This window comes from Nicotiana sylvestris, chromosome 4 (assembly GCF_000393655.2).
Source record: "Nicotiana sylvestris chromosome 4, ASM39365v2, whole genome shotgun sequence".
In the NCBI taxonomy this organism is placed as follows: Eukaryota; Viridiplantae; Streptophyta; class Magnoliopsida; order Solanales; family Solanaceae; genus Nicotiana; species Nicotiana sylvestris.
The window spans coordinates 37,591,625-37,663,713 of record NC_091060.1 but is presented as its reverse complement, the minus strand read 5'-3'; the positions used below and the strand labels follow the sequence as shown (position 1 = coordinate 37,663,713).

Sequence of the window (72,089 nt, the reverse complement as noted above, 5' to 3'; positions counted from 1 at the left end):
CAATCTTTCGGACGGCCTCATCTTGCTGGGGATAAACAGGCACTCAACTCTTTGCCAACTGCGGATCCTTTCCGCCAATCTTGTCTTGTCGCCTCATAGTGCCCTTCGAGGGGTTTTCACTAATAAGACTCTCTCATTTCTCTCAACTCCCGTCGCCTTATGGTGCCTGTGAAGGTTTTCACTGATAAGACTCTCTCGTTTTATTTCTCTCAACTTACGTCGCCTTATGGTGCCTGTGGAGGTTTTCACCGATAAGACTCTCTCATTTTATTTTATTTTTCCCAGCTGGGGATTGGAGTGTTGCCGATATGAATCTCTCTGCTGGGGATTCTTCTGGCTATCAATTCATTTCCAGCTTATGATCCTCTTCTCTGTTGGGGATCACAGTGTTATTCCCGACTTCCATTTGCATGACTTGGCACTTCTCGGAGTCTGATCGGGAGGTATTTTTTGGACATCAATATGGGTTTTTGTGTATGGCTAAAAGAAAAAAAAGGGTAAAAGGTTCAAAATAATTTTGATGGGTAAAACATTACAACTCCTGGAATTAACTTTCTTTCCCAAAATTATAAACACAACTTCTGCCCCAGTTTCTTGTTTGGGGATTTTTATTTATTTTTTTGTTACACTATGACCGAGCCGTGAGGCGCCTACGTATCCTTCTTTGAGGAATCAGGTCAAACGTAGTTCCCAATTCCTTTGTTTTTCTTGTGACTTTTCTTTTGTCTTTATTATCATTATTTTTCTCTTCTCTTTTTCTTTCATTTTCATTACTGATTCCAAAAGAGGGGTATGAAAGAATAAATAAGGCTCAAAAGGGGAAGCAAAGGTTGAAGTGTTTGGATGGAAGAACAAATTGCCTCCGTCATTTCATTCTCCGATACCATGCCAAGTGCAAACAAACAACAATTATAATTAAAAGAAATCATACATAATATCTCTTAACCGCATCAGAATTGATAGCCATGTCGATGCATTTCCCTTCGATATTTGTTAAACATAAAGCGCCATTGGACAACACTCTGGTTACAATGAATGGCCCTTGCCAATTCGGGGCGAACTTGCCCTTTGCCTCAGCTTGATGTGGGAGAATGCGTTTCAGCACTTGCTGGCCCACTTCAAACTTCCGGGGACGCACTTTTTTGTTGTATGCTCTTGCCATTCTCTTTTGATATAACTGGCCATGACACATAGCTGCCAATCTCTTTTCATCAATCAAGTTCAACAGCTCCAAATGGGTTTTGACCCACTTGTCATCATCAATCTCAGCCTCAGCGATAATCCGAAGGGACGGAATTTCTACTTCTATCGGTATCACTGCTTCAGTTCCGTATACCAACAAATAAGGAGTTGCACCTACTGAAGTACGAACAGTAGTGTGATAACCCAATAATGCAAATGGTAATTTTTCATGCCATTGCCTTGAACATTCTACCATCTTCCGAAGTATCTTCTTTATGTTTTTGTTGGCTGCCTCAACTGCTCCATTCGCCTTGGGACGATATGGGGTGGAATTGCAGTGTGTAATCTTAAACTGTTGACATACCTCTTTCATCAAATTGTTGTTAAGATTAGCACCATTATCCGTGATGATCACCTTTGGGATTCCAAATCTACAAATGATATGGGAGTGAAAAAAATCTATCACTGCCTTCTTGGTTACTGACTTGAAAGTTTTAGCTTCAACCCACTTAGTGAAATAATCGATGGTCACCAGAATTAACCTATGACCGTTGGTAGTTGCCAGCTCAAAAGGTCCAATGACATCCATGCCACAGGCAACAAATGGCCATGGTGCTGACATTGTATGCAATTCTGTCGGCGGAGAATGAATCAAATCTCCGTGTATCTGACACTGATGGCATTTTCGCACGAAATTGATACAATCACGCTCCATAGTGAGTCAATAATACCCTGCTCGAAGAATTTTCTTCGCCAATACATATCCGCTCATATTTGGCCCACAAACTCCCGCATGTATCTCTGTCATCACTGTCGTGGCTTGACCAGCATCTATACATCTCAGCAATCCCAAATCTGGTGTTCTTTTGTATAACACTCCTCCACTGAGGAAAAATCCATTTGCCAATCGCCGAATGGATCTCTTTTTATCTCCGGTGGCCTGGTCTGGGTATATCCCCATCCTGAGGTATTCCTTGACATCATAAAACCATGGCTCGCCATCCATTTCTTCCTCTATCATGTTGCAATAAGCATGCTGATCACGAACCTGGATATGTAACGGGTCAACATGAATTTTGTCTGGGTGGTGCAACATCGATGCTAAAGTGGCCAAAGTATCGGCAACCTCATTGTGAACTCTTGGGATGTGTCTGAACTCCACTGATCGAAATAGCTTGCTCAGATCGTGCCAACATTGTCGATATGGTATAAGCTTCAAATCTCGTGTTTCCCATTCACCCTGGATTTGATGCACCAGGAGGTCCGAGTCTCCTAAGACCAAGATGTCCTGGACATCCATGTCTACAGCTAACCATAAGCCCAAAATGCATGCCTCATATTCAGCCATGTTATTGGTACAATAGAAACATAGTTGTGCCGTCACGGGATAATGATGTCCTGTTTCAGAAATAAGTACATCTCCTATTCCAACTCCTTTCGCATTTGCGGCTCCATCAAAGAAGAGCTTCCAACCTGGTTCCTCAGATAATTCCAACTCATCTATATGCATCACCTTTTCATCAGGGAAATAAGTCTTCAAAGGTTCATAATTTTCATCAACCGGATTCTCGGCCAGATGGTCCGCCAAGGCCTGTGCTTTCATCGCAGTCCGAGTCACGTAGACAATGTCAAACTCTGTGAGCAGGATCTTCCACTTTGCAAGCCTCCCTGTGGGCATAGGCTTCTAAAAGATATACTTTAACGGGTCCAAACGAGATATGAGGTAAGTAGTATAAGATGACAAATAGTGTTTCAGCTTCTGTGCCACCCAAGTTAGGGCGCAACATGTCCTTTCAAGATGAGTATACTTAACCTCGTTGGTTGTGAACTTCTTGCTGAGGTAATAGATGGCCTGCTCCTTCCTTCCTGTGATATCATGTTGCCCCAGTACGCAACCAAATGAATTCTCCAGTACCGTTAGATAGAGAATCAACGGTCTTCCTGGTTCAAGTGGGACCAACACAGGTGGGTTTGATAGATACCCCTTGATTTGGTCGAAGGTTTCCTGACATTCTACCGTCCATTCTACCGCAACATCTTTCTTTAGTAGCCGAAAAATGGGTTCACAAGTCGCTGTGAGTTGAGCGATGAACCTGCTGAAATAATTCAACCTTCCCAACAGACTCATTACTTTTGTTTTGTTCTTCGGCGGTGGCAATTCCTGAATGGATTTGATTTTTGACGGGTCCAACTCAATGCCTCGCCGACTGATGATGAATCCCAACAGCTTTCTAGATGGAACACCAAATGCACATTTGGCCGGGTTGAGCTTAATGTCGTACCTTCAAAGTCTTTGGAAAAACTTCCTTAGGTCTGCCATGTGGTCTTCCTGACGCTTAGATTTTATGATCACATCATCTACGTACACCTCAATCTCTTTGTGTGTCATGTCACGAAACACCATAGTCATTGCTCTCATATACGTTGCCCCAGCATTCTTCAAGCCAAAAGGCATTACCCGGTAGCAATAAGTCCCCCACGGCGTAATGAATGTCGTCTTTTCCGCATCTTCTTCATCCATCAGAATCTGATGATACCTAGCATAGCAATCTACAAAAGACCCGATCTCACGTCCGGCACAATTATCAATCAAGATATGGATGTTGGGTAATGGAAAGTTGTCCTTGGGGCTTGCCCTGTTCAAATTGTGGTAATCGACACACACTCTGATCTTCCCATCTTTCTTCGGCACTGGCACCACATTAGCCAACCAATCAGGATATCGAGTGACCCGAATAACCTTTGCCTGCAACTACTTGGTTACTTCTTCTTTAATCTTCACACTCATATCTGTCTTGAACTTCCTCAATTTCTGCTTGACGGGAGGGCACGCTGGGTCAGTGGGCAATTTGTGAACCACTAGATCGGTGCTTAAGCCCGGCATGTCATCATATGACCATGCAAAAACATCTTTGAATTCAATGAGTGCTTTGATTAGTTCCTCCCTGATGTTAGGCTCAATGTGGATGCTTATTTTGGTTTCCCTGACATCGTCTGCATCCCCTAAATTGACAGCTTCAGTGTCGTTCAAATTGGGCTTGGGTTTCTCTTCGAACTGGCTTAATTCTCTGTTTATCTCTTCAAAGGCTTCATCCTCATCGTATTCCGATTCATCATCATAATCGACCTCTTGTACAATTAGTTCGGAATCAGATTGATTTTTTAGACTAGGTTGAAGATCTGTTGTGCATGCCATGTCATTAGAACCAGTATAAAGAGAACTGTTCAGAAAGAGAAAAGAAGAAAACATAATTAAAACAAAATAAAGAGAGAAAACTTTCACTTTATTAAAATGCGGGATAACAGAGTTTCACGCTTTTGTCGAATACAAAAATAAAACAAAACTGGATTACAACCCTGGAATAATCCAAAAACAAGAAAGAAAATCCAGAGCCTACTACCAAGACTCCCTCCGGGTAGGAAGAGGAGTAGCTGTCCAATTGTTGATATTTGCCCTAGGCCCCACAAACTGTACATCTAACCTACTGGACCCTTCTCCAGCTTCTATCATGTTGGCATCAGCGAACAGCCTTTCAAAGCCCTCATTCAAATCTCCATCTGGCCCAATCAGTCGTCCGAGAACTTTGGGGACCGACAACTTTCTGATACCTGCTCTGACAAATGATCTGGATAGGCGCGGGATTGGCTTGGGAAGGACCCAGACTCTTTTCTTCAACTTGCGGGCCCGTCTCACATCCACCGTTGTAGGCTTGAACCCCAACCCAAAGGTATCCAGATTTTTGGGCAAAGAAACCAGCTGAACAATACCCTGAAGATCAGCCCCTAAACCTTTACCTGGCACAAACCCGTTCTTCAACATCTCCGAGGCTACCATGACAGTTGCAGCTGCTATTTTGGGAAGTGGGATACTTTCACCTTCGGGAAATTTGTCCACTGAAACCGTATCGAAAATCTGGTAAACCCACAGCCCCTTGTCATCGTCAGTCTCTATGAAGGGTACGATGGCATCACTTACGGCGCTTGTATTTTCTTCCCCATGTACTACAATCTCTTGCCTATCCCACTCGAATTTGACCATCTAATGTAATGTAGAAGGCACTGCTTTGGCGGCGTGGATCCAGGGTCACCCCAACAGAAGATTATATGACACTGCCACGTCTAATACTTGAAACTCCATGGTGAACTCGACCGGACCAATTGTTAATTCAAGTATGATGTCACCCACTGTGTCTGTACCACCACCATCAAACCCTCAAACATAGATGTTGTTCTTGTGAATCCTGTCACCATCGACCTTCAGTTTGTTCAATGTGGCCAAAGGACAGATATTGGCACTGGACCCATTATCAATCAGTACTCGGGTGACTACCGAGTCTTCGCACTTCACGGTCAAATAAAGGGCACTATTATGTTTTGTACCCTCCACGGGCAACTCATCGTCTGAAAAAGTGACCCTGTTGACCTCGAAAATCTTGTTTGCTATTTTCTCCGTATGGTTCACAGAGATCTTATCCGGAACATGGGCTTCATTCAGAATTTTCATCAATACCTGGCGATGCTCATCTGAATGGATCAACAACGATAACAATGAGATCTGTGCCGGGGTCTTCCTCAACTACTCCACAATGGAGTAATCTTGCGCCTTCATTTTCTTTAAAAATTCTTTCGCCTCTTCCTCGGTAACTGGATTCTTTGTCGCTCCTGGATTGGCCTTTCTTAACTCTGCGGGAGCAAAAGACCTTCCCGAACGAGTTAACCCTTGTGCCTCACATATTTCTTCCATAACTTCCTTCCCCTTATGCATTACCATTACCTGACTATAGCTCTATGGCACAGCTTTTTCGCTGATTATCGGCAACTGCATTACTAGCCTGATAACAACTGTTCCTATGCATGCCCCCTTCACGGCTACTGGCTTGCTTGATATCCTTTGCACCATTACTTTGACCGTCTCTGGATTCTTGGCAACATCAGACGAACTCTTCCCTATCACCGCCACTGGCTTGCCTTCTACCCTTTCCGACTATACTACCATTTTTTCACTGATCAACTTTTCTTTCGGACTGGCACGGATCATCATTACCGTTTGTGAGGGCTTCTTGAGCTTCCCTCCTTCGTGCACTAGTTCGATCATGTGGGCTTCATGGTGTGCCGGCAACGGGTTCTGATTGATGTTAGGTGCCTCTGGCTCCTGGACCTCGATCCTATTTGTGTCAATAAGATCTTGTACGGCAGTCTTCAACTTCCAACACTTCTCAGTATCATGCCCGGGAGCCCTCGAACAATATTCACAACTTACTGAGTGGTCCAGATTTTTGGGAAGGGGATTTGGGGATTTGGCAGTTTGGACTCCACAGGACTCAATAGGCCTAACTGCCTCAATTTGTGGAACAGAGTAGTATAGGTTTCTCCTAGCGGAGTGAATGTTCTCTGCCTCTGCACCCTTTCATACCTGAAAGTCTGATTCCCACGGAAACCTGGTCCCGAAGGATTCCTGTAGGCCCTTGGTGGTGGATATGTATTTTGTGGAGGTGGATATGTGTTTTGTGGGGCCAGCGCACGCCATTGCGGGTGAGCCGGAGGCTGGGTGTAAGTTTGGGCATGATGGACAGAGAAATATGGCTCTTGTGGTGGGTAGTAGTGCTGTAGAGGGCCGTATGGAATATGTGGGTAATTTGAGTGATGGGGTCTAGGTTGGTAGTGAGGGGGGGACCTCTGGATCTGGACCAAGTACCTGCCTCGACTGTTACGACATCTTCCCTTTTCTTCTTTCCGAGCGCACCTCCCGTGCCGCTCTAGAAGGGCTGAGTGGTTGTTTTAATCGCCGAATAACTCAGGATTTTGTTGGACTTAAGTCCCTCTTCGATCATACCGCCCATTTTCACTACCTCGTTGAAAGATTTGCCAATTGACGTCACCAAGTGACCAAAGTAAGTTGGCTCTAGAGTCTGCAGAAAGTAGTCCACCATTTCCCTTTCCCTCATCGGAGGATCAACTCTGGTCGCCTGCTCTCTCCAACGAAATCCAAATTCCCTGAAGCTTTCCACGGGCTTCTTCTCAAGTTTCAGTAATGTGAGACGGTCAGGGACGATCTCAAGGTTATACTGGAAGTGACCTGCAAGCTAGATCGTCCCAAGTATACCACCTGCTAGGATCCTGCCTCGTGTACCATTCCAGCGCGGACCCGCTTAAACTTTGACCAAAATAAGTTATCAGCAGCTCATATTTTCCACCTGCCCCTCTCATCTTACTACAGAAACCTCGCAGATGTGCCATGGGATCACCATGTCCCTCATACAGATCAAACTTTGGCATCTTAAAACCTGTCGGCAATTGAACATCGGGGAAGGGACACAGATCTTTGTAGGCCACACTGACTTGGCTGCTCAATCCATGCATATTTCTGAAGGATTGCTCCAGGCTTTTCACTTTGCGAAGCACTTCATCCTGCTTCGGATTCTTAGCTGGCCTTTCAGTTTCCGCCGGGATCTCAAAGTGAGGGGTGTAAGTGTATGGCTTGGGTGCTTTGAAGGTGAGTTCGGGAGGATAGTATTGGTTGTCGTGAACCTGAAACACTGGTTCACTGGATGATCTTTGCAATATGGCAGGTGGAGGTGCCACGAAAACAGGAACAGTTGGTGGATGAGGGTTCTGTTTGGGTGGTGGAGCTTGGGGATTATAGGAAGTTTCCCCTGATAGTATTGGGCAATGGGGAAGCTCGTTGATGGACCAGTGGGAGGGTGTTCCGGAGTCCGAGCCGGTGAGAGGGTAGGAGTAGGGGGAGGGATTGGTGATGGTTGTCCCCTAGCCTAGGCTAGGTGCATCCCAGCTATCTCTTGTCTCAACCTGTCTACTCCCTCCTTCATCATTTGCATTTCCGTCTTTTCCTCCTCAACACTTTTGTCCGAACCAGACATGCTTTTCGGAATGGGCCCTTTAGATCTTGTGTGGTAATGGTAATCTGCCATAACGTTCTAACGAGCTAACTATTTTGAAATCTCTGGTAAAACAACAAACTTGTTAGCGTTAGAGTTTAACACATATTGCAATTTCACGTTGGGGGATGCAATGCTCTTAGGCAGTTTAACCATTTCTAACATGTCTTTTCTTCGACCGCATGCGTCATTCCGGCTTACTTTATTTGTGCCTCGTTTAAGTGTTTCTGAAACTTTCTTTATCTCTCTTTTTATTTCTTTTTTTTCCTTTCTTTTATTACTTTGCCTTTTTCTCTTTTTCTTTTTAGTGGTGGTCGAATCTTATGTGGATTGCCTACGTATCATGTCCCCGCATGAATCAGACCAGGCGTAGTTCTGCCCTATAAGTGCGAAAAGCAAAAAGATAATTTTTTGGAAATTTTCGATTTTTCTTTAATAAACATTCTATTACAAACCAGACGCTTCTTAGAAAAGAAAATAACAGACTCGAAACCAAACCAAGTACGAACTCAATAACTACCAACATACTCTGATGCAAAATAAAGACAGACTCTAACAGACAACAGACTCTAAGAGAAAGAAAATGCATACTCAAACTATGAACATGTTAAGGTTTTGAATTTGGGTGCCCGCGGGGCGTCATTCGGCCTCGCCGCGGGTTTAGGTGTAAGGTTCCTTTCCAGCTACTCCAATTCATGCATGATTTGCTTCACAAATATCATCACCGCCGAGAAGAAGGTAGTACGGGTCATGTTTTCACACTCCCGACATTTTCTGGTGATAGCACGAGCAATAGTCAGAATCTTGTTCCTGGTTCGGTCTTTCTCTAGGAGTAGGCGTTCTATCTGATCCCCTCTAGCCTTCAAAACCCGAGAATCATGCAGATGTTGTTTCCGTAACTGCTGTATTTCATCTTCCATCGAGGCCATCAGATTACAGCAGTGTTTACTCTCGATTTCAAAAGCCTTGGCTTGTTGAGCCGCCTTGCTCTCTAGGGTGGTCACCTTCCTTTTTAGGCTGACAATGGTCTTTTCATAATCTTTCCTTGCCTGCTGTAAGTACTGTGTGCGCTTTTTCGTTCTCTTCGCCCATTGTGCCTGGAGTTGTGCTATGGTATCCTCAGATTTCTTCAAATCATCCCGGCACTCAATGATTTCCTTTTTTAACCCTTTTATTAATCGCTCATCTGACCGACTCCTTTGTTGTTTGTCAGCATCTCTCCTCATCTGTCGGATTTGGGCTTTCAGCGCCTCATTTTCTTAGGCCAATTTTCTCTTTTCTCCCCGATCGGCATCAACTTGCAGACTATTTTCAAATTCCAGGTCTCCAATCTGTTGCCTCAGCTTACCTATTTCTGCCATGTAGCTCTCTTATTTAGCCAACCAACCCCACTGTTCTTGTGACGCCTGGACGAACTCCTGGAGATGGGGCCTTTTAGCCAGCCTTTCGTGCTCAAGTCCTCTCATGTACCAAGCAAGGTATCCTGGCGCCACTTCGCCTTTGGCCTGATCCTGCACGCAAGTATCTACCTTTAGATATTGGCATTCATTCCAGATCTGACAGACTCTTGCTTCAGGGAACTGTCCATCAGGGCTAATCTCAATAACTTGAGCACTAAGATCTTCCTCTTGCGGCACTATTTGGCATCTCCCGAGTTGTCTCAAAACTCGATATGGCGCGTAAGGCTGAATACTCTTGAGCCCCATCAATAGAAAGTGGGTCCTAACTGCCGGCATATGGATGACCTCGTCAACGGGCAACCATCCTAGTGTCCACTGTATTTGGCTGGCGGTGAGGGTCCGAAAGAATGATGTCCACGCCGTAACTCCCTCGGGTAGACTGACCCCCTTAATTCTTGTGTAGAACTCTTCTATGCAAGTTTTCTTCGAGGAACCATAACTCAAGAGCTGGGAACGGTGGCAGAGATGCTCAGTCATCCATATTTGTAGCAACAAGTTACACCCCTCAAAACAACTCCCTCTGGCTTTGCAGGCTGTGAGAGCTCGGAAGATATCAGATACTATCATAGGTGCAAGAGTGCTTTTATCTTGAGTGAGCAAGGTACTGACGACCCCGGCTATTTTCAGATCAATGTTTCCGTCTTTCCTTAGAATACCAAAAGGCCCAAAAAGGCTATCATAAAAGCCACTCGTCTATGCTCGTTCCACTTCTGACTGTTACTTTTGCTGCATAACTTGTTACCCGGGTTGTTGAATCCTCCGACATGACCGTATCTGTTGTATATGAAGCGCGGATTATAAACCCTTGCGCCAAATCTGGGTTATGGACCGTACTGGGTATCTTTAACGAATCTAAAAACCGATGCACAGTGACAACTCTTGGAGAAACCAGGTATTTTTGCCTCAACGGAACTTCAGCATTTCCGATGTACCCGGCTATTTCCTCCAAAGTCGGGGTGAGTTCAAAATCGGAGAAGTGGAAGACATTGTGTGCCGGGTCCCAGCAGGTGACCAAAGCTCTTATGATATCCCCCGAGGCTGGATTTCCAATAAACCCGTAAGACCTTTTAGATATTTCTTGACCTCATCTTGCCCTTCACCACCTAAATCATCCCACCATAGCCGCAACTTGAAAGGGATTTTAGTCATTATTGAAAAAGGTTCATTTTGCATCGTGCTCATCCTGCACATTTATTAAGGTGATTAAGAAATAAAATTTATTTGACTCAACAAATTGACTATTTTTTTAATTTTTCACAGATTAAAAGGAAGATTCGGTTCCGCACACGGCTTTTCAGCACTTCGGGAACGAATATTTTAAAGCTGGGTGAGTCAACCGGTCAAAATCCAAAAATGACTAAAAGTGGCCGTTTATGCAAAGTCAGCCTTCCGACGTCCCTTTCGGGAACATTCGGCTATTCTTGCCAAAAACGGCATCACCCGACTTATTTATGTTGACAATTAAAATTTGACATTTTTTGGCTATTTTTGTAAAAGGGAGGTTGGACCCGATGAGGGTTACCTACGTATCTGCACCCTGTGAGAATCAAACCGGCATAGTTCGGGTAGATAAAACAAACTTCTTTTGAAAACAAGACTCTTTTCAATGACAAATAAAACCATTTTTCATAAACAAAACCCTTTTTTCTTTCTTTTTTTTTTGGTTCATTTTTTCTCAAAAAATTCGACAGAGTTTCGACGCTATTTGGACATTGATTTTTTTTCAACACAGGCGATTAACTACCTCTATCTCTCTTTATCTCAAAGTATTCAAAAGCTGGTCAGCATGCAAGTCCGAAGCAAACAAATGCATAGGTAGTAAGTTAGATGCAACAGGATGGTCTTTTGTCGTTTTGGTACACCTGTCCTAGACAGACCCAACCCTTGTGTTGAGCCTCCAAAGTCAAATGCACATGATGCAAACAAATGTTCCTACTAGTGATCCGACATGAAACTGAGTTATTCTAGAATTGTAACCTGGGTATTTGTTCTAGACTGTGTACCCGAGCGGACAACTCGAGTCGAGGAGGGGGCTACGTACCGAGGACCCGCGAGATCGTCCGGCTTTGTAACTTGTTCGGCCTATTTCTTATTTCAAGGTACGACACTAACAGAATAGCGAGTCTCAACCGGAAAACACATCCCCGGAGGTAAGAAAAGAAGGGTTTCGGCACAGTTTATATACAGTTCAGATAATATCAAAGCGGTAAAAGCAGCATTTAGCACATTAGGCCCAAACATGTAAAAATCAGATAATAAACAAAGCCAAATATAACAATTTATCTAAGCTCGAATTTTGAACCCTGAACCAGAGGTTCTGGGTTTATCTCCCCAGCAGAGTCGTCAGAACTGTCACACCTCTTTTTTACCTACACCCCCGTGAAGGGACGTAAAGGGAGTTTTTCCAATTAAAGGACAATCGAAACGGGATTTATTATTTAATTCAGAGTCGCCACTTGGGAGATTTATGGTGTCCCAAGTCACCGGTTGAATCCCGAACCGAGGAAAAGATTAACTCTGTATTACAGTCCGCGAACCAGAAATTCGGGTAAGGAATTCTGTTAACCCGGGAGAAGGTGTTAGGCATTCCTGAGTTCCGTGGTTCTAGCACGGTCGCTCAACTATCATATTCGGCTTATTTATCTGATTTTAATTCATATTGAACCTATGTGCAAATTTAAACTTTTTACCGCTTTTATTATTGTTATTTTTTTCAACGAGAATTGCAACGTCGTGAAAACGCATCTCGAACCATGTCACATCAATGCACCCGTGGTTGTTGACACATCTCGACTCCGTTGAGATTTGGATTTGGGTCACATAAGTGTGCACCCGAGTTTAAGAAAGTAAATTATTAAAGGCGCGCCTAAAGCGACTAGCGTATCATTATTTTGGGTAAGGCCGTGAAATTTTGCTATACGGCCCATTCCGAAATCTAAGTAATTTTACCAACACGTATAGAGGGCCCCACAGCTTGTGTATTTTTGTTTGTCGAGGCTCTTCTCATTCATTATTAGGTCCATCCTAAAGTGAACTAAGATTTTCTAATTAATTTGTCTCTAAAAATAAGGAAAAATCCTAATCGATTTATTCAAGGGCCTAAAACAATAATTGTAAACCAAATATGTCTCAGGGCTCAAGGATAAGCCCGAAAAATATGAATTGGCACAACCAAAAGCCGGCCCAACGTAGTCTTTGGCCCAGGCCCATGCGAGTTTACAAATAAGGTAAAACCCGGGCCATCCGTTAAAGCGCTAAAGCTCAGATGGCCTGGAATTAGGCTGACCACTAGACCGACGCAGCTTCCGTTGAATCAAATCAAGTACCCATCGAAATTACTGCGTCCTTTTACTCAAACGAATAGAACATGGTTTGAAGATTAGATTATTTTAACTACTGGTCCGTTTTTACTAAAGGTGAAAGAGCAAATTAAGAGGTAGCTTTGAGTTCGACAACAAGATTGCATATCAAGCCTTCAAGGATTAGACTATTGGTCATACACTTCTACCAACGCTAGTTAACACCTATATATTAAGAACTAATCATCATGATATGAGTTACTGCAATACAATACATGCTCAACTGGACATCAAACTCGATTTCAAATCCAATTGTTTCCGACTTTTCGTTTTAAACATAAATGAACACTAAACTACACACACACCCATTGTACTGAATTGCAATTAGATAGTCACGAATTTGAATTAGTTCGAAGCAGTTCAAAGGCAGTTTATTACAAGCTGTAGATTAAGCCATTCCAAATTACTTAAACAAACAGTCCTAATTACAATTCAAACCATTACATTCAATTATAAGGAAGATATAGTAGCTACTGAAGTTTTCCAATGAAGTTAGGTTTCCATTTCATTTTATTTCAGTCAAACTCTACATGATGTGGAGATTCAACATGTACCTGGATTGGAAAACAGGACACGAAGAAGGAGAAGTCAGCAGCAGGTAAGCAGCAGACAATACAGCAGCAATGGGATTCAGAACAGCTCCAAAAACCAGTTTTAAAACCAGAATAACACTCAACCACAACCCAGAATGAGTTTGTCAACCAACAGCAACACAGACACCCAAAACAGAACAAACTGAGCTCGGATAAGTTCAGAAACAGAATCAATAGACTGCCAAATAGATTCAACAATTAAAAGGGGCAAGAACCAGTGCTTGGAATCTAAATTCTGCCTAGAACTCAATGGAACAGTATCCTTTCTCTTAAACTCTCTCTTAGAACTGATTCAAGACTCAAAAATGTTCTCTCAAATTGACTTTTCGACTCTCCGGGTCTCTTCTCTAATTTTCAGAATCTCTTTTTCAATGTCTCTCCTGATCTCTATACTTATACCAAAACCTTAAACCCTTTCCAGCCCCTCTCCTTTTTCTTTTCCAGTTGTAAAAGAAAACCTTTTATTATTACCCCCTACTCCTTTTTACTTTCCAGCTTTAAATATTCCTCTACTATGTGAACACTTTTAACTTTTCATTATTACTTACTGTTTCTGATTTCCAATTTAGTAAAAAGCATTCAACAGATTATTACTCTCATAACTCATTAGAGCCCTACTTATTACTTAGTTGCCCCCTATTAATAAACTAAAGCATTAGTTTAAAGGTAAATCAGGACCCTACTGGACAAACTACCCAGTTAAACCCATTTTCAAACCTTTGAACTCCCAAATTACCCCCTGAAAACTCTTGTGATTTACCCTAGAATCTCCTACTATAAACCCTTTAATCTATATTACATCTTTCAACTATAACCAATTCAATTCGAATTCAAATAACCGTTCGAACTAGAATTTAAATTAGATCAAATGGCATCAACATAAGAACAATGATTCAGGACGAACTCCTATTGAACTGTCAAGCTTACGGATACATAGAAAGGAACTAACACAATCCTAAATTGAATCCATACAGGAACAAATGAATCATTGTAACTACACTGAATTCATATGCGACAAAATGATAGACAACACAGATGAAACAGCTTGAACCATGCCTTATTGACACTGACTTTTACAACCAATTTAACGGACAAACATACTCAATCGAAAATATAGCAAATATAACCAATTTCTAAACAAATTCAAACAACAAATCACATTAACACAGATTGAACAACATCAAATTAATGGGAATAAGTTAACCATATTGGGAACCAATCCTGGTTAACTTAGACAAAAATGAATGAGCAAAGAGACAGCAATATTAACAATGCCAACCAACCATATGAGAAAAACTAGACCAGAAAAAGGTCTGAAAGAGAAGAGAGAAATAAATTAGAAGATGATGAAATACCATGAAGCTTAAGCAGATAAATAACAACAAAAATAGAAAAGAAAAAGAAGAAAAATACCTCAAAAATATAGGCTAACTCCGAACAGTTCCCATTTTAGACTTCGACTCGAACTTAATCGGACCTTAATCGAGTGTTCTCGACTGAAAACACTCGACTAAAGTCGATTAAGAACCTTAAATTTCCCCTTTACTCAGACAGGTTCCAGGTTTTGGCTCTCTAGGATTCTTCAATTGATTTGAAACTCGACCAGTTCTAGCAAGATTCGAGCCAGACCAAGGTCGTTTTAGGCACGAGGGAGGTCAGGTGGATAGCAGGTGTGAATTTGGGGTTCATTAGATGAACTAGGGTTTTGGGTCCTGAGCTTCTATTGAAGATTCGAAAAAACTGGGGATGATTCGAGGACAACGGAGTGGGGATTCGGGTTGAGGGTGGTTAGGAGGCTCAGGGGTGTTAATTTGAGGGTCACCAGAGAAGGTGAGGTTTTAGGTTGATTCTGTGATTGAAGATTCGAGAAGTTGTGGCGTGATTCGAAGTTAATAGAGTATGGAATCGTGTTGAGGGAGGTTAGGAGGTTCAGGGGTGTTATTTGGGTGGCCGGCGGCGTCGTTGCTGCCGGGTTTCAGGCGAAGGCATGGGGTGGCGGCTCTAGGGTTTTGAGAGGTCGCTTGGTCTGTGGTTTGGGAGACGAAGAAGAGGGGTCGGGAAATGAAGGGGGGTAAGGGGTTTAGGAGTTTGGTATATTGAGATGGTGAGATTAATGTGGTCCATTGGATCAATGAAGATTGACGGCCTGGATCAATTCCCTTAATGGGAACGGCGTCGTTTGGTTTTAGTAGGGGATGGGGCGGGTATAGGAACAGGTAAGGGAAATGTTTTTGGACCGTTGATCAATTTAAATCAACGGCCCTGATTAGGGCTTCCCCAAAACGATGTCGTTTGGGGTGTCTTTGAGATGGACTGTACCGGGGTCGTTTGGGCCTGTTTGAACGGGCAAAACGGGGTGGGTCTAGGCCCAATTCGATTTTTTTTTTTTTTTCTTGTTTTATTTGTTTCTTTTTCTTCTTAAACTAATTTTCCAAATTAAAAACCAAAATCCTACATTGATTTATAAATCAAATTAACTTATAGAAATGCTAATTAATTATCACACATAATTGACTAACAAATGGGAAAACAAAATCGCACAATCGGACATCAAATGCTAAAAATGCACAGTATATCATTTTTGTGATTTTCGTTCTCACAAAGCCAAAATTGTTTTAATTAATTCCTATTTGTAACATTAAATCCTAAATGCACATGCAACACATATTTTTGTATTTTTCATTAATTAAAATATAATAAACATTGACAGACAAAAATGCGAATAATTATCCAAAAATACCACGCAAATCCTCAAAATTGCACACAAAGGAAAATTATTTTATCTTGAATTTTTTGGAGTAGTTCTCGTAGGGCAAAAACCACGAGCTCACAATCTGCATCTGCATTGCATAAGGCTACTATTCTGCCTTCCAATATGCATAAGGCTACCATTCTGCCTTATAGGTTAAGCTCTACCTCCATCTGCATCTGTATTGCATAAGGCTACTATTCTGCCTTCCAATCTGCATAAGGCTACCATTCTTCCTTCTAAGGTTAAGCTCTACCTCCATTTGCATCTACATTGCATAAGGCTACTATTCTGCCTTCCAATTTGCATAAGGCTATCATTCTGCCTTCTGAGGTTAAGCTCTACCTCCACCTGTATTTGCATTGCATAAGGCTACTATTTTGCCTTCCAATCTACATAAGGCTACCATCCTGCCTTCCGAGGCTAAGCTCGGCCTCCAATTTTCTTCGAAACTAAGCGTTATCCCAAACACTATTTATCTCGCTTCTCTTTCCGGCTAAGCTTTACCTTCAACCTTACAAGACAAAGCCTTGTCTTGTTACATCATACTATTGCATATCATGGGCTGAAATATCGCCAATCTATCCAAGGGCATCATAGTCTAAAGGCACCATCCTCATAGCCTGAAGACATTATGCCATGGCCTGAGGATCTCCCAGAATTTGCATGTCATTATTCAAAGGCATCATAGTTCGGAGGTACCATTTTCATGGCCCGAGAACATCATTTCATGGCCTACAAATCCCTCATTAAACAATTCTTGGCCCAGGACGTCATGGTCTAAGGACGTCATCTTTAATCGTCCGAGGACAACCTTCATTGTCCAAAGGGAATTTGCATCATGTTTAAATTTTCGCAAATACGTTTGTAGCATCTTTTATCTGCAAGTAATCAGTAAGCAACCGCTATCCTAGCAGGAGCAATCCCGCTCCAGTTCCCTCCAACCATCCCGAGCCTTAAATGCTCACCGTAACTTCCACAACTCGTGTCCGTTCTTATAAAATTTCATCGGCATACTCCGCAGGTGAATCCAGAACTACACATGGCCTGATTTCTATAAAATCAGGGATACATAGGCAACTCGAAAACCGGATCTCGGCCTCTATCTTTCAAAACATCCCGTCCGGTCAAAATTGGTCATCATGTCTTTACCCGTAAACTCTTTCATCCTTCCCGGATAAAGAGCGGTAGTTGTTGATACCCAATTTTTCCCTATATATTTTAAATATACATAACTACCTTCAAAATAGCATACATATGCATATATAAGCATGTCCAAGATTTTTATTATTTTTCCCATAATTTTAAGGGATAAATTCACTTATTTCTCCCTTTTTATCCATAAAATCCCCAATAATTATTTCCAAAATTATTGTTTTGATAATTCATCTATTTATTTTCTATATTTATACCAAAATATGGCTAAGGTAAATTTTATATATTTTTACAATTACATTTAGTATTTTTAAAATTTAAATTGCACATAATTGCAGTATTAGCCCTTTTAAGATTTAATTATGTTTTATATGCATAAAATTGGATCTCGTATTTTTAAATTGTTAATTATGTATTTTAAATCATTTTGGCCCCTTAAATTTATTTTCCAGAAATTTCCTGTTATTTATTATAAATTAAATAGGTAAAATTGGCTATTTAAATAACAACCAAATTTGGCTTTCAATTATAGCCAAAATTGGACCCCTCTCCAGCCCAATTTCACACCCAAACCACCCGACCCAGATCATATACATGTCTACCCAACCCAAGCCATCCTAAATCCTGGTCGTTGATCTCTTAGATCAACAGCCCTCGTTCGACCTTTCCTTTTTAATTCTGAGAGACCCCCTAACCCCAATCACTTTTCTAAGGGCACCGCCCTTAGATGCTCTCATCTCTCTTCTCTCTCGACCTAACCCTAATCACTTTTCACCGCCTCCTTCTCCAGTCATCTCCGGCAACCACCCTTTCAAACCCAAGCCTCCAATAGGTCTCTCATCACCCTGCTCATCATCTCTAAGGCCCTCAAGGGTCCTAGTCCATGTCGATTTGGACCTAGGGTTTCTGTTCCTATTACTTATGGGTCTTCGGTATGATTTTGGGCAAAATCACACCTTATATGTCACGATCGGTAAAGTTTCAACAGGTTCCTTTAATTTTTACTTGGTTTTATTTTTGAAACCCTAACTCTCTTCTGAATCTCTCAGATCTATGTTATTTTATGCTTTAAGCCTATCTCCTTCTATGACTTGCTTATTCTTGAGCTTTCTTTTGAAAGATCTTCTACTTTAAACCAGTTTTTACTCCCTTTAAGAAACTAGGGTTTTCGGAGTTCTTTCTATACCTGTTTCGACTTATTTCTTTATGATTAAAACTTTTTCTTTGTTTATCTTGACCGATTCTAAGTTCTTACTGCTTTTTAACTCAACTCTGTTAAAAAGCCCTAATTTCTTAAAGATTTTCTTTACTTGTTTCTGTGTGTTGGCCTGATCTTCTACTTGTTTATGTGTGTTAGGTTGGTTTTCTTCACTCTGGTTCTGTGTGTTAGCCATGACTACTTGACTTTGCTAAGTTTTTGTTGGTTACCATGCTTCGAATGGGTTTTTCTATTGAGTCCTTAGCCTACTCATGTCACTTCTGTATGATTGTGTCCATCTGGTTTGCTCATCTCTTGCTTCTTTCTGTCAATATGGTTGACCTTGCATGTATGCTATGCCTGTTCATTCTTCTCTATTTATGTTGAAATACAGAATCATGACTCCCTCTTGATTGATCCTGATTTCCTTAATTTATGGTTTGATTGCAAGATTTTCTTATAAAACCCTAAAATTTTACTCGGCTATTTAAGTTGATTGAGTCCATTTTCTTATTTGTTGTGGTACTTCATTCTTGCTAAATCCTTTCCTTAATTAGTGTATTCTGTACTTAAACTCAATCATATGCTCTATACTTTTACTACTCCTTATACGGTAAAAATTAGTCTTTCTCAACTGATTTACTTTCCTTGGCTATCCCTGTTGGTATCCGTTTAAGCTGTAATTCCTTGATTAAAAGGGAATACTTGTATTAATTGGATTCTAATTGTGATTACTTCCATAATTGTGCTAAACCTTTACTTGTTACCTTATTTTCTACCTATTCTCAAAGCTATAAATACCCTAAGTCTTTCATTAGCAAGACATGAGACTTGGCTTTCAAAAACCCCTCTCTTACTTAAAAAACTCTGTGTTATTCTACTACTATTAGCCGGTTGTAAGCCAAGTCTAATCATCTGTAAACCTTGGTTGTTTCATTTTGCTTACCTCTATCTTTACTGGTATGTCCTAGTTTAATTTAAAGTCTCAACAACAACATGTTTCTATTCCTAATTTAGTTTCTTTTATTTCTGGCCTGCTTTTACTTGTGGTTTTGTTGTGAAGTCTGTATCTAAGCATGCTGATATGATTCCCCTACCTTTAAATTCATGTATTCCCTTTGTGTGATTCAAGCATGCCTGGACAATTGTATTCTTTTACCTACTGTGCACTTACCACTTTGTGAATCCCAAATCCCATGTCCCTCCTTTACGTGTTCATGACTGGTTTGTGATTATGCCAGTGTCCAACTATCTCTAAGCATGTCCATACCAGTCCTAACACTCCTGCTAGGGTCAGGTGTCTGCAGTCAATATATATGTATCCCCAAACCCCCTTAACCCCATGTGTGATTACTGAATTTATTCACTTACTGTGTGTGGTCTTACCCTGAAGTGTTTGAACTCTATTTTACTAATCCAACTTATTTCAACCATCTATGCTACAAATTGCTTTCAAAATGGACCTTTCGGTCCAGTTTTTAATAAACTCCTTTCAAACATGTGTCATACACTTTCACTCTACTCCTAGTTAATAAGTTATGTCCCCTCTAGTATGTGTACTGTCTTAGGATCCCCTTGAGAACCCTTGGAACTCTGGCATACTAAGGCTGGCTTTCCATACTATACTGGTTCAATGCTTGGCTATTAAGTCTAGGTGTAAGCATTGCCCGGGGTCCTTGAGACCCTTAGGGAACTTTGATGCACCTAGACTCTGATTTGTCTATGGAAATAAGGATTGAAAGACCATTGGAGGCTTTGGGTAACTATGGCTTGATTGCAGGCTCTCTATAGAATAGCTTCTTAATTTTTATTTCACTTATGTAATTCATTTGTTGGCCTGCAATAATTTGTAAACAGATATTTGGGGCATTTAGTGAAAGGCTGGGTAAATGTATACTTTATGGGGTAACTTGGGTAGGAATCCTGCTTTAGGATTTAATTTCGAACCTGCTTGCCTCACTCACTAGAGAACATGCCTATCGGGTTTCTGTTCCTATTGAATCTGATTGCATTTGCATAGTAGAAGCATGTCTATAGGGTTTCGCTTTCAATCTCATTTGCATCATAATAGAAACCATGCCTATAAGGACTTCACTTTTAATGTCACTTGATTCAGATACAAATCATGTTCTTAAATCCTGCATTTGTCATGTAGAAACCATGTTTCTAGGTTCCAAGTCATCATGTTTTAAATCAACTCAAGCGTAGATACCATGCCTATAGGGCGCAATTCCGATTCAGCAAGCCTTTCATATGTTACTACAAGTTGACTAAAAACAGTAATACGCCTAGATACCATGATCTAATTCGCAATTTTGTCTGGTAATTCGAATTATCCTAATAGATCAAATGTACCTCGCCTAGTTTACTTCTCAAAATCGGGCAATAACTCTTTTTTCTAAAATTAGTCCTTTCAAAACTGTTGTAATCTCATTAGATATCCTGCCTGTAGGTTTAAAAGGGATTACTTCAAAACTTGCTTGTTTCTGCATTAACATAAGTATCAGTCCTGCATGTAGGCAAGCCTTAGGACATTTTCAAAACTTGCACTGCTCTAAGCTGTTTCTGTCACTCAACGTTTCTGAATCCTAATGAGCTTTTAAAAGAGATCCTAGGCAACTAATAGGTTGTGACTTCTGCATCTGAAAGTGGTTTATTCCTGCATAATCATTTAGAAATCCTGCTTTAGGACTTTGATTGCTAAAGACCTTATTTGTGGTTGACTCGTGCTGCATGTATGCTTGTTTGCGGAGGAAACTATGAGCCTTTAATTGCTCCATTTCTGTATAAGTCCTAAATTGCTTTTCTTTGATTGTCGCCTTAGAATCTTGTCTTTAAGCCTTAGGGGTATGTCTAGAACTGCCTATAGGAAGAGGTCCTAGTTCCCTCCTGGACTATTAAGAAGGAACGGGTAGCAGCACGCAATAGGAATTGATGACCAACACTCGCTTTGCATGACTAATAAGGGGATGAGAAGGTTAGACGTGGGATATGATGACTACGCACTAATGTCACGTGTAGCCCCTCATTGAGGAGTGTTTACCGGACATTGCGTGGGGTGATCCCGTAGGATAAACAACCTAGGACCCTCTTTAACCCCTAACCTTCTCCTTTTTAAAACTTTTCTTCATAATTTATTTCACTACTTGACTTGTTCAAACGTACTGCACCTATTTGATTCAATTATTTGTATGGACTAATTTGTAAAAATATAAATTTGGTCGGGACCCATAGTTGAGGACCAAGAGGGGTGCCTAACACCTTCCCCTCGAGCCCTTACCCTAATCTCTGCTAATGCAAACCAACCTAAGAGTTAATCATTCTAGGTGCCCTAACGCACCATAATCCGTTAGGTGGCGACTCTTCAAATACCCAATTGCCAAAAATGAAATGAGTCATTGCACCCCATGGAATGTCGAAACCCGGACCTCTCTCCGCGACGAGGGAAAAGGGGAAGCGACAGTAGGTACCTGCGCTCACTGGGATGTGTACAGACTCTGGAGGGTTTCCTTCAGCCAAAACGCTATAACAAGCCAATCTTGGCATAAACTAATAAAACATGTTGTGGCGTACAGCCCGATCCCATAAACATCCTTACTATCAGGACTTCGACCTCACTCAGTCATCAATCTCTCCAGTCTCTCGGACTCTCAATGTCATGAAAAATCAGCCCAAAAATAATGATGTGATGTATCAATAAATGGCAACAGAGACTGAGATATGATATGCACATGAATGCGTATGATTGAGTATGTAATGCAATGAAAGCAGATATCTTAACAAAAGAAATGACCTTAGTGGGTCCCAGCAGGATAAACATGTAGCCCAGATATGGTTTCTAATATAGATCATAGCTCAATAGCTCTAGTACATAGAGATTTCATGGTTACAGATAAGACCAGGTAACTATACAGTACCACAGGAATAACAGATTCACAATTCACATGGTGCACGCCCACACGCCCGTCACCTAGCATGTGCATCACCACAACACCAAAAAATATAACACTTAATTCGGGGTTTCATACCCTCAGCACCAAGTTTAGAAGTGTTAGTTACCTCGAACAAGCCAAATCCAATACCGAACAAGCCAAACGATGCTCCAAAAATGACATCCTATGCATACTGACCTCCGAACGGCTTGAAACTAGCCAAAAGCAACCCAAGAACATCAAATAATGCCTAAGGAAACAATTCCAATTGATAAAGGTTGAATCTTTACTCAAAAGCCCAAAATTAACCAAAAGGCCAAACTCGAGCCAGCGCCGTGGAACCCGATGAAACTTATAAAATTCGACGCATCCAACCATACTAGTTTCACTCAGATCCGACTCCAAATCGATGTTCAAAACTCAAAAATTTACTTTATGAAATTTTAGACAAAAAACCCCAAATTTTACTTTTGAAATCATCAACCAATTGCCAAAAACGAAGATAGATTCATAAAATATAATAAAAATGAGTAGAAAATACTTACCCCAATCCTTGTGGTAAAAATTACTTCATAAAATGTCCAAATCCCAGTTGTTCTGCCTTGTTTCTCATGTCAAATGATCTCGAAACTTAATTTTGATACCTCCAATGAATTTCTTGTGAAATTCCAGTCAAGTTAGGCTTTTGAATCACTCCATTTGACCTTATAATGAAGGAGATATGTTAGTTTCACTATTTGAAAATAGTACAAATTTTTAAATACGAATTCAGTGGCAATTTCTTAATTATCCTGAAAAATCTGGCAACCCAATTCTTAGTAAAATGACCATAAATTTCTCATACGGTGTCAAAACTTGATGATTCTAGTTGCTATAGTTCCAAAATTATGATACAGATCTAATGCTTCAATCAAAACTAAAATTGTAGCTCATTTGCTTAATGCGGTACCATTTATGCTTGAAAAAACGGCATCGAAACAAAAAAAACGAGCGCAACACAACCCAAACCTATCCGAAACTCACCCGAGCCCCTCGGGACTCTGTCCAAACATACCAAAAAGTCTCATAATATAACATGGACTTACTCGAGGCCTCAATCACACATAAAAAATATCAAAACGATGAATCGCACCTTAATTCGAACTTACTAAACTTTGGACTTTCAACTTCCAAAACTCGCGCCGAAACATGTCAAATCTACCCGGAATGAACCCAAATTTTGCATACAAGTCCTAAATGATATAACAAATCTATTTCAATGCCAAGAACCATAATTCGAACCTTATATCATCAAAGTCGACTCTCAGTCAAACTTATGAACTTTCCAAACATTCAAATTTCCAACTTTCGCCAATTTGCGCTGAAACCTTCTAGAAACATCTAAATGCAAATCCGAATATATGCCCGAGTCTAAAATCACCATCCAGACCTAACTGAACCATCAAAACTCGAATCCGAAGTCAAATACTAAAAAATCCAAACTTGGTCAACTCTTCTAACTTAAAGCTTCAATTATGAAATTCATTCTTCCAAATCGATTCCGAATAACCTGAAAACCAAAACCGATAATTCACACTAGTAATAATACATCATATGGAGCTACTCACATCCTCAAACTACCAAGCAAAGTATAAATGCTCAAAATAACCGGTCGGGTCGTTACACTTTGTTGTCCTTTTTGATCATCAACCAAACAATGAGATCTTCGAGTGACATCTACTTGCGTTTGTGTTTCAAGTAATTTTAAAGTCCTTACACAAAGGAGACAACTTCTCAATCATTGTTGCAACTTGGAATGCTTCATTGATGACAAGAAATTCTATTAGTAAAATAATATAATTAATACTTTCAACATAAGTATTAATTTAACTTATACCTTCAGCAAAGAGATCATGAATAATCACTTGCAATTCCTGGACTTGGGTAATAACAGACTTGATATCTACCATTTTGTAGTATAAAAATTTTGCGGCAACAAATTCTTCAACCCGACATCCTCAGTTTTGTATTTTTTTCAAGCGCAATCAATAGTTCTTTTGATGTCTCCACATTACTATAGACGTTATACAGATCGTCCTCCAATACGCTAAGAATGTAATTCTTGCACAAAAAATCAGAATGCTTCCACGCCTCAGTCATAAAAAGCGTTCATTGTCTAAAGTTTCGTCAGACAAAACAAGAACATCTTCCTTAATAAGCTTTTGTAGACTTAAAGTTATCAAGTATAAGAACATCTTCTGCTGCCACCACTTGAAATCAATCCCAGAAATTTTTTTGGGTTTTTCTGCTGGTGCCTGTGCCAATGCCGGTATGGTTCGGCTTGTCGATGCAGTGGCAATCACCATGGGAATAGGCTGGTTTCCGTTTTCAGTTGTCATTTCTATAAAAAAAATGACACAAACAAATGTTAATTATACAACGAAGTTTTTATATCTTCAAATCGAATAGAACTGGAGTAGAAAATCACGTAGATTTTAATCTCCAACGGAGTAGAAAATCGCTAGAATTTTAATCTCCAAATAACAGATAGTAAACCAAAATAAAATATATGTTAAAGTAAACAATTGGAGTAGAAAACTACGAAGGCTTTAATCTCCAAAACGGGATAGAAAACCACACAGGTTTTAGTCTCCATGACAGTATGTATAACAAAAATACAAAATATAAAAGTAAGTTCCTTAAGCTTGTTAGTATACTGTATTTGTAAAATAATTATGGAGAAGAAAAATAACATATAAACAGAAATGTAGAAGATAGAAATCAATCCGAGCCCACTAAATTTACAGTATTTCCTTAAGGAACTTAATCCCCTCCTAGTACCCGCGTTATGGATTATTTCTTCCCAGGATAGAACGGATTACACACTGGTGTAGCGGTACTTCAAACCCCCAATGTTTCGGCGAACACAATGATCGGTAGCAAATCACACTCACTGTTGCTTTCTTTGTAGTTAAAATAATGCAGAAGAAAGAAGGAGATTTCAGAATTTCGTAAGGAAAATCTGAGGGAATGGTATGCTATTTATAGCCAATAGGTTGGGTTTAAACGAAGAGGTACAACTTTCAGAGTGATTGTTATGACTGTTTGCATAAGAATGACCATTACATAAATGACTATTTACGCAAAATAAAACGGAAAAATCAATTGCGGAGGAAGGTTGGGTTTAAATGAAGAGGTGCAACTCTTCAAAGTGACTGTTATGACTGTTTGCAAAAGAATGGCCATTACGTAAATGGCTATTTATGCAAAATAAAACGGAAAACTCAATTGCGGAGGAAAATTAATTTAGCGACAACGACGGTGCGAGGCTTGCCATCTTCTTAACTCTTTAAGAGCTAGAAAAAAAGTAATTATATATATACCCATCAAAACTCTTTTTCTCTTCTTATATGGGACAATGTCCCTTTATCAAGAAGGAAAATTCAAATATTTTATTTTTTCCCTCAATTTTTCATTTACTCTTTATTTTAAGCTAACCAAGATTAAACCCAACACCTAGACGGTCCACAGAGAGTTCGGTCCAATTTCTATCACATTTTCCTAGTTTTAAGTTGTATCATTTCAGTAAAGGGGCAAACTATTAATCCACGAGCTTCCTAGTCATCCTATGAACTTTCTCCCTCTTCCACCTGGTGCTTTTTTTTTTTTTTTTCTTATTTACAAAGATAGGAGTAGATATTTTCACAGATACGTGACAAATTTCAACTCATCTCCGTACTATTTAAAGATGTCGTATCTGAGAAGTCCTATTACATCAACTAGATTCTATAGAAATGCACTTGCACTTTTCCTCTTCCTTGTCCTCATGATCAGCTATTCAGCCATATTTTAAGGTATATAAAGGGGTAAATTGGAGTAAGAGATTGTTTGCCTGAGCTTAAAAGTACTTCAATCGATCACCTTATAAGTACTTTTCAATTTATTCGCGTTCGATAAAATTAAAAGTATTTAGTACTTAAAAGTACTTATCAACTTATAAGCACTTTTCTTAAAGAGACATTGTAGATTGCAGTTTGTAAAGAATGGAGAAAGATTCATATCCTAATAGATGCGAAGGAATTGGTACTCATATTACATGGACTCGATTAATCTCTTTGTTCTGTGCAAAACGTATATAAAGACATTGGTCATCTTAGGAACAACTTAGATGTAGTTCGCTTCTTCTTTATTAGAAAGAATAAAAATAGGTGTAGTCACCTTCTAGCTAGTTTTTCAAAGACTTTAGTACATGACGAAGTATATTGGGATAAACAATTTCCCATATGGCATGTATATGAAACTCGTGGCTCTTTTGATTTGTCAATGTATAAATAAGACTTTACTCGTTTTGACAAAAAGAAAATTATAAGCAATTTTAGTTTGACCAAAATTTTTATTGTTTAATATCTAATATTATTTCATTTCTCGACATAGCCTTATCGAATAAAACCCCTAGCCCTCTTCATAACTTTATTTCCTTACCTTTTCTCGGTTTCTCTCAAAATCCAGCAACTCCGTCTTGTTGCCTCATATTTGAATTAATCATGATGGGAAGATTTATTATTCTAGAGGTGATTTTGTAATTGTTTACCTTGCAACTTTGGCTCCCACAAATACGATTATACTCTAGAGAATGCATAAAGTAACGCGAAAAATATAACTATACTCTAGAGAATGCAACAGCAAGCTTGTAATTTTTTTTTAATTTTGTATTAATATGATTATTTTCCTATTTTCGCCAAAAAAGAAAAAGGAAAAACTCAAACTTATTACTCTGCATCCTCGCCCAACCCCAAATGCCAGCAGCTTCACTTTGATCTCTTCCTTTTCAACTAAGAAAAGAAAAGAAAAACATTTGCACCAAATTACACGTCTTGATTTCTTCACCTAGGCTTCCATTGACTTCATCTCCTTCTTCCCAAACATATATATAACCCAAAAAAACTCTATCTACACACAAACTTCCTATCAACCACCGTCAAACACCACCGCAACCATGGCGGCACCGTCGTCAACAACCAACGTGATGCTCTCAATCTCTGAGAAAAAAACAGTATCACTCGATCTCTACCGTCCACTCCGAAACTACATAGTCTACAACTACTCCGAACGTGAAGCTCAAAATCTCGAAGATGATTTACAAACCCTTAAGGAATATCGTTCCGATATCGAACGTGCGGGTTCCACTGATTCATCATCGTCTCTTCCTGCTCGTCGTGACCTTTTGCAAAATTACTATAAAGCCCTTTGTGCTGTTGAGTCTCGGTTCCCTATTTCGCCTGATCAAGACCATATTAATTCTGTTACTTTTACTTGGTTTGATGCTTTCAAGAACAAATACAAAGCTGCTCAGCAGAATATTCATTTAGGTATGTTATTTCTGCAATTTTGTGAAATTGGGTCTGAAGATCGTCTTTTTCTTCATTGTACAATTGGTGATGTGCAGGTTACTACTTTCTTATGCTATTACTTGCTGTGAGCTTTTTAGCTGTTCACTATTTAGTAATTTAATTCAATTAGGTCTTGAAATTTTGCAACTTTTGTTTAATTGGGTCTTCAAATTTTGTGTTTTTTTTGTTTTATTGCTTGATTCTTGTTCATTGTACAATTGATAATGCGTATGGTACAACTTTCTATTTCTGTATACTTGCTGTGAGCTTCTACTAGTTCAGTATTTAGTAATTTAATTCAATTGGATCTTCAAAATTTGCAACGTTTGTTCAATTGGGTCTTGAAATTTTGTGTCCTTTTGTTTTTATTGTTTTGATTCTTGTTCATTGTAAAATTGATATTGCGCGAGGTACAACTTTCTATTTTTACACACCTTCTCTGAGCTTCTAAAATGGTCTCCTTTCCCTTTTACTAAACTGAATTAATTAACCATCTCGCAATATGGAGTTAGTGATAATGTTCCTGGATTTTCCGTTCGCTATTTGATCAACTTTAAATTCTGTACTCTCTGGAACTTAGAGATTGTCCCATTGGCCTGGGTTAGCTATTCGTTTTAAGGGTGTTATCAATCAACTGCTTCTCACTCTCATATTAGTTTAGGCCGGCTTTATGAATCTTACGAGCCCATTTCAGTCTACTTACATTCAGATGGGGTTAGGTTTTGATCGTTCATCTTTGCACAATATATCTATATTTACCACTCGATAAAGAAATAGGGTTACGTCTTTCTTAATTCTTACGAGTTTAGAGAAATCAATGTTAAGCTCGAAGTATTTTCATCTTGTCGTGCATTTGCACTGATTATTTTTTTCGTCTACGTAGAAAAAGCTGCAGTTCTGTTCAATCTTGGGGCAGTGCACAGTCAGATGGGGTTAGGTTTTGATCGTTCATCAGTTGAGGGGCGAAGGCAAGCATCACATTCCTTTATTGCTGCTGCTGGGGCATTTGCCTTCTTGAGAGACAATGTGGCAATGAAGGCATCAATGGGTAGCTCAACCACTGTTGATGTCTCAGTCGAATGTGCTGGGATGCTGGAAAGACTTATGTTGGCTCAGGCGCAGGAGTGTGTTTTTGAGAATAGCATTGCTAAGGGAAACACTCCTGGTGTCTGTGCAAAGATTTCAAGACAGGTTTATTTTTCTATCTCTTTTAAAATAGCCACTTAATAACTGCTGTATGAGATTTACTTATAAAGAAAAAAAAATTATTGTGAGATTGAGTTGAGTTCTTGACATTTGTCACATTGCTGTACATCATTGTTAGGTCGCAAGTTTACAAGATTTCTTCTCTTTTTTTTGGAATTAAAACCTTCATAAGATAATTAGTAGGTAATATTTATTAGCCAGCAAGGGAATTTCCTAGGGTTTGTGCAACTTTTGTATTTTAATGTGCACACATTTCTGATAAGTAGTAATGACAATCCTCAGCATTCCTAGATGTAATAAGGCTAGGATTGAAGTTTGGTCAGAATAAACTCATCTATGAATTATAAAAGGCTATTCTACAGGTTTGTTGGCGTATGCATCCTGAGAGTCAGGGTTTGGTAAGAAGAATTTCTTATTGGATTTGTTTGTTTCGAATTTTAAGTTCAAACTCTAAATAGTTCACTGGAGAAGGCATGTATGAGTTGGGGTTTGCCTAGTTCCTTTAAAATTTTGGTTCTTAGTTTATTGCACATGTTATTCCCTCTAAATAGCATAAGAAAAAAAGCAGCCCGGTGCACAAAGCATCCCACATTCATGCAGGGTCTGGAGAAGGGTTGCGCCCCAATAGTGTGATGTAGATAGTCCACCCTAATGCAAGCATTAGTGGAATTCCACGGTTCGAATTCGTGACCTACAGGTCACACAGAGACAACTTCATCGTTGCACCAATGCTCCCTGTAAATAACATCTCAACACATATTTAGCTTATAAGTTGTAAATTATCATAATTTGGCCAAACCATTAGAATATTTGAATTGGATCTTACTCAAGTGCGTGGATGTAGCAATTGATGCAGCATTGATGTTAAAATAAAATGAATGTTCTATCACAGGTTGGATTGTTTTATGAGGAAGCTTTGGCAGCATTAAGTGTTGCACCTCTGAACCAGCACTTTGACAAGGCTTGGCTAGCTCACGTTCAACTTAAGGCAGCACTATTTTATGCCGAGGCCTGTTATAGGTACAGTTTAGAGCTCCATGAGAAAGAAGAAATTGCGGAGGAAATTGCAAGGTTGAAGAGCGGGGTCAATGCCTTGTCTGAGGCAAGAAAAACATCTCCAAGGGGAGCAGCACAGCAGCTCTTGGATGCAATGAATAAGCTAGAAGCTAGTTTAAATCTAAACTTGGAGAGGGCTATGAAGGAAAATGATAGAGTCTACCTCATGAGGGTTCCACCAGCCAGTTCTCTGTCACCACTTCCAGCATTTTCCTTGGTCAAGCCTATGCAGATGAATGATGTTCTGGATGCTAGCAAGGAGAAGATGTTTGCAAGTCTTGTCCCAGACAACAGTGCTAAAGCTCTTTCTAGGTACACTGAGATGGTTGATGACGTCATCAGGACTCAAGCCGAGAAGTTACAACAGGGGAGCGAGCTAGCTCGAGTGAGGCTCAGAGAAATGGACTTACCTGATTCTATTCTTGCTTTGGATGGGAATTCATCTCTACCTGTGGCCTTAAAAGAAGATGTAGAGGCAGTGCAAATTTGTGGTGGTCCTGCTGGTTTGGCTGCTGAGCTGCAGCAACTCAGAGACTTGAAGAGGGTGAACCAGGAGTTGCTGGTGCAGACCGAGGAACATTTGCAAAAAGAAGCAACAGAAGATGCACAATTTAGAACTCAATTCGGAACACGATGGACAAGGCCTCAATCTACTACCTTAACAAAGAACTTGCTGGACAGGTTAAATAGGTTTGCAGCTAACCTGAAGCAAGCTGCAGAAAGTGATGCCAGGATTGAGCGATCAGTAAGGGATCATGCAGCACTCATGTCAATCCTTGACCGCCATCCAGTATGTATTTATCATTTAAAACCTTTTCTTAACCTAATTTTGCATAACTAGTCGTGTAATGTCTCATCTGGCCACTTCAAGTTGTTACCCGGCTTTGTCACGGGCTTGACTCATCAATGCACATAAAAATAATCAAACGGTCTAGCTCTTGTATTTATTTGTAGGTAGACTCATAGTATTAGGTGGTACTTTCGAGGTTAGTTATCAAAATCTATCTGGCAATGGAGATAGTGAATTTGATAAACTGGCAAGCTTGTACCACTGCGAGGGCTTAGTAAGACGCCCGATGCTTCCATACTATATATTTGGAAGCTTCTGTCACTGTTCACTTTAAAGGTTTTGCATCATGTTAAAATGCTACTAGAGTTGTAGCCTTTGGTCATTGATTTTGATCTCATGTTTGGGACTTGGCTCAATCTGTGGTTTACTGTGCATGTACATCATGTTATTATTGCAAAACTTCATCACTGAATCCAGTGCTTACAATGTGAACACTATTATTTATATTGAGGACAAGCTAATTCCTGGCACATGCATTTTTCCCTTTGACAGATCGAATCTGCTCTTCCAACCTTGGCAAGACCAATAATGTCTTTGGACGCCACTGAAGATGCCATTGTGGGGGCTCTGAAGCAGAGCTTGGTAATATGAACTAGTGTGGCTACATTTTGTGTTATTTGGTTTTGTTGTGTTTCTTAGCCGATGCTTTATGTTGCAACCATGTTTCTTGAGTGACTAAAACCTGTTCTGTCGGAAGGCCTTACTGGTCAATGTATATATCATCGCCTTATTTTGGTGTAAAAGCATTGTTTCCCTTATCCAAACAAAAATAAACAAACAAGCATATGTTCATTCAGTTTGAGAAGTGTGTAATTTTCTTCTCGGTTTTCTTTTCTTGTTACAAGTAGACAATTTGAAAATTGATGTCGCAGTTGTGCATTAAATTTTTTTGTTAGTGAATATTAATAATATAAAATTGAACATCATCATACTTTGAACTTCAAAGCAACTTTCATGGATGATTTTTGAGTACTTACTGCCCATTATTTCTAGTTTGAAATCCTTTAATGCCCATTTTGCGATTGAGAAGTTGTCTTTGAATATGAAATCAACTGTACAGTGCAAGGATCTTTTTTGGGTACAAAGTAATATGAAGTGTTTAGGATATTATACATGTTACAAAACGATTTTAAAAATTGCCGAAGGAAATGGTCTGTAAATTTTTTAGATATATAAACTGTAGAAAACACTTCAGAACTTCACGCCAATCTGCCTTGGAAAGAGTTATTTGTCTTATTTCGATGTAGAAGCTTTATGCTGTTGCTACTTAAATTATTCGAGTGGACTCTCTGAAGTCTTTGTTGCTTAAATTTGCAGAGGCATTTAGAAACTCTTGGTGCTCAGCGGGCTGGACTGGAAGATATGCTGAAAGAGATGAAGAGGAAGGTATAACAAGATTCTTTTTGAACTATATGCTCTGCAAAGTTGAATTCTATTAGGTAGATGTGGACATTTTTTTCAGGATGAAACTTTCTCCATCTTTGGTTCATTAATTTTTCTAGGAGGGTTAAACAAGTGTGATCTCTTTCATTCTAGGAAGTGATGAAGATATAACTCTTTGCTAGTGCCTATCCTCTTAATTTGTTGCTCCGTGATTATTGAGTTTATTAACATGTGTTAGTGTGATAGTTAAATAGTAGTAAATAACCCTAATCTCATATGTATTAGGAGTAGGACATGTATTATATATATATAGGGCTCATTATATCATTGTCAATATTAATCAAGAATATTTTCTCCCATGCTTTCTCACATGGTATCAGAGCTTTGGTGAGAATAGATCGTTGTGCGTCATTTCAGTGACATCCGGGAAGAAAGAACTCAGTCATTGTGAGATTTTCCGGTGGCCTAAGTGACTATTTGCGTCAAAGTCACTAATTATCAGTGTTGTGCAAAATCCAACACCGCCAAAAGGTCCCCAAGAGATAGGCAACCAAACCCCAGAAAAAACCACCTGAAAACACTCACCCACGCGCCCCCACGGGCCTGCCGGAGTTCTGCCGCCGCCGGCGCGTCTGTCCCATGCGCCGATGCGTGAGGGCTGTTCGGGCCAGAATTTCAAAAAATTTCTTTTGGACAGTGTAATCGTCTTGCTTTTCCGAGCCTACCCATCAAGTTTACATCAGATTCCGACGATTTTTTTATTTTCCGGCAAGCTACCGTGTTTCCGGTTAACAATAACAGTGAAACAGTGATTTCCAAACAATTTTCTGACCTTTTCCGACGTGAACATTATAGTGTCATTCTTATTAGAAGCCTTAGACTCGCAATTCGTTGGATCGAATGCATTAAATCCAATCCAAATGGTTTCTTTACCGGATTATATTGAATTCCTTCCGTACAAAGCACGTAAACAGACATCTTCAGGATTAACCTCCGTTGTTCCAACAAATAGTAGCATGGCTGGTGTCTCCCAATCTTCACCTTCTGAGTCTTGGGTCATTGATTCAGGTGCATCTGATCATATTTCAGGTAACAAATCTCTTTTCACTAGTATCTCATATTCTCAATCTCTTCCAACAGTCACAATGGCCAATGGGTCTCAAGCCAATGGGTCCCAAGCCATGGCAACTGCAATAGGTCAAGCAAGTCCACTTCCTTCCTTACCTTTAGACTCAGTTCTTTATGTTCCTGGTAGTCCTTTTAATCTCATAGCCGTTAGTCGCTTAGCCAAATCACTTAAATCTGCTGTTTTATTTCTTGATGACCTTGTTTTTATACAGGAACGCAGTACAGGGCGGATCATTGGTACCGGACGTGAATCAGATGGACTTTATTACCTTATCCTTGCAAAATCACATGGACTCGCATCTTGTCTTCCTCCAATAACTTGTCCCGTTACTGATTCACCAGATTTATTACATAAACGGTTAGGACATCCTAGTTTGTCAGAACTTCAGAAAATGGTACCTGGCTTATCTCACTTGTCCACTCTAGAGTGTGAGTCGTGTCAGCTCGGTAAGCATACCCGCTCCCATTTCCCGCGGCGTCTTGATAATCGAGTAGAGTCAGCTTTACTTTAGTCAATTCAGATGTTTGGGGTCCTAGTCGGGTTAGTTCTACTTTAGGATTCCGCTACTTTGTCAGTTTCATTGATGATTATTCCAGGTGCACTTGGATATTTTTGATGAAAAATCGATCTAAGTTGTTTTCTATTTTCCAGACCTTCCACGCTGAAATTCAGAATCAATTTGGGGTTTCTATCCGCACATTTTGTAGTGATAATGCCCTAGAGTATTTGTCTTCCCCATTTCAGCAGTTCATGAACTCCCATGGGATTATTCATCAAACATCTTGTCTGTATACATCCCAACAAAATGGGGTAGCTGAAAGAAAGAATATACATCTTATTGAAACTGCTCGTACCCTACTCATACAATCTCATGTTCCGCTGCGTTTTTGGGGGATGTAGTTCTTACATCTTGTTATCTTATTAATCGTATGCCATCTTCAGCTATCCAAAATCAAGTTTCATTCTCTGTACTGTTTCCCCACTTACCTTTGTTCTCTCTTCCACCCCGTGTCTTTGGGAGTACGTGCTTTGTTCATGACCTTACTCCAGGAAAAGATAAGTTAGCTCCTCGTGCTCTTAAGTGCATATTTCTGGGTTACTCCAGAACGCAAAAGGGATATCGATGTTATTTTCTTGACCTTCAGCAATTTCTTATGTCTGTTGATATTACCTTCTTTGAAACCCAATCATACTTCACAGGTCCAGTTAACCACTTAGATATTTCTGAGGTGCTACCCGCTCCTTCTTTTGGAAATTCAGTCCCTATCTCCCATTCATCTTCCTCCATAGCTCCACCGCCTATAGTTCCAGTTGCAGCTCCACCACCTATAGCTCCAGTGTCACCACCGAGTCCAGTTCCACCAACTATAGCTCTGGTGCCACCACCTAGTCCAGTTCCACCAACTATAACTCCAGTGCCACCACCTAGTCCAGTTCAACCTTCTACAGCTCCACTACTCCTGACTTATCATCGTCGTCCGCCCCAAGCATCAGGCCCAGTTGATTCACGTCCTGCACCTGACCCTGCTAATACTGCAGACTTGTCTCCTCTTAATCAACCAATTGCACTACGAAAAGGTATACGATCCACACTTAATCCTAATCCTCATTATGTCGGTTTAAGTTACCATCGTCTCTCATCATCCCATTGTGCATTTGTGTCATCTTTGTCCTCTGTTTCCATCCCTAAGTCTACAAGTGAAGCACTGTCTCATCCCGGATGGCGACAGGCTATGATTGACGAGATGTCTGTTTTACATACGAGTGGTACTTGGGAGCTTGTTCCTCTCCCTATGGGAATCGACTGTTGGTTGTCGTTGGGGGTATGCAGTCAAAGTTGGTCCAGATGGCCAGGTTGATCGACTTAAGGCTCGTCTTGTTACCAAAGGATATACTCAGATATTTAGACTCGATTACAGTGATACTTTCTCTCCCGTGGCTAAAATTGCATCAGTCCGCCTTTTTCTATCCATGGTTGATGTTCGCCATTTGCCTCTCTATCAGTTGGACATTAAGAATGCTTTTCTTCACGGTGACCTTGAGAATGAGGTTTATATGGAGCAACCACCTGGTTTTGTTGCTCAGGGGGAGTCTAGTGGTCTTGTATGTCGGTTGTGTTGATCCCTTTATGGTCTAAAGCAGTCTCCTCGAGCTTGGTTTGGTAAGTTCAGCACAGTTATTCAGGAGTTTGGCATGACTCGTAGTGAAGCTGATCACTCTGAATTTTATTGAATTTTATCGACATTCTGCTTCAAATCTCTGTATTTATATGGTCGTTTATGTTGACGATATTGTTATTACCGCCAATGATCAGGATGGTATTAGTAAGTTGAAGCAACATCTCTTTCAACACTTTCAGACTAAGGATCTGGACAGATTAAAGTATTTTCTGGGTATTGAGGTCGCTCAGTCTAGCTCAGGTATTGTGATCTCACAACGGAAGTATGCCTTAGATATTCTTGAGGAGACAGGAATGGCAGGTTGTAAACCTGTTGACACTCCGATGGATCCGAATTCTAAACTTCTGTCAGGACAGGGAGAGCCTCTTAGCGATCCTGCAAGATATGAGCGGTTGGTTGGTAAATTAAATTACCTCACAGTGACTAGACCTGACATTTCCTTTCCTGTGAGTGTTGTGAGTCAGTTTATGGATTCTCCCTGTGATAATCATTGGGATGCAGTTGTCCGCATTCTTCGATATATAAAATCAGCTCCCGGCTAAGGCTTATTGTTTGAGGATCTAGGCCATGAGCAGATCATTGGATACTCAGATGCTGATTGGGCAGGATCACCTTCTGATAGACGTTCTACGTCTGAATATTGTGTCTTAGTAGGAGGAAATTTGGTGTCTTAGAAGAGCAAGAAACGGAATGTGGTTGCTCGGTCTAGTGCAGAAGCAGAATATCGAGCAATGACTATGGCGACATGTGAGCTAATTTGGATCAAATAGTTGGTCAAGGAGTTGAAATTTGGTGAGATTAGTGAGATGAGACTTGTGTGTGATAATCAAGCTGCTCTTCATATTGCGTCAAATCCAGTGTTCCATGAGAGAACTACACACACCAAGATTGACAGTCACTTTGTTAGAGAAAAGATACTCTCGGGAGATATTGCTACAAAATTTGTGAAGTCGAATGATCAGCTTGCTGATATTTTCACCAAGTCTCTCACTGGTCCTTGTATTAGTTATATATGTAACAAGCTCGATACATATGATTTATATGCACCAGCTTGAGGGGGAGTGTTAGTTTGATAATTAAATAGTAGTAAATAACCCTAATCCCATATGTATTAGGAGTAGGACATTTATTATATATATAGGGCTCATTTTATCATTGTCAATATTAATCAAGAATATTTTCTCCCGTGCTTTCTCACAACATGATATAAGGGCAGCCCGGTGCACTAAGCTCCCGCTATGCGCAGGGTTCGGGGAAGGACCGGACCACAAGGGTCTATTGTACGCAGCCTTACCCTGCATTTCTGCAAGAGGTCTAGCATGATATAAATAATATAGTACTTGAATGATACAGGCCATCGACAAATATATTTGTTGTGAGATCTCACTTGTTGTTGGCCACCCTGAATGAATCCTTGGATTAGGTAATTCACCTTGTGCAGGTTATTCCATCGGTGGATTGGCTTTTTGTCCAACAGATTCATATTTGCTCATCTGATTGGTGGGTGACGGGGCGAGAGCAGCAGTAGGAGATGTGATAAGCCCTTTAATCTACTCCTAAAAATAGGAATAAGAGCCGGTCTTTTCGTTTTGTTTGAATATTCCACATTGGTTAGGGGAATGGACTGTTGTCTCCGTATATTGTCTTGGCAATTCTCGCCTCATTAGCTAGTTTTGGGTTGAGTTGGGCTCAATACCCATTTATTTACATGCTATTAGAATTAGAACTATCCTTGTTCTTGGTTTACCCATTGTTGGGCATCAATTGTTACATTGTGCACGCTCTAGATGTCTGATCCAGGGCGTGTAGGGGATGTTAGGATGTCCCACATTGATTGAGGGAATGGGTTGTTGTTCCTTATATAGTCTTTGGCAATCTTCATCTAATGAGCTAACTTTTGGAGTTGAGTTAGGCTTAAGATATATTTTTTTTACGAATTCAAAATGTATAGTTTGCTTAATCACATCAAGGGAAGCTCTTCATTAACCCTTTACCCGTTCAAAGAAAAAAGGGGGAATTTCTTCATTGACTGAGAATCTCATTGTTGGGTGGGGGAGGGAGGCTAATTTGGTCATGCAGTTTCTTTTAATTATGTATCAGAATGTGATCTCGCAAATTCCATTTCCTTGGTAAATCAAAAGGAAATTCTTTCTGAGTATATGAAGAAGAGGGATAGATCGGGCTTTTTATCAAATGGGGAGACATAGGTTTAAGACTACTCACTGGCATTAGTTTGCGCTTCATCATCTCAAGAACAGGTCGCATAATATGAATTTGCCTTTGTGCTTATTTGACATTTGCGTTCCACTTGCAACATCTTTGTGCGTTGGTATTTGCTCTGCTTCGTCATTTATCCAGGATTTGTGGGATCTAACTATGCAATTCAATTTTTATATCTGTTGCATGATATTTCTCAGGATGATATACTTCCGAAATTGATGACATCCACTGGCTCCCATGAGGATCTTTTCAGGAAGGAGATTGCAAAATATGATCATATTTGTGAAGAAATTGCTCAAAACCTTGAGGCACAAGAACAATTGTTGCTGCAGATTCAGGTTCAGAATTTTTTTCGTCTTCTCCAGGGATATACCTTTTCTAGATTTGCAGCTTTTTTCCATTTCGGCGGTTGCAGCTTCTCTTGAGCTTTAACATAGGGATACTTGTCTGGTAAATTTTGTGGTGCATGTATTGCAGTCCTTAGTAGGAGTTCCCTGTTGTGTTTCCTTATTGTCAGCTCAGGATTGATTTTCAGAATACTATTTACAAGTAACTTAGCTAGAAATGCAGGACATTTTCCTTTTTGTTTATATAAATCCCTTGTGTCATTGCCTGGTATTTTGTGTTAAACTATGATTATCTTTATTTCTTGCGCTGACCAATAAAAGGAAATAGCATTCCATCTGGAAATAAACATTACAGTTGTCATACAACGACATCCCTAATTGAGATACATAACTTATTGCCGTCTTTGCCTTCCAAGTTTTTTTGAGTTACACAAGTTAATCTGACCTTTGAACTTGTTTTGTAGCTAGAAAGTGCTAAAGAGATCGTTTGGAAGTGGGGGGTGGGTGGGTAAAGAAGATTATACAAAAAATGTTATTTCCTTAATTGCAGTTAAATTTGTAGTATTTCTTTTCTTGTTTTGGATATTTTAGAGTTGTAATGCACGGAACGGGTCTCCATTGTGGGTATGTTGTTGTTGTTGTTATAGAGTTGTAATGCACAGATTATGCTATAAAAGACATGCTTAACCTAGTATTTTTCTCCTTTGAACGAGAAATACTTGATGTTGAGGTTTCTTCGTGCAAATGTAGAGAAATGAATCCCTCTATCGGGAAAGAACAATCTACTTTCGGTGGACTTCATTATTCAAGCTGTATCTCCTTGAATGGTCTCTAACAGCGTGGCATTCTTTTTGCAGGCTCAAAATGAGGAGTTTGCTTCTATTTTCAATCTTGAGGATTATAAAGGTGTGTTTTTAATCCATGTAATCATTTGCCATTGTCTTACGAAGAACATTGAAGCAGATATTCTTGATACACAAACTTCTTCTGTCCTATCTAAATAACTTGGGTGGGTTAAGTTTAGATGGGCTAATCCTTTCAATCTATTTTTTATATCTCAAAATGACTTCTTATTGCTCATTATGTGTCTTGGAGATATACTCACACAAGTTAGATCCCCAGGATGTCGTTTTAAAGTGATGGTGCAATTTTGTTCCCCTCTATGTCAGTTTTAAAATAACACGGTGAAGCTCTGGTCAACCTTTACTGTAATACATTGACCATTTATCATCTACATTCTATATTAGTTTATCTAATTCATCTACTTTGACATTTCTTCTCCGCATAGCTTATTCATATTTCTTCAAGCAGGGTTGTTGATTTCATATGTTCTAGTTACTGTTAATTTGCTAAGCTCATTCTTCTCCATGTCACAGCTTCTCACGAGAGAATCTATAAGCAGATTGAAGCTGCCATTTCAAAATATCGAGAAATCAAGGAAAATATCAATGAGGGATTGAAGTTCTACGTAACACTTCAGGTATTGGAATTTTCATCTTCTTTTGGTCTGCTCTTTCTATTAGAGTCGTTTGGTAAGGGGGTGGGAGAGGTGGAATATTTGCTCACCTGGTTTACAAGACGAGGAGGACTCTGACCATTTGCTTTCAGTGGATCCTCTGAGCACATTCCTCATTTGATATAGGATCATTTGGGTCTGCAATATAAGAATTTCTGCTGGGGGGAGAGGAAGCACGGGCGGAGATGAGGTTAGCTAGATTAGAGTTCGTGCTTCCATTTGGTTCCATGGGATTATAATGCAATTGGCTTGTATGCATGGGAATGCAATCATCCTCCTAGGGGCCTATTTTATCCCGTTGAGAGGGTTGGGATTGTGACAATTCTATGGGTTACATTGTAATCACTCCCCCATTGGAGAGGGTTGCGGCTGTGACAATTCCATTTAATACATCATTACTCCTCCTTATTCCTACCTGCCCCAGGCTACCCTGGACGGTCCTTTACCAACTCACTCACCGCATCTTCATTTTTCCGATTTTCATATAGAAATCAAGGCGTAGTCCGGAAAAAATCGAGTTATAATCTCTCACATAATCCATGAATTAAACGTAATATGATATTTTATACAATCCCAGCCTACTAATCTCACTGAGATATTATAGTCTCATTCATGATTCTCACCTAATTCAACAGTATCGTAATCTACCCTTATCATGTGCAAGTCTAAGAACCCCTTGGATCTTCTGATGTAATGCTAGTCAATGTTGACAAAGCACTAACTATTCCTGTAATACTGAAAAGGATCTTTCAATGTATAACCTCGACATGTCGATGGTCGTATTATTTTGTTCCTTTTTGTGTGAGGCTAGGGTAGAGCAGGAATGGCGGATGTGACCTATAGTTCAAAGTTGCATTTCTGCACTTCAAAATTCATATTAGTTACGCACAGTTGGATAAACCGCTAGATATGTCATTTTGCAATTCTTCCTGAATATGTCAAACTTCTTAGATCCATTTACACATCCCAATGAAAGAAATTCATAGAAATTTGTTTTTGTTGTACAGGAGGCGATCACTAATGTGAAACAGCAGTGTAGTGATTTTGTGATGACAAGAAGCATACAGTGCCGAGAAATGATGGAAGAGGTGCAGAGGCAAATCTCAGGTCTCAGTTTCCAAGATGGTAAAAGTTCAGGTGGGTATGCTTATCCTTCCGTTGGGCAGCCTCATCAGGCTCCAAGAGCCAATCCCCAACTGCCTACCGATACTGGAAATATACCCAATCCCTCTCGACCCCAAAATCCTACATACCAGCCTCCCCAACAACCAACAATGTCCGGATATAGTCAAACTCCTCCTTATGGTTCTCCACAACCGCCTGCACCGCCTTACAATTTTCCGGGTCAAGGTCAACCATATCCGCATCCTCAGCATCAACAACAGCCTCCACAAAGCCACGAATATGGCCAACCTGCATATCCTGGGTGGCGGGGTCCATACTATAATGCACCTCCACAGCAACCCGGAGCTATGCCTCGGCCTCCTTACACTGCCCCTTCACCATATCCTCATCCTCCTCCCCATCAGAGTGGCTATTACAGGCAATAATAGTTTTCCAATATTTTTCTCGCGTGCAATCTCATGTTCATTTTTGTCTGGCAAGTTTTTGTCATTTGCAAGTGGTAGATTGGACCTGGCTAGATTTCTTTGTTAATACCAGTTCTTAGCATTTATTATACGTTGTAAGCAACTTTGAATGAATCATGGCTCGCGTTACCCGCGTGTACAGTGTATCTCCTTGTAAAATCATATTGATTCTCTACGATGATCAAAATACTGGAACAATAATTAACCTCTCCAGTCTTAAGTAAACTATGAGATCTGATATTTTGTGAATAATAAAAAAATGTCATCTGATATTTTGTGGATCTATTTGTTGGTCTTGCATATATCACTGATATTTAGTGCAAGCACTTGGTGGACCTTCCAAGTTACAGCTTGTTTAGATGGCTGTTGTGTTGTGTTGTGTTGTGTTGTGTTGTTACTTTAAGTATAATGTTTGTTTTGGTTGTTACTTAAATTTTATTATATCATATCGTTAAATTTGTCGCTACATATCGGTTCAAAAAAGTGCTACTCTATTGAACCGATTTAATGTGGTTGCGTCGTTACCTTATTTTTCTCTCTTATCTTGTCCTTCCTTATATAATTAAATAATCTGATTTTATCTGTTATTCTACCTTTTATAATTTTACCTCGTATTTTACTTTTTCTTTATAAAATTACAAGTTTATTCTTCGTATTGTTGGTGCATGACATTATGAAACAATGACAAACAATACAATCTATCCAAATATTATATACATCAAAATGATATTATGCAATACTATGCGATACATTATGAAACGGTAACTAACAACCATCCAAACAAGCTGTTAATGATTTGTGGATGTCCATTGCAATTCCATGCTTTATTTTGCAGAAGTATCTCGGAACATATAGTGATGATCATTTATCCTGTACAGGTTGGACTTGAACACCTTGGGAGCAATCAAGCTGTTGGATTTTGTTGTATAACTTGAGAGATTTCGGTTTTGCCTTATAGTTGGCCCTAACAGAAAGAACTTATGCTACAAAATCAATTATTTAAAACTCCATAAGGTTATTCGGAACAGAAAGAAATAAAGAAAGAAAGGGAAAGTAAATGGTGGAGAACTAGTAGACAAAAAAAGTTGGTTAGCAGCAAACAGGTAGCTCTATAATTAGTGAAGGGGTATTTCTTTTGTCATGCATGCAATAAACTCGTGTGTTCCGTTTCAGTTTTTCAGCTGACTTTTCTTACTTCTTTTTCTATAAACTCACACCATTTATTCTATATCTCTGATTATTCTCTGTTGTTAATTCCAAAAGCTAGCACTTTTGGCTATGGAGAGAGTAATTATTATACAATTTTTCTTTGCCTCATTTTTGTTACTGAGTAGTAGTACTTCTTTGGCTGTGGGATTCAATGTTCCTGCAATTTTTATATTTGGAGACTCCATATTTGATGCTGGTAACAATCACTACAACAAGAACTGCTCAGCACAAGCTGATTTTCCACCTTATGGTTCCAATTTCTTTCACCATCCAACTGGTAGATTTACTAATGGCCGCACTGTTGCCGACTTCATTTGTGAGTTCTTACTCTTAAAAGTCTTGCTTGAAAAAAGAAAAGAAAGCAGTTTGGTGTACTAAATTCTTGCTATACACTGGTTTGCAAAAGAACGAATCACATTGATCTATTGTATGCAGTAGCCTTACATCATATTTCTGCAAGAGGCTGTTAGAATTTGTCACCTTCTTGTCACTCAATTTGTGCCAAATTAAATTAAAAGAAGAAAAAAAACTCCATTTCTCCTATTTTATGTGTTATATATCGTTATTATTTGGCGAGTTAAATTATTTTTTCTCAACTACTATGCTTTCTAACATTTCCTCAATATTAATTACTATTCTCTCTGTCCCAATTTATGTGGCGTTGTTTGACTAGGCACGGAGAAAAATAAAGACTTTTGAAACTTGTGGTCTAAAATAAGTCATAAAAATTTGTATAGCCGTAAATCACCTCATTAAGGGTAAAGTAGGAAGTTTAACGTTAAATAGTTTCTAAATAAGAAGTATGACATTTTTCTGGGACGGACTTAAAGGAAAGTATGACACATAATTTGGAACACTAATAGTACTAGTTATAGAAAAATGTGGTTGTAGTACTTTAAGCTGATTCCAAATATGTCAAAAAAATTTAAGAAAAAAACAAAAATTAGATGTTTTAGTCCTCGTATCTGTCATTTGAGTATAGTTTTCTCCATGATTTTTTATTGTTATATTTGGTTTAATTGGTGGAAAATATGCAGCTGAATTTATTGGGATACCTCTTCAAAAGCCATTCCTGGAAGCACAGCTCGAGTTAGTAAATGGAAGTAGAAAAGAGTATCCATCAAATGGAATGAACTTTGCTAGTGCTGGTAGTGGAGTTTTACGAGCAACAAATCAAGATTTGGTAAGAAATTATAGGACTTGTTCTTGATCTCATGACATAATTATCATACTTCTTGCTATTTATTACCAGTAATTTTTTGCTCCTTTTTTTTTCCTGCTATTGGGAGGGGGAGGGTGGTAAACATGATAATCTTGTCAATGTGGCCAAAACATTACATTTTGTCTCAAAGGTAAATCAAGCTTAAATGTAAGACCCTTAAAAGTAAATATCTTGTTATAAGATGAATAAATATCTCTTTTACACCCAAATCTTATCGAAATTCAACTCAACTATCAAAGTTAATGTATTTTGACATTTTCTGTAATTTTGTATTTGAAGTGGTCAAGTACTTCACTCAAAACAAAGGATGACAGTAAACCTAACCAAGTCAATATTCAAAACCTTTTTATTTTATTTTTAAATTTCTCGCTAGGAAAGAAATCCAGATTGGTGGAAAATGTCTTAGACATACAGGAAAGGAGGAGGGGGTGGGGGTGGGAAGAGGTGGCATGAGAGTTACAAATAATCATAGGGGAAATGTAGGGAAGAAAGAAGGTAAATACAGTACGTAAAATACAGTAATAATACAAAAATAAAAAAAAATAAAAAAAATCATGTGTATATGTTTTTAAGTTATATATTGACAGTGTAAAAATTGTTTTTTTTTTACGAGTAATTTAATTTATTATAGCATATTAGTTACCATTGTTATCATGTTACTAATTATTTATGTTTGTTATAGAGATTTTACCTTATAAATTAACTGATACTCTTGGCTTTTGAAATATAGGGAGTGACTCCAATACAAGATCAACTTCAACAATTCAAAACCTTAGTCCAACAAAACCTTATAAACAATAAACTAATCCAAAATTCACTCTTCTTCTTCGAGTCAGGCTCTAACGACATTTTCAGCTACTTCTATCCATTTGGTGGTCCAACTCTAACCCCAGATGCATACGTTCAGTCCATGTTATCTGAAGTTACAAATTTTATTGATCAAATTTCCAAGCTCGGGGCTCGTCGAATCGGTTTGTTTTCGTTAGGCCCTGTTGGTTGCGTACCAGCCAGGACCCTCTTGCCTGGTGCACCAGTTACCAAATGTTATGGAAAGATGAATAAAATGGTCAAGAATTATAATATGGGATTAGAGAATTTGGGAAAGAGTATACCAATCAAGTATCCTGGTTCTTTTGCTGTTTATGGAGCTGTGTACAAGACTGTTCAGACCTTCAGAACTAATCCTAAACGTTATGGTAATTTCTTATACTTCTTTACTCCTCTATTAGCATTAGTATTTCTTTAATTATAATAAAATTAGAGAATCTTTCAGTACTACTAAAAAGTTAATTTTACACTATCATGTAAATGGGAAACATCTTATTTAATGTTCATGAGCACGTTATACATCTCATATTAGACTTCAGAAAAAGAAAGAAAAAGCCAAAAAGATCCCCCTAAAGGTCATATTCGACCATGCGACTGCCTAGCTTAGTATTCAGTAGCGAAGCTAAAAAATTCAATAAGAATGTCAAAATTTGGCTATACAAGGGTGTTCAAAGTCTTTTTTTAATCAATAATAAGTACTCCCTCTGTTTTAATTTAAATGACACATTATCTTTATTAGTCCGTTCCAAAAAGATAATGACACATTTCTACTAATTCAACTTTAAACTCTTCATTTTACTTATTTTACCCTTAATGAGAAGCTTTTATAACTACACAAATGTCATGACCCCACAAAGCTTTTACCCCTTAAGCTTTTAAGACCACAAGTTTCAAAAGTCTTCTTTTTTTTAAAAAAAAAAATCCGTGCCAATACAAACTACCTCATTTAAATTGAAACGGAGGGAGTAATATTTTATCCTATACACAGTATAGTTTTTCGGCAAAAGATAGCATGTTCAATTGACCATCCTTGATCACACATAAGCCCCTGTCAGCATTCAGTGGCGAAGCGATGTGTTCAAATTTTGAACACCCTTTGTTAGTGGGCTATGCAAGGATATTCAAAGTCTATTTTTAATCAATAACAAGTAATATTTTATCTTATATGTAGTATAATTTTCCGGCGAAGGGTCGTCAATAGATTACCTTTCAACCAAAATAGCTTCGCCCCCGTCATCATATAGTGAAATTGAGAATGCTCAATCTCCAAAGCTAATTGACATAGATGATTTGTTGTCACACAGGGTTTTCTGATGTGACAAATGCATGTTGTGGCGATGGAACACTTGGAGGATTGCTGCAATGTGGTAAAGAAGGTTACAAGTTATGTGTAAAGCCCAATGAATACTTGTTTTGGGATTACTTCCACCCATCAGAACATACTTATAAACTCATCTCAAAGGCATTATGGAGTGGAAGTCATTCTCGAATTCGACCTGTCAATCTCAAAACACTGGCCAACATGACTCTTATTCAGCACTAAGGAATTAAACTTATGTTTTGGAACCTCAAAATAGAGAGAGTTGCAGTTCTTGTCTTTCATTTTGTAACTAATCTTATGGTGTTTATATGTTCTCTTTGTTTTTTTCTCATGTTATTTTCATGTTTAAATCAAATAAGCAAAAGAAGGTCAACTCTGTTTCATACAGTGGTACTACTCCCTTCGTTTGAGAAAGACTGTCTTAATTGGACTTAGGTACAAAATTTAATAAAGAAGGGAAGACTTTTGAAATATGTGAGTTTAAATAAGTCATAACATTTGTGTGGTTGTAAAATTTTTGAAATATGTGATTTAAAATTTGTCATAGCATTTATGTGGCTATAAATACTTCTTACGAAGGAAATATTGAAAGGTGATAATCTTTTTAAAACTGACTAACAAAAACAATATCAATCTTTTTGAAACAGCAAGAATATAACTTATCATAGTTTTATTGCACAGTGAGGCTGATTTTCTTTTTGGGCTTAAACTACAGTCTCTCGATGACTCGAACCCGTAATCTCAGAGTTGTATCTTGCCAAATATGAAGGTGTCTTACTTCATAGTTCACGATATACATCGAAAATAAAACGGAAAAGGGTTCAAAATGTCCCTAAACTATTGAAAAAGGTTTAAAAATATCATTCATACACCTATTGGGCTAAAAATACCCTCCATCTACTTTTTTAGTTCACTTATTATGCCCTTTGACCGTTAGGTCAATGCTAAATTAAAATTAATTATTATTCTTTTTGTAAAACTTTAAAAAAAAAATTACAAAATATTTTCGGTTTTTTAAACTAGTGCATCAATAGTCCACTAATTTAGTAAAGTCTTCTTATTTTTTTTTTCAGTTTTTACAAAAAACAATTCAGTCTTTACAATTTTATTTTATTTTTTCATTTTTTCAGTTTTTAAGGCATTTTTTTGTAATAACTGAAAAAAAATTGTTTTTAATAAAATATTTTCGTTTTTGAAAAACAAAATCAGTTTTTTTAAAGCATTTTGTTTTTGTAAAAACTGGAAAAATTGTAAAAACAGAAAACAAATGTTTTTAATAAGATAATTTCGTTTTTGAAAAATATTTTTTTTTCACTTTTTTTAAAGCATTTCATTTTATTTTCGTTTTAAAAAAAAACTGAAAAATAAAAATTCAAAAACAAATATTTTTTTCAGTTTTTAAAAAATGAAAATGTTTTATTAAAAACATTTTTTTCTGTTTTTACAAAAAAAATTCAATTTTTACAAATAAAATGCTTTAAAAACTGAAAAAAATGAAAAAAAATATTTTTTTGTAAAAACTGAAAAAGAAGAAGAAGACTTTACTATATTAGTGGATTACTGGTGCATTAGTTTAAAAAAACAAAAATATTTTGTAAAATATTTTTTTAAGTTTTACAAAAAGAATAATAATTATTTTTAATTCAGCATTGACCTAACGGTCAAAGCGTATAAGTGAACTAAAAAGGTGGATGGAGAGGTATTTTTAGCCAATAGGTAGATGAAGGGTATTTTAAAACCTTTTTCAATAGTTTAGGGGCATTTTGAACCCTTTTCCAAAAATAAAACCATAACTCTTACAAAACAGAGCTATGTGAATTGATTGACTTTTATTTCTGTAATTTGGCTAAGGGTTAAGTCTTAATCTTGTTCTCGTTAAATTAACTATGAAGCAATCAGTTAGTGCTTCTTTTTAGAGTCATTTTCTAACCTCTTTTCTTGTTTTTACCTTGTTTTCTTAAATGAAATGGACTCGTGAATTAAAAAACAGCACCAAGGAAAAGGGAAAAACTTTTAGTAAGGTTAGAATAGTACCCAAGTAAACAAGAGGGAGCTAGTTGCAATTCATTTTGCATATATTTTCTCCCCTTTTAATCCATTTAAATATTTATTAACATGTGTTGGAGCGTGTGACCATCTCATCTAAAAATTTAAGCTCGAACCCAGGACCTCAACCTGATTCTAATACCATGTTGAAGCGTATGACTGTCTCATCTAAATGTATCAAAATGGAATGAATAAAACAGTTTTGAACAACTAAAAATAATAAACAACTGAATTATTATTGAGGGAGCGTGTACTCTTTCAATATCCTTTGAAATTGAAACCTTTGGTTAAGGTTTCTTTTATTGTCATATCAATCCGTGAATTAATATCCGAGAAATCATCTCATCGTAGTTTATCCACTTAAATGTCGCAAAATGTCACGTGATTAATATTTGCTATAATATTTTAATGGTTGGAATTTCGATTCTGATTATCTTAGATGTTATGCGAAAGTGTAGCATTTCCCATTATCTTAGGTGTTTATTCTTTTATGTTATTGAAAGTAGGTGTTACTCCCTCTGCCTCATATTATGTATCGTGTTTCTTTTTTACACGTCCCTTAAGAAATATTAATTAGAAAATGTATTGGACTATGCTACCTTTATTTATCTCTTAATATATAATCTCTTTTCATTGAATATTTATTCTATTTATGTGTTATCTCTATCTTCAATAACAATTATTACTTAGGGTAAAAAATGAAAAAATACAACCAATTTTATCGTGAACTTCTAAAATAACAAATAATTTGAGACAACTATGAGCCCATTTGGATGAGCTTGTTTTAAGTGACTTTTAAGCCAAAATAGCTTTTAAACCATAAGTTAGCTAAAATTCTAGCTTTTGGCTTTTGGATTTTGGATTTTGGATTTTGGATTTTGGTTTGTGGCTTGTTTTTATCATTTTAGCTTAAAAATAAGTGCTTAAAAGTACTTTTTTACTTTACCCAAACACTACAAAATGGCTTAAAAGTTATTGTGGCTTAAAATCACTTAAAACAAGTCAATCCAAACAGGCTCTATTTTTAATAACCACGACTATTAATATGAAACGGAGGAAGTACTTATTCTCACACTTGAGTACTAGAATAGAAGGATAATGATTTAAATGCTGATCATAATGTATCTTGAAAACTTAAAATTAAACATTTTTGCGTATTGTGCATGTATGATTTAAAGGATAAGACAACTATGTAATTCACATGATTTAAACTATATGATTATCCACACATGACATTCAAACTCTAGTAGAAAAGAGTTTAAATGCACTATAAATTAGCCGTATTCAAATTAAAATCCTCTATAAACTGACTTTTAATCAGAATTTGTCATATTACGTCTCTTTTGTAAGTATCATTAATAGGCTTAAACTTCCAGATATTTTAAGTATTGTTTTCATCTTAAATTTGGATGTAAACTTTTCGACTTGTCATCTTTAATTAGAGCTTCGACGAAATACTCCTTTTTGTCTAAAATACATGTACCAATTGTAATAGTCAACTGCCACATCCTTTTCTGTCGACAGTTGAAGTCAAGTCTTGTATCACTTAAACAACTTTCCTTATAATGTATGATTACCCAATTATTTTACGAACTCACACCTTATTTATATGATATTTGTTGCGACCAAAAACACTCACGCAAGTGTACGTGATCGTCAAGCAATAGAGTAGTGAGTAGAGTATCGTTCCCACGAAAACTTATGATCAACTGTTGACTGATTCAAACCCAATTTCTTTATCTACCCAAGAAATTGTTCATAAGAGACATGTAATTGGTTTTCTACTTAACTATAAAGGATTAATCTAACCAAAGCAAGTAACCAAACAGATGGCAATCACAAGTAACGAACAATAGGAGAAGATATTCCAGGGTCACGGGTGTAATACAATCGTGTTGTGTCCTTGGCTCAAAATGACTAATCAATTTATCTAGGTTATTGATTGACAGGGTTGATATTACTCATAAGAATCTGTCGAGTTCTTACTCGCCTGTTCAAGTCAACTCAACGCCTATATGTCTGTGGAATTAAGATTAACAAGAACGCATTTACAGTACCTGTATTTCAACCAAACAAGGCAATTGGGTATATGTCTATCCCAATTGTAAATCCGTTCCCCGAGGCCCGGGTTCAAGAACTTGCTCTATTTAATTCTATATGCAATCTAAAGTTCCCACTTTCGAGTTCAACTAAAGATTCGTAGATAGTATTTCACTATTAGCTACTCAACAAAATAATTAAGAACAAAATTAAATAAATAACCCAATATGATAAACCAATTTTGTCAAATTAAACTTCAAACAACAACATTCATGTTTTACCCACGACCCTAAAACAATGGGTCTTAGCTGCTCATACTAGGGTTCATCATAAACAAGTTCAATTTCATCACAAACAGCAAAAACAAAAGAAGAAAATAAGACTTTGATGATCAAAACTCCTCCTTGCCTCTTGCCTCTCTATCTCCTCCTCTAAACTATGAAAAACTTGATACTTTAACCTTGGGGCGAGCTTGACTTTATGTAGGTTAAGTGGGTTTCTCTCCAGATTTTCAATTTTACCCCTAAATAACGTTACTCCGGATCGGACACGCGCGAACTATTGCGCGAAGTATGGAGTTCGCGCGTGACTTCGCGCGCTTCTCTTGGATTCCAGGCAGAAAAGTTCGCGAACTATTGCGCGAAGTTTGGAAGTTAGCGCGTTACTTAGCGCGCTTCAGTAGCTCGATTTTGTCCATTTTTCCGTCTCGTCCTTGTGCACACTCGACTCCTAGGGGTTGTTCTTGCTCATAAATCATTCCAATCTCCTCTTGAAAGCATCATTTAGGCTCTTCATCCTACAATGTATACATATCACAATTAGAGCCTATCTTTCATCAATTAATCATAATATGTCATCAGAATATAATCAAGCGGAAGCATAAACAATAGCTAAATCACCTAGATTTCGCCTATTATCAACACCCCACACTTAATTCATTGCTAGTCCTCGAGCAATCAACTATATTCTCTAGAGAATCCTTCGCTCAACCATTTTCTTTAACGCATTACACCTAGAATAATGTACATGTATCACGTCTAGTAGTGAACAATCCTAGTCTTAAAGCCAACTCTCAAGTGCCATGCAATATTCACACTTCCTCAAAGTACTCTACACGGAAATCAAGACATGCTTCTCCATCACGATTCATATGCCCTCACAATTACATCAACAAAAACTGAGTTCAATCCACCACATTCAATTCATATATTCACATATATCAAGGAAATCACTCACTCTCACAAAAGAGGTCACATGCATGCAATTGGTACCATAAGCTTGCCCTTAATGTAAATCTCTACTAAGGTAGGCTAGCTCGATCCAAAATCAATTAGGACTTTTTCATGATTGTAATGTGGGCTAAGGGACGGGTAGGATGTATTTAGGAATAGTGACTCAACCCCTAAGCACTTTAACACATCACACGAGCAATTTTCAGCGCAAATTCTTCAACCCATTTCTCATTCATACACAATATCATCCCACAAATACGCCCTTCTTTTTTAAGCACTCTATTAATTCATTCTCACTAGCTAGAGCATGACACAATGTAATCATCTCTTCTTTTTTTCAGTTTATTTTTTCTTGTCACTCAATTTCTGCTAGTGGTGTATTCGTTTACAACATAAGTGCACCTTTCATCCTTTTATTGGTTCCACTCAAAAGCCACCACACACTTATTTCCTTCTTACTTCTTTTAGCGTTCTTCTCACAATTAAAGTGCTTTAAGAGGTAAAAGGATCAAAATAATGTCAATTAAGAACAAAAGGGTATAGGCTTGTAATGCGGGTGCCAAACAAAAAGTCTGAAGGCTCAAAAGGGTTAACTAGGGACAAATTTTATTTGTAATAAGCAATTAAGCTCAAAAAGGTCAAAGAAAGCCTAACATTATTTTTCAAACCGAGCATCACCTCAAATTTCGCTTCAACTCACATACCGGGCAAGTTCTAGACACAAGTACAATACATGGACTACACAAATACTCACCACACATGGCATATGACTCATTCCAGATCAGCTCATCAAGACACTCCATTACGAGCATTCAATTAAGTACAAACATACAAATTAAGGCACTTTCAGTGAGATTCAACAACTAGGACTAAGCGTTACACTCTAGAGTCTATTGTGTTCAGGTGTGTCAATGCTATGAGTTCTCTTTCAATTTTATAGCTCGTAGCCCATTACCCTAATCTACAAATCAAAAAGAAAACAAAAAACAAAAAACAAAAATAAAAACTACCTATGCCCGGTTCAAGCTAAACCCTTGGAAAAGAACGTGGCTTAAAGAAAAACCAAGGGAGAATTGCTACACTACCTAAAAAAATTTAAAAATATTTTTGTCGTTTTCTTTAGACTCACTTCCCTCAAGAAAGTCGTCTAAAAGATCCGTCATCAGGAAGAGCCTATAATTTTTCTTTTCATTTTTTTTTAAATTAGTGAGACTACTCCTGCTTAACAAAAACTGTCAAGTCAACATGAGACAAACAAAATAACCCGGCAATTTGTACAATTATATACAACATACAATGAAGGAATCTCCCACCCCACACTTAAAAAGAAGACATGTCCCCATGGCTTAAAATTGAAAAGAGCAGTGAGGTAAAGAGACTTCCCTGGAGCGTCACTCTTGATCGGACACGGTTTCGGGGTTCACGTTGCACGCACTCCCCAAAGCTCGCAGCCAACCCATGAACTTCTTTTCCGACTTGACTTGTCGGTCAGCTATTGCGTCCACACGAGTGCTCAAATCATGCATGGAAGTGCGTATATCAGCCACCTCCTATTCCAATGTGGTGGACCGGGATACTCTGGCACTTCTTGAAGAGGATGCTGCGCGTGACAGTGATGCAGCTGATTTTCTGGGCGCTTGAGCCAGTGCTTCTCCCTCCACATCCATTTGCTCTTCCTCCTCCGAAGCATCCGAACCACTTACATCCTCTCTACCTGCCTCTGCTGCTGAGGCTGCCTCCGTGGTGTTCGGGCCAGGTCGGATCTTGTGGATTTTTCTTACCAGCCCGTCCACACGAATGTTTTCAGGCACCTGCACATTTTTGCAAAGCCTAGTCACCAAAGATGGGAAAAAGAAACCATACTGGCGTTGGGGGCATTGGATAAACATCTCGTCGTGGATCACTTTGGCCATGTCGAAGGGTGACCCTTGATGAAACACCAAATCAACGCCGCCCGGGGTCCATTCACCTCCGTAGTATTTGTGGATGGGATAAGGCGATTGTTGATCACATACAGCCAGCTCTTCGCCTCTTGAGTTAAGACGGATGAATGAAACTTCTCTCCATGTTCTAGCCACTCTACCATTTTTCCCGGTTCGCAAATTTCATCAAAGAAGCGCTCCCACTTGGTATCGGTTGGATTGCGCCCATATTCATAAAAGTCTGTGTTCTCAGGCAGAGGGTCGGGCAGGTGATAAGCTGTGTGTATCGCCTCAATGGAGGCATCTACCGCCTTACGGCGCACTGTGACCACATGGTTGACATGCTCGGGTAGATTGGCATAGAATTCTCGTACCACCATTACATTAGCCTCCCCTAGCTCGTCAATGAAAGTTTGAAAACCCCGCTTCATCAACTAATTGAACATGTGGGGGCATCGTTCCATGACCTTGTTGATGTTGATACCCCTTTCCGCAATTGCCTTCTTAGCCGCCTTCTCTGTAAAACGGGTATGAGCCTCAAGGGAGACAAATTTGGTGCTGTCATAGGAACGTGCTGGAGCTGCCCTTTGGCGGCTTGATGATGGACCTGTGGCTTGGCGCTTTTTCGTTGGTGCCATAATACCTGCAAAACGTGGACACATTAGCTTAGCCCAACAAAAGTGTACCATGAAATGGCACTTTTCCCAGTTTAGCACCAAGTTAGTCTCTTCACATCTAGCAAGTACTTTATCAAGGTTCATCAAAGCAGTTATCAAAAGAGCATCCAAACACAGAAAAATCGTCCATGAACACTTCCACAAACCTTTCAACCATGTCAGTAAAAATGGCCATCATACACCTTTGAAAAGTCGCAGGTGCATTACAAAAACCAAAAGACATTCGCTTGAACGCATACGTGCCATAAGGACACGTAAAAGTGGTCTTCTCTTGGTCCTCTAGGGCTATAGCAATCTGATTATACCCCGAGTAACCATCTAAGAAGCAATAGTACTTCTGTCCAGCTAATCTATCAAGCATTTGGTCAATAAAGGGAAGGGGAAAGTGGTCCTTCTGGGTGGCATTGTTCAATTTTCTGTAATCAATGCAAATTCTCCACCCGGTGACAGTTCTTGTAGGTATCAAATCATTATTCTTATTAGCTACTACAGTCATCCCCCTTTTTTTTGGTATACATTGAATGAGGCTTACCCATTTGCTGTCTGAGATAGGGAATACAATACCTGCATCGAGCCACTTAATCACTTCTTTTCTTACCACTTCTTTCATGATTGGATTGAGTCGGCGTTGTTGCTTTACACTGGGCTTGTGTCCATCCTCCATGAGGATTTTGTGCATGCAGAAGGCTGGACTAATGCCCTTAATGTCAGACATAGTCCACCCAAGTGCTCGCTTGTGCTCACGTAGCACTCTCAACAGCTTTTCTTCCTACAATTTAGACAAGTCAGATGAAACAATAATAGGTAAAGTGTCAGAGTCACCCAAATAAGCGTATTGCATGTGAGGTGGAAGGGGTTTAAGTTCCAATTTTGGGGCTTCCTCAATTGATGGCCTTGGGGGAGGCCCCTCTGGTCTATTCAAAGGCTCGAAGGGGTGTATCCCTTGCAGGTACGCACAAGATGTATCAAGGATGTGCATCATCTCCTCAACCTCCTCATCAGCCCCCAGGTTATCAAGTAACATAAGTGCTTTCTCTAGAGAATCGTCTAGATATACACTAGGATGACGAATCTGCTCATCGGCCTCAACAACAGATATCATTGAGAGCTCCTCATAGTGGTGGGAAAGTTGGATTGCTCTGTAGACACTAAAAACTACTTCCTCGTCATCTACCCGCAAAATCATCTTTCCCTCTCTCACTTTGATAATTGCATCACCGGTAGCTAAGAGAGGTCGCCCCAATATAATCGGAACCAGTTCATCAGCCTCATAGTCAAGGATAATGAAATCAGCCGAGAAGATAAATTTCCCAATCTACAGCAACACATCTTCAATCACCCCTTCAGGATGTTCTATCGATCTGTCAGCCAGCTGCAACATCACAGTAGTTGGCCTTGGAGCTCCCAGACCTAATTGTTTGAACAAAGATAGGGGCATCAGATTTATGCTTGCCCCCAAATCACACAGAGCACGACCTACATCCACATTACCAATACGCACAGGAATTGTAAAGCTGCCAGGATCCTTAAGCTTTTGAGGGAGCTTATTTTGGACCCTAGAAGTGCACTCCTCAGTAAGTGCAACTGTCTCAAAGTCAGTTAATCTTCTCTTGTGAGCTACTATATCTTTTATGTATTTAGCATACTTTGGAATTTCCCGAAGCACATCAACGAGTGGAATATTCAATTGAACTTGGCTCAACATAGAGAGGAATTTTGTGAACATGCGATCGTCATTCTTTTTCTGCAATCTCTGGGGAAAAGGTGGTGGTGGTCTAGGGGCCTCCAAGGGCTCTAAAACTTCAGCAGCATTCTTTTGCTCTTGAGTCACTTTAGGGATCAACTCTCCCTCAGGTATGAGCTTGTCTTTCTTTTTCTTTGGTATTTCTTCTAGCTCCCTCCCGTTTCTAAGTGTAACTGCATTCACTTGAGGGTTCTTTTCTGTATCACTGGGGAGAGCGCCTGTAGGTCTAGTGTTTTGAGTTGTTGCTAACTACCCCATTTGCCTTTCAAGATTTCTGAAGTCGGTCCTGAGTTGCTGATTGTCAATCAACAACTTCTTTAGCAGATCATTGGTACTTTCTTCCATTTGTTGGGGTGGTCTTTGAGGCTGATTGAAATTCCCTTGGGGTCTATACTGATTCTGATTCTGCTGATTTCTACCCCATGAGAAATTGGGATGATTCCTCCAGTTAGGATTGTAAGAATTCCCATATTGTGCATGCTGATTCGGTGGACCTCTATTCTGTTGCCCCACATAATAGATGAATTCTGGATTCGTGGGGCACATATCACTCATATGACTGTCACCACAGAGTTCACAGCAAATATTCATCTGTTGTACGTGTTGCATTGTCTGTGGTTGCTGCATTATCATCCGAGTCATCTAATTGGCCAACTTTGCAATGTCGGCTCTCATGGCTGATACTTCGTCTAACTCAAGTAACCCAGCTGATTTTTGCTTAACTGCCTTTCGTGAATCAACCTCACCTTGCCAGTTATTATCATTAGCAGTGAAGTTATTCAGCAAGATTTGGATTTTATTGTACGGTCTGGCCATGCAACTACCCCCACAAGCGGAATCAAGATTCATCTTTGAAGCATCATCTAATCCATCTACAAAAGTATGACCTAATACTTCGTCCGTCTGGCAATGATGAGGACAGTCTCTGAGCATCTTCTTGTACCTTTCCCATGCTTGACGCAGTGTCTCGCCCGCTCGTTGTTCAAACCCAAGAATTTGACTCCTCAATACCTTTGTTTTCTTAGTGGGGAAGAACTTGATTAAGAATTTCCTTGCCAGATCATCCCAAGTACGGATTGAATTTGCTGGCTCTTTATTTAACCATTCCTTAGCTTCCCCAATCAGTGAAAAAGGCAAAAGTGTTAGCCTGACATAGTCCTTGGAAACGTTCGGATAGTTGTAGGTATCCGTAATTTCCAAGAAATTCTGAATGTGCCTTTGCGGGTCTTCATGAGGTAAACCCACAAACAGCCCTGTGGATTGGATCAGCTGCACCATGTATTGTTTCAGCTCAAAGTGCCCAGTGATGTCAGGCTTCACAATAGCCTGAGTCATATTAGCCAGACTGGGCCTTGCGGCTTCAATCACCGCGCGTTCTTCATTACCCGCCAACTCAATTGGATGTGGTTGAACGTCGATGTCCAACTCTCTTTCAATTCTGGTTCTCGCGTCCACCTCCCTCCTCAACCTGTAAAGTGTTCGTTCAATTTCCGGATCAAAAGGAAGGAGGTTGTTTGCGCTTCTACTTCTTCGCATTCAATAGAAACTCCTGTATTAGCACAAACAAAGTGAACTAACGTTAAAACTCAAATAAATAAGTAATAAAAGCTCAATTCAGTCAAGTAGCTAATTTCTAAGTCACCGGCAACGGCGCCAAAAACCTGTTGCGGCCAAAAACACCCACGCAAGTGCACGTGATCGTCAAGTAATAGAGTAGTGAGTAGAGTATCATTCCCACGAAGACTTATGATCAACTGTTGACTGATTCAAACCCAATTTCTTTATCTACCCAAGAGATTGTTCATAAGAGAGATATGTAATTGGTTTTCTACTTAACTATAAAGGATTAATCTAACCAAAGCAAGTAACCAAACAGATGGCAATCACAAGTAACGAACAATAGGAGAAGATATTCCAGGGTCACGAGTGTAATACAATCGTGTTGTGTCCTTAGCTCAAAATGACTAATCAATTTATCTAGGTTATTGATTGACAGGGTTGATATTACTCATAAGAATCTGTCGAGTTTTTACTCGCCTGTTCAAGTCAACTCAACGCCTATATGTCTATGGAATTAAGATTAACAAGAACGCATTTACAATTCCTGTTTTCCAACCAAACAAGGCAATTGGGTATATGTCTATCCCAATTGCAAATTCATTCCCCGAGGCCCGGTTCAAGAACTTGCTCTATTTAATTCTATATGCAATCTAAAGTTCCCACTTTTGAGTTCAACTGAAGATTCGTAGATAGTATTTTACTGTTAGCTACTCAGCAAAATAATTAAGAACAAAATTAAATAAATAACCCAATATGATAAACCAATTTTGTCAAATTAAACTTCAAACAACAACATTCATGTTTTACCCACGACCCTAGAACAATGGGTCTTAGCTGCTCATACTAGGGTTCATCATAAACAAGTTCAATTTCATCACAAACATCAAAAACAAAAGAAGAAAAGAAGACTTTGATGATCAAAACTCCTCCTTGCCTCTTGCCTCTCTATCTCCTCCTCTAAACTATGAAAAACTTGATACTTTAACCTTGGGGCGAGCTTGACTTTATGTTGGTTAAGTGGGTTTCTCTCCAGATTTCCAATTTTACCCTTAAATAACGTTTCTCCGGATCGGACACGCGCGAACTATTGCGCGAAGTATGGAGTTTGCACGTGACTTCGCGCGCTTCTCTTGGATTCCAGGCAGAAAAGTTCGCGAAGTTTGGAAGTTAGCGCGTTACTTAGTGCGCTTCAGTAGCTCGATTTTGTCCATTTTTCCGTCTCGTCCTTGCACACACTCGACTCGTAGGGGTTGTTCTTGCTCATAAATCATTCCAATCTCCTCTTGAAAGCATCATTTAGGCTCCTCATCCTACAATGTATACATATCACAATTAGAGCCTATTTTTCATCAATTAACCATAATATGTCATCGGAATATAATCAAGCGGAAGCATAAACAATAGCTAAATCACCTAGATTTCGCCTATTATCAATATTGGATATAGTGATAATATTACAAAAATAACCAAAGTAAGCTACACATATTAAAATAGATAAGAAAATGTCGATGAGGTACATATTTTGAAAAAATTTAAATTTTATTTATTGATGATATAAAATAAATTACACATTCAACATACTTGGATAAATAGATTAATTAGTTGAATCACGATATAAAAGAAATATTACACTATAACCACACTCTTAAAGATAATTAATGTCCGTAGTAAATGTGATATCTTAAAAAATAAGCATGTTAACTTACTATAGCACAAATTAAAGATATTAATATTGTAAAATTCTATACCCTGTCAAAGTATACATAGTTAAATCCTATTTTAAAATTTATATTTGTTGTTGCAAATCACATGACAAATAGATACGAAGAACACTTCAACCGAAGGGCTCTCTCCCAACCCCACAAAGAAAAGGACAGAAGGCATTAGAAAAAAGAAAGAATAAAAATAACAAGAAGCTTTCCACTACTTTAATTCTCATCCAGAATTTAGCCAACACAATCCCACGGGTTTTCTCTACTGCAGCCCCACACGCATTTATACCGAACTGATTTAAATTATATGTACTTCAAGGGTTCGTTTAGCAGGATGCATAACATTAGTATTGAATAAAGTGTATTAATAATACAAGAATTAGTAATACAAAGATTAGTTATGCTAGTATTTGTTATATTGAAATTATTTCTTATAATTATTTGGTGTGGTATTAAAAATGACATGCATTATATAATTTCTTTAAAAAAAAATATTTGTTTACAAAAATATCCTCCCCATTTTTTAGTTTTGAGAGACTTGAAGGATGATTTTATCTTTAACCATGCTTATTTATGTATTAGTTATACATAGGATAATACCAAGGGTGTATAACTAATACATATATTAGTTATAAAGAGATTAACAAAGTGTACCAAATGAAAGATTAATAATACCAAAGCTAGTACATGCACTATTTTCTCTAACACATCCTACCAACCGATCTCTAACCATAAATTTTGTAAGCCATCAATAAATGCTATTTTGTGATAGTATACTACTTACTACTAATTTTATCATATTACCAATTAATATTTATAAAACTCGTAATTACCTAATAAGTTTTCTTATAAATATTTTTTTACACCATTAATATATAAAATTTAAGAGTTTAATTTGTTATTATAAGTAAATTTCAAACAATTACGTTACTTTTACCTGTTGTAATCGGTAGCTTTTTTTTTCTTTTATTTTCAACAATTATAGATTTCAGTTTTAATGAAGAATTTAGGAAGCTTACCTTTAGGTAATCTGAATTTAAATTCAAAATTTAAACTCATAGCAAAATCCCTCGTGAATTTCATACCTTAATTAGCTTCCCCTCATTCCTCCCCTTTTCCCTTTTCAACGGCGTGTATATCGTCAAACCCTTTGACTCAACAGTCTCAAACGTGCGAATTCCATATTATAAAAATCTTATACTGTATACTTTTCTTCTCTAGTCCGTGTGCCTTTTCTCCCACATATATATAAACACCCATTCACACACACATTCTCAAGAAACCCAATATCAATAACAGTTTTACATACCCTAAACAAGATTTTATTGATTCAAACTATTTTTTATCACAATTTCCTATGGGAAACTTTAATTCATGTACTGTTTTACCAACGATAAGGAATTCAAAAGCAGCCAGAGTTGTTCTACCAGGAGGAGAAATCAGACAATTTCGTGAACCAATAAAAGCAGCAGAACTCATGTTAGAGAACCCAAATAATTTTTTAGTGAATTCAAGTTCGTTAAATATTGGTCGTAGATTTTCAGCTTTGTCTGCCGATGAAGATTTGGAGTTTGGAAATGTTTATATTATGTTTCCAATGAAGAGAGTGAATTCAGTTGTGACAGCTTCTGATATGACTGTGCTTTTATTGGCTGCTAATTCTGCTGCTAAGAGAATTTCTGGAGGAAAGGTTAAGATTTCGCCGGAAGTGTCAGCGCCGGCGCCGGAGTCAACGCCGGAGATCAACGCCGGTGGACGGAATTCGGATGGGGTTGAAGGGTTTCCGGTGGAGCATGAGTTGAAGTATAGGTTGTCATGTAGATCAAGGAAACCTTCGTTAGAGACTATTTTGGAAGAACCAGTTTGTTCTAGATGAAAATTTTAATAAACTGTTTTGGACTCAGATTTTTGGTGAATATTTATTTTAAAAAGAAAAGAGATTTAGTTAGAGATTTAATGTGAAAAGAAAGAGATTTATATATTATATATATGACCTAAATACTGTGGCAAGTTCAGAATTTTTAAGAATAGATATCCAAGACGTGTAATATGGACGACAATTTTAATGTCTATATTCGCCTTAATGTATGATATGTATATGTGCTTGAATATTTATCAATATGTTGTAGGGTTCAAATCTTATCGTATGCTGCCATGCTGGTTATGTATGTGTTTATTGTGTAAGCTTGGATAAACATTAATGGCAATATGCTAATGCTAAGTACAAACTTTTAGAAGAAAATGCTACACCTAGAGGCCTTAACGACTGCAAAATATACTTGCAGGGCCATACTTTAAGCAATTAAAAATACCTTTTTGGGAAAACTATACCGAATATATATGCATAATTAGGAGTCGTTTGGTATGATACATAAACAAAAATAATTCTAGGATAAAAATTTAGTACCGTCTTATCCCTTGTTTGGTTACTAATCCTGTGATATATCCCATGATTAAAAATAGTACCGAGAGAACTTATACTACGCAGTCAATAAAAAATTATACTAGAATAACTAATCCTAACATAATTAATCCAAATATAACTAATCTCAGCAAGACTAATCCCAACATAATTAATTTCAGGATAACTCGTGTTCACCGAAAAGACCCCTAGTGTGTATATTTGGCCAAGTGATGTAATTATCTTTTGTCATCAAAAGTTTGGCACTTTACTTTATAAGCTCCAAAAACTCGATCTAAAATAGGCAAATGAGACCTTTTATGTTTTATCAAAATAACAAAAAAAAAATACTATTATTTGATTTCTAATGGCGATTTTCATCAATAGAAAAATACATTACAATTCTAAAAGGGGAAAAGATCCCTCTTTTTCAGAGACTGATCATAGCATGATGGCGGTTGGTTGAGAACATTCCGCCATTTTTTATCGACTTTTACCCCGATTCACCGCCTACTTACATAAGGATTCAAGGAAGAGGAAACGAGAAGGTAAAAACTGAATCTACACCTACTTTGGGACCTGATACTATTTTCCCAGAAGCAGTAGACTATTCAATATGGATTGGCCTGGTCTGTACGTACGTATTAGGAGAACACTTCCTTTGACCTTAACGATGGAATGCTCGATTTATGGTAAACCATGCAAGCTAATTTTAGGGACCTCATCTGATCCCCTTTGTACTTTCATCACTCTTCTTCAATTACACAGCAGAAAAAGTTGTTTTATAGTGGCCGGTGAGCGCTTTATTTTTTACTGTTGCTTAGGTTTTTTTTCTTTTTCTTAATTATAAAATGTGTTCGTTAGACTTATTGTTTGATACATTGATGATTGTGGTTTGCTCTTGATGATATTTGGAAGTTATGCTTCAAATTTGAGCTTATTTAGAGTAGATTTAAGTATTAAATCATATATTGAATTGTTAAAATTGGAAGAACAAATTTCTGTTTCTTGGCAATTTGCACTTCAGGCCTATTTGGCCTTAAGTGCATGCAAACGTTGGTTGCACTTCAGACCTTTTGGCCTCGAGTGCATCTGAAGTGCAATTTTTTCATTTCACACTTATTGGCCTTAAGTGTTTGAAATTATTGGTTGCACTTCAGACCTATTTGGCCCTAAATGCATTTGAAGTGCAATTTTTTCACTTCAGATAATTTTTTATTAAAGTGGGTAGACTTACAATTTTTTTTATAAAGTGTGTATAGGTTCAATTGTGACCTCAAAATCGGATATAGATCGCAATAGCGCCGTCTTAGTTCCTTTGTTGATAAACACTGATGAATCTTTCATTGATTAGAATATGATTAAAATCAAATTTGTTGGTTGCGTGAAATATAAAAAATGTCATGACTTAATTTACGCAAATTGTGTCTCACCTTTTTAAACTTTAGATGAGGATAGGATGTTAGATTCTATTTTTGGACTTTGGGCTTTGGCAAAAGTAAAACAGACCAACAACCCAACAAAATGATAAAAGAAGAATTGGGGAAAAGCGTAAAAATTGGACGGGACGCACTATTTGGTCGTCCCCATTTAACTTATACCTATTTTTTTAAATTTTTTTAATTTGTACCCACTTTTTAAATAATTTCAGCCCCCTTTCTCCTTCTCCTTCGTTTTCTTCTTCAAGTTACAAAATAAACTGGTATTTATCTCCAGAAGCAACACTGCTTTAGTTATAAGGTCAATTTTTTTTAATTGAACAGTTCGACAGTTGTACTTCTGCTCCAAATTTATAGCAAATTAGTCTTAGAAAAAAGTTTAAGTTACCAATAGGATGAGCTGTAAAATTTTGGAGTTTTTGTATGTTTATTCGTGTTTGAGCTGAGAAGATGTACACTATTTTTCTTAAAAAATCACTGCTAATTGTGGTGCTTCAGCTCTAGAACTGAAGTTCGCCAGTTACAAAACAAAAACTTCAGTTCGCCAGTTACAAAACAAAAACTTCGCCAGTTACAAAAACAAAAACTTCAGCTCTAGAGCTGAAGTTCGCCAGTTACAAAACAAAAACTTCAGCTCTAGAGCTGAAGTTCGCCAGTTACAAAAACAAAAACTTCAGCTCTAGAGCTGAAGTTCGCCAGTTACAAAAACAAAAACTTCAGCTCTAGAGCTGAAGTTCGCCAGTTAAAAAACAAAAACTTCAGCTCTAGAGCTGAACTTCAGGTCCGGCTATTAGAATGCTGAAGTTTTGCGTGATTGTCTTTGCTACTTCAGCCCCGTATGCTGAAGTTATGTAAAAAAGCGGGTACGCTTGTAATTGTTTTTGCAAAGCGGGCATAAGTTAAAACGTGACATAAAAAGCGGGTATAGATGCAAATGCCCGGGAAAAGCGTGTTATAGATGATATAGTTCGTTATGTAGTATATATTATTTCCTCAAAATATTATAGTTTGTTATATAACACGGCCTTGTTTTGTCGCTTTTCTTATAATCCCTTGTGTTTGTTTTATTTCGTGTGGGTCAAGATCGATGCAAAAAAAAAAAAAAAAAGAGTATGAGAAAGAGAAGACAAATAACATATTCTTCCAGTCCAGAAAAAGAAAAAGTACTAGGAATTCGTCTACTCTGTTAATGGTGTTGTTCATCCGTACCAGGGTTCAATTCTTGCAAAATATAAGAGTGTCATATTCCAAGAAAAAGATAAGTTTTATGCGAAAAGACTAAAAGATAAATTTGAAAAGGAAAATAATCTACAATTTTATAAAAATTATATAAGTACAAAATAAACATGAAAATATACCCTAATGAGGCAGAATCTTTGATGACCTACGAGGGCCACTATCTTTAACGTAGACCTACCATTAGTAAAGGAGGTTGGTATATATTTAGTTGGTTCGGCCCATTTAATTTTGTCTATTGATGCCATCATTCCCAAAAAGAAAAAAATTGAATTATAATATTAGATTCATTAAAAAAAGTGATTTAAATCACATTCAAATAAATTTGAAAATCTTCGATAAATAATAAAAATGAGATTGTACAAAGAGAGGAAATACATAGATGAAGAAATAAAGGATTAAGAAAACGTACAGAAAGCAAAAGAAAGAAAAGGAAAAATTGACTCGAGTTTCGGTCTTGAAGATGAGAGTTTAATTAATTTTCTTAGGACTTTGATTTTTGGTGAACGCAAAGAGATTTAGTTAGAGATTTAATGCGAAAAGAAAGATATTTTATATTATATATATGCACTAAATATTGTGGCAAATTCAGAATTTTTAAGAATAGATATTCCAAGACATGAAATATCTACGACAATTTAAATGTATAGTCGCCTTAATGTAATTTATCCATATGTGCATGATATTTATTAATAAGAACATATGTTCGAAATCTTATTGAAAGATGTTTATGTCCTTAATTATATCCTATTATTTTTCTAGAAGAAGTAGACTATTCAGTATGGATTGGCCAGGTCTGGTTGGTATTAGAACACCTCATTTGACCTTTAAGCTTTTAAATCCTAAATTGATAGATTGCTCGATCATCTTTAGCAGTTTCATCATCTTTCTTCTTAGTTTGGGGGTGGGGGAGGGTCATGTCAGCATTTTGTGTCTAGTAAGCATATTTTGAATGGAAATCGGGTGCTCAATATGTTACGAGTTCAGTAGAAGTGCGTAAATAAATTTTTTGATAATGTTTTGTTGGGTTTTTAGTTAAAAAATAATGTGAAAGAGAAATGAAGGAAAAAATAAAAATTTGAATTTCTCTCCTTTATAAAGAAACATTATCCCATATTGGAGGAGGAAAGTTTATTTGTTGGCTATATATAATTGCACTTTTTCTAATTCTTAAAAAGTTGAGAAGACGTCAAGCCTCGCGCCGTAGTCGCTCTCTCGGTTCGGCTTCGTCAATCAAATGATTTGATTAATTAATTTTTGGACCAAATTTATTTGTTAAATATTAAAATTATATTAATATTGTCGCGCCCCCTTTTTCCTCGTGGAGTTCGGGTTTCGACATTTATTGGGAACAACTCATTTCCTTTCGGGAATTGAATATTTGAATTTGAAGAGTCACCGCCTAATAGATTAAGGTGCGTTAGGACGCCTAAAGCAAGTAACTCATAAACCGGTTTGCATTACCGGAGATTGGGTAAGGGCTCAAAATAACCTTGAGGGGAATGTGTTGGGCACCCCTCGCGGTCCACAATGGTGGGTCCCGACCGAACTCAAATTATGTGAATTAGTCTTATAAACAGATAAAACAATTTAGACAAATTGATATTACATTTAAAACAAAGGGGTAAAAGGGGTCCCAGGTTTTTAGCCTACAGGATCACATCTGTACAATATCCGGTAAGGTGAACATTTTTGTTTTTTTTTTTTAAAAAAAAAAGAAAAAAGAAAAAGAAGAGATTTAGTGTGAAAAGAAAGAGATTTTATATCATGTGCACTAAATATTATGGCGAGTTAATAGATATTCCAAGACGTGTAATATGGACGACAATTTAAATGTCTATATTCGACCATAAGGTATAATATTCAATTATTCATATGTGCATGAATATTAACTAAAGTGTCGTAGGTTTCAAATCTTATGTTTACGTACTCCTTCCGTTTCGATTTATGTAAACCTATTTGATTGAGCACGAAATTTAAAAAAAAAAAAAAGAAATTTTTTAAATTTGTAGTGTAAAATGAGACGTATATATTTTGTGTGATTATAACTTATAAATCATTATATAAAGGTAAATTATTTTCAAATATAAAAAGAATCATTCTTTTATACGAAATAAAAAAAAATAGGCTCACATAAAATAAAACGAAGGAAGTATGCGTTTATCGCGTAAGCATAAATAGTAATGGCATAATATGCTTATGCTAAGTACAAACTTCTGGAAGAAAATGATACACCTAGAGGCCATAACGACTACAAAATAAACTTGGAGGGCTATACTTTAAGCAATTAAAAATACCCCTACGGTTAATTTCTTTTCTTTCTAAATCCTACTTTAATTAATTGAAAGTTTGGCCCTTTACTTTATGAGCTCCAAAACAAGTAGCCTGTTTGGCCAAGTTTCTTTTTGGTCAAAAGTGTTTTTGTTTTTTTTGCCAAAAGCACTTTTAGTCAAAAATTGAGGTGTTTGACCAAACTTTTAGAAGGAAAAAAAGTGCTTCTGAGGAGAAGCAGAAGCAGTTTTGAAGAAACAGAAAAAGTAGTTTTTCTCCAAAATTATTTTTTTGAGAAACACTTTTGAGAAAAATACACTTAGCAGCAGTTTTTTAAAGCTTGGCCAAACACTAATTGCTGCTCAGAAGTGTTTTTCAAACTAATTAGCCAAACACAAACTGCTTCTCACCAAAAGTACTTTTGAAAAAAAACACTCCTCAAAATAAGCCGATTTTTGCAGCTTGACCAAACGGGCTATAGGTCTAAAATAGGCAAGTAGGACCTTTTTCTTTTTATTTTTATTTTTTATAGTTACGTAAGAGAAAAAGAGAATTCGTAAACTGAATCTAGACCTACTTTGAGAACTCTATAGTATTACTCTATTTGTTTCAATTTAGATGACATACTTTTCTTATTAATTCATTTAATAAAGAATGACATCTTTCTACAATTAGAAATAATTCAACTTTAAACTCTTCATTTTATCTATTTTATCCTATATGAAAAGCTTTATAACCACACAAATGTCATGGCCCCATAAAGCTTTTATCCCTCAAACTTTTTTTTTAAAACTCCGTATCGAGTCAAAGTACCTCATATAAATTGAAACCGGAGAATATTATTTTTCCGGAAGCAGTAGATTATTCAATATGGGTTGACCAGGTCTGTACGTATTAGGAGAGTATTTCCTCTGAGGTTAAGATTCTGAATACTTTTTGGTAGTCCCTTTTTGGCCAGATCTGTACGTATTAGGAAAATCTGATTTGGTCATGGGATAGTTCGTTTCCTCAAGGAATTATTATTTTATTATGGATATTATAGAACTAAGTACTATACTTTTCTTCCTATTATTGTGTAATTAATTGAAGAGGATAAAACCTTTTTCAGATTTAATTTAAACATTGCACAAAAACTTGGACGTTAAAATTGCAACCATTAAGCAACATTTAATTTAAGCCTTAGTTCCCTTATTGATAAACACTGAAAAATCTTCTCGTTGATTAGAATATGACAAAACCAAAGTTTGTTAATTGCGTGATATATATATAAATGTCATGTATTATTGTCCACTATTTGCCTCACCTTTTTAAACTTTAGATGAGGAGAGGATGTTACATTCTATTTTTGGACCTTTTGGCTCTGGCATAAAGTATAACAGACTAACCTAAGAAAACAAAAGAAGAATTGGGGGAAAGCATGTAACGATGTTATAGTTTGTTAGAGAAATTTGTTGTATCATCCAGCCCAAACCCTTCTAGAGCCCAAACCTCCATTTCTCCTACCCGCTGTCCCCCCTGTTTGGCTCTTCCTCTAAAAGTTTAAGCCGATCCTCGAGGTCCAGTAAAAGGTCACTCCTCATCCCGATCTTATTAAAGGAGGAAGTAAACAGATCAAGGTTTCTACGTACTTCCGTTATGGAGGGTGCGGGCAGGGGGGACGGCGGGGAGGCCGGCTCCACCGGTTGGTTGCCGAAGATGACCCCTCGCCTTGGTCTCCAAATAAGTTTTTATAATAGTCAAAAGCACCTTAAAACCACGAATAAGTTGGAGATGAGGGTGATGAGTTGGGATCCTTTAAGGCGGGGGCACGGGGTTATGGTCTTGTTACTTTATGTTGAAAATGTTTGTTTTTTTAAAAAAAAAAGAAGAAGAAGAAGAAGAAGAAACATTCTCCCAGTCTACAAAAAGAAGTACTACGAGTTCATTTTCTATGCTAGTGGTGTTATTCATCGGTGTACCATGAAGTTCAATTCTTGCAAAAGATAAGAGTGTTATTTCAAGAAAAAGATAAATTTTACACGGAAAGTAAATCAAAAGTGAAGCACGAGAACCTTAGTAATTTAGTTGGTTGGCTAGCTACCTGAACTTTCATCGTGAGCAGAAACGGATTCAGAATTACAAAGAGGTGAATTTAGAATTTATATTTAACGGGTTCAATCTTTAGATTCTTACCATGAATCCATTACCATTTAGATATTATAGGTTAAAATTAAACTTTTTCTTACAATTTTAGTAATTTTTAACATATATACTTATGCTTCATATCAAAAATGTTGAGATCATTGAAACATGCTATATCATCTACTGCTATTAGTTTTAATTATAGAAAAATTTGCGATGCCAAAGGGAAATCAATTATTTCAATTTGTTAGATTTAGGGATTATGAATAAATAAATCAAATAAAAAAGAAAAATACTTAATTAAAACACAAGGCGACACATTCCTATAAACTAAGAATTGAACCTCTAACTTCACTTGTAAAGGTGCACCCAATAATCATTAAACCATAGGACTCTTTGAGCTTGGGTACAAACATGTATATTTAAGCAATTTTTTAAAAAATATAACATTATTATACATGATATAGAGAGAAGAGCATGGATTCAGTCTGTACTTTTTTTTTTTTTTACATTTTGTCAAAATAAAAATGAAACATATACCCTAATTACGCTAACAGAACATCTAATATAAAGCCCTATAACAGCTCTATATGGCATCATATATAAGGAACCAGAATTATTAGGTTATTTTTTGGGATCTTTATATAAATAGACAGTTATATTTTTATTTTTTTTTAGCCAGATACACAAATTATACATTGAATATGTATAATTATACATCTGTAATATATAAATTATGCATATATTATATATTCTTAGGCTATTTTTAATTTAAATAATTGGATAAGCGGTTATTTGGGCTGACTCTTCTTTTATTTTTTTTACTGACCACTATTAGGGTAGTATCAGATTCAGCCCAATTGGATACAAAGCCCAACTTGAGCGGAAGCTGAACTTAACAGGGAATCTTTCAAAAATAACCACAAGGATAAAAAGTTAACATCCGCTTAGCCAAGTTACTCTATTTCACCACCTAACCAGGATTGTATATCATCAAAAAATTCAGAAATATAATACTCTTGGGGCGGTCTTTAACTTTTGATCCCCTTGTCCCATTAACAGAATTTTAAAGTTAAATGTTAAAAATATTGCTTGGAGTAAGCGAGAGGCGCCGCTTACTTGAAATTCAAATCATTGAGAAAGCGGGAAAAAAATTAAGACCATCCACTTTAAGGCCTATTTGGGCACTTCAAGCAACACAAGAAAAGAGAAAAAAAACATGAGAGAAAATTGGTCAAGTACACAAATAGCTCTCATATTAGTGGATTCATGGATTTTTGTTCTCGCAGCCCCATGGGCAGGACTTCAAATTTAACAAGTGTTACCTCTGACTTGTAAGATCACATCTAATTTCATCACCATCTAAGACCACCACAAAGACCTATTTTCTCTAGAAATCTTGGAATACATTAAAATCGACGAATATAAAATATATTTATTGTATATTGTATACGGCGAAATCGGAGGGTCCAATTTCTCGTCATTAAGGCATTTCAGGGGATCATCTTGAGACCTCGAGGATACGAGGCTGTGGTCGAGCTCCCTCCCTCGAGGTTCGTTGATGCTCGGTCTAACGGCAATGTTGGCCTCGGTCTTGATGGGACTGGAGAGCTCCCTAGACATGCAGTTAGTACTAGCAGAGCCTGGTGCCATTTAGTTGTCCCATCCCCCTACTTTTGTAATTAATGCTTTTGTACTATGTTGGGGTTTCCCCTGCTATATAAAGGGGGTCCTTGACACTTTGTAACACCCTGTTGCTCCTGTTGCTTCAGCTGCTCCATAAGAAATATAGAAGAACATTCTCTTTGCTCTCTCATACACTCTCTTGATATTATTGCTTTCATTTATTGTCTTCATATTTGTTCATCATTTATTGCCTATCATTGGCCATAAAGACCTCTCTTTGGTTATTTCATAACTATTAGCCCTACCCCGATCAACCACGATAGCTTGAGCCCGAGCCCGAGCCCCATCCCTAGAATCGACCTCGAGGCCCCAAATCGACAGGCTCGAGGCCCCGAATAGTTGACCTAACGGTTTGATTATAGCTCTCTTCCTAACTTTATTTCGTCTCTAAATCTCATATACTTAGCGTCAACTGCTTAACAAACTAGCATAAAAATAGATCATGTATTTTTAGAGTCTCATCAACAAATTTAATTGTTATTACCATTTTGACGGTAAACAGTTTGGCGCCCACCGTAGGGCTAAAAATAATAGTGATTATTTTCTTGCTGGTTTCGTCACTCAACGCAAGTTATCTTTCACGCTTTTTCTTGTCCAAGATCTTCGATTTCAGGTCAATATGTCTAACTCAGTGAATGGAGGCGAAAACAACAATCTCGAGAACCACGGGGAGAACGGTGTGGATGTTCCGGGTGTTGATGTGCTACCACAAAACCTTGGGAATGTGCATGAACCAATCCCCTTGGACGCGGTCTCGCGCGATGCCCAACACATCAATATAAGCTCGCATACCGACAGGAGCGTGCGTCAGGGAGATCCGCAAGAAGCTCAGAAAGCCCCGACCAAAGAAGAACGTGATGTTAGCCTTCACGTTATTTTTGAAATGTTGCAGGCACAACAGCTAGCTATCGCTCAGCTGCAAAGTCACCAGAAAACTCCCAGCATGGTAGCACCGGGGACAGCTCCCCCAACTGAATAGGTACCGTAGAGATCAAGCAATAACGAGTTGATGACTGATCCCGCCATCGTAAAAATGCTCGAGGACCTCACCAGGAGGATCGAGTCGGGCGAGAAGATGATAGAAGCCAACGACAAAAAGGTTGAAACCTACAACTCCAGGGTCGACCAAATTCCGGGCGCACCCCCATTCCTGAAAGGTGTGGATTCGAAGAAGTTCATACAAAGGTCGTTCCCTGAGGAAGCAGCCCCGAAACCCATCCCAAAGAAGTTCAGAATGCCAGAACTCCCAAAGTACAACGGGACCTCAGACCCCAAAAACACGTTACTACCTACACCTGTGTGGTAAAAGGCAACAACATAAATGACGACGAAATTGAGTCTGTGTTGTTAAAGAAGTTCGGGGAAACACTCTCGAAGGGGGACATGATGTGGTATCACAACCTATCTCCTAACTCCATAGACTCATTCGCCATGCTACCGGACTCCTTCATAAAAGAACATGCTGGTGCCATCAAAGTAGCAAGAGGAAATTCGACGTCTTCAAAATCAAACAGAGAGAGAACGAAATGTTGCGAGAATTTGTATCTCGTTTCCAAATGGAACGGATGGAGCTACCACCAGTCTTCGATGACTGGGAAGTGCGGGTTTTCACTCAAGGTCTGAATGAACGAAGCTTGGTGGTTTCAAAATAGTTGAAACAGAATTTGGTCGAATATCCCGCTGTGACCCGGTCGGACGTCCACAACCGATACCAGTCGAAGATCAGGGCCGAAGACGACTAGTTGAGAGCCCTCTCGGGCTCAGTATATCCAAGCAAGTTTCTCACAAAGGAACCAAAGCCGAACAGGTACCAGCCATACACCAAAGACAGAAGGAACGCCCCGAGGCGCAACCCACTTCGCAATGATCGAAGGATAGACTGAGGATAGGATCCTCAAGGATTCATCAACAGAGCCAGGTTCGATAGGAACGCAGGGCCGATGGGGGCATCCCATTTATCAGAATACAACTTCAACGTCGACGTATCGAACATCGTGTTCGCCATCAGTAAAATCAAAGAAGCCAGGTGGCCCAGGCCTGTACAATCGGATCC

At 38.1% G+C, this 72,089-nt stretch overlaps 4 protein-coding genes across 4 annotated transcripts; 3 read left to right on the top strand and 1 right to left on the bottom strand.

Annotated features, from left to right (window-relative positions):
* The first annotated feature begins 27,343 nt into the window (after nucleotides 1-27,343).
* LOC104210763 (vacuolar-sorting protein BRO1-like) lies at nucleotides 27,344-41,654 on the top strand. Its single transcript, XM_009759725.2, has 9 exons — nucleotides 27,344-27,872; nucleotides 28,777-29,084; nucleotides 29,992-30,945; nucleotides 31,498-31,587; nucleotides 32,323-32,391; nucleotides 38,115-38,255; nucleotides 39,122-39,170; nucleotides 39,641-39,744; nucleotides 40,788-41,654. The coding sequence occupies exons 1-9, from the start codon at nucleotides 27,500-27,502 to the stop codon at nucleotides 41,328-41,330; spliced, it is 2,631 nt and encodes an 876-aa protein (XP_009758027.1). The 5' UTR covers nucleotides 27,344-27,499; the 3' UTR covers nucleotides 41,331-41,654.
* Nucleotides 41,655-42,247: 593 nt separating this feature from the next.
* Nucleotides 42,248-46,326, top strand: LOC104210764 (GDSL esterase/lipase 6). The gene is made up of 5 exons (XM_070171573.1): nucleotides 42,248-42,472; nucleotides 42,757-42,894; nucleotides 43,616-43,761; nucleotides 44,531-44,996; nucleotides 45,933-46,326. The coding sequence occupies exons 3-5, from the start codon at nucleotides 43,708-43,710 to the stop codon at nucleotides 46,169-46,171; spliced, it is 759 nt and encodes a 252-aa protein (XP_070027674.1). The 5' UTR covers nucleotides 42,248-42,472; nucleotides 42,757-42,894; nucleotides 43,616-43,707; the 3' UTR covers nucleotides 46,172-46,326.
* An 8,855-nt stretch (nucleotides 46,327-55,181) lies between these two features.
* LOC138889437 (uncharacterized) lies at nucleotides 55,182-56,237 on the bottom strand. The gene is made up of 2 exons (XM_070172744.1): nucleotides 55,864-56,237; nucleotides 55,182-55,773 (listed from the first exon to the last, which is right to left on the bottom strand). Exons 1-2 carry the CDS (start codon nucleotides 56,235-56,237, stop codon nucleotides 55,182-55,184), a joined length of 966 nt encoding a protein of 321 aa, XP_070028845.1.
* A 4,002-nt stretch (nucleotides 56,238-60,239) lies between these two features.
* LOC104210762 (uncharacterized) lies at nucleotides 60,240-60,758 on the top strand. The gene has a single exon (XM_009759724.2). The coding sequence runs from the start codon at nucleotides 60,240-60,242 to the stop codon at nucleotides 60,756-60,758; it is 519 nt and encodes a 172-aa protein (XP_009758026.1).
* The last annotated feature ends 11,331 nt before the right edge of the window (nucleotides 60,759-72,089 follow it).

Excerpts from the sequence above, each read along its gene's own strand:
- LOC104210762 (XM_009759724.2), top strand. The coding sequence starts at position 60,240 with ATGGGAAACTTTAATTCATGTACTGTTTTACCAACGATAAGGAATTCA.
- LOC104210764 (XM_070171573.1), top strand. The coding sequence starts at position 43,708 with ATGAACTTTGCTAGTGCTGGTAGTGGAGTTTTACGAGCAACAAATCAA. Across the intron at positions 43,762-44,530 it reads GAGCAACAAATCAAGATTTG|GGAGTGACTCCAATACAAGA; the intron begins GTAAGAAATTAT and ends TTTGAAATATAG. Across the intron at positions 44,997-45,932 it reads AACTAATCCTAAACGTTATG|GGTTTTCTGATGTGACAAAT; the intron begins GTAATTTCTTAT and ends GTTGTCACACAG.
- LOC104210763 (XM_009759725.2), top strand. The coding sequence starts at position 27,500 with ATGGCGGCACCGTCGTCAACAACCAACGTGATGCTCTCAATCTCTGAG. Across the intron at positions 31,588-32,322 it reads GGGCTCTGAAGCAGAGCTTG|AGGCATTTAGAAACTCTTGG; the intron begins GTAATATGAACT and ends TTAAATTTGCAG. Across the intron at positions 38,256-39,121 it reads AATTGTTGCTGCAGATTCAG|GCTCAAAATGAGGAGTTTGC; the intron begins GTTCAGAATTTT and ends TTCTTTTTGCAG.
- LOC138889437 (XM_070172744.1), bottom strand. The coding sequence starts at position 56,237 with ATGCAGCAACCACAGACAATGCAACACGTACAACAGATGAATATTTGC. Across the intron at positions 55,774-55,863 it reads AATCTTGAAAGGCAAATGGG|AAACGGGAGGGAGCTAGAAG; the intron begins GTAGTTAGCAAC and ends AGTTACACTTAG.